This window comes from Tenrec ecaudatus, chromosome 7 (assembly GCF_050624435.1).
Source record: "Tenrec ecaudatus isolate mTenEca1 chromosome 7, mTenEca1.hap1, whole genome shotgun sequence".
NCBI classification, from domain to species: domain Eukaryota; kingdom Metazoa; phylum Chordata; class Mammalia; order Afrosoricida; family Tenrecidae; genus Tenrec; species Tenrec ecaudatus.
In genome coordinates this window covers 162675943-162748031 of record NC_134536.1, presented here as the reverse complement: position 1 = coordinate 162748031, position 72089 = coordinate 162675943, and the positions used below count along the sequence as shown (strand labels likewise).

The window sequence follows — 72089 nt, the reverse complement described above, 5'->3', positions numbered from 1 at the left end:
CCCCCACAATTGAATGGTTCCAAGGGCAGTCGTGTAGTCGAGGGGTAAAATTAAAGAGACATCAGACACGATAAAGTATGCAAGTGCTCAACTCTGGGACAACCCTGATTTCAGGAGCAGGTCTGTGCAGAGAGAGAATATATATACAACCAAGGATTATATACATTCAGGGGATGTGCGAGCTCCTCTAATCATAGGTAACCACATCCATGTAACAAAGTGGGCTGTACCCTGACATTAAAGTCCTTGAGGATCATGGAGGAGTCACCCAACACCAGTGCCCAGGCAGGTAAATGGGGAGGGGCTGTCTTCAGAGCCTAGAGAGCAATAGCATGTGTCTGCACCTACTGATAAAGCTCCTGGCTACACAGAAATCAGCCATGTGCTTGTGAGTAGTATCTTATAGGTAGCTCAATTATGGGAGGACATAGTGAGGAACAATATTTATTATGAGAATGTGGTTTGGGACTCACCTCCAACTCACAGGGGTGAAAGCCTCCCTCCACTCCAGAAACCCAGCCTGCTAGGCTCCTTAAAAGATGATGCTAAAGGGGAGAGGAGAAGCAGAGGAAGGGGAAAAAAGTTGATACACTGTCTTCCAATTCTATAGTTAGTAATAATAAAGGTCCCTATAGTTAGTAATAATAAAGGTAACTCATTGACCTGTGTAAGTAAAAAAGAGTTTGAAAATAGACTGTGTCCTCTTAGAACCTTAGTTCTAAATTTCCAAGATGTTGAGAACTTTCAATAACAGAATAGAAATAATGACACAATTTTCCTGAAGCATCACATAGGTTGTGCTCCATTTCACATTCTTTCCACGTTTAATTTACACTTCTTCTTGTCTCTAACAACAGAAATATAATCAGCGACACAAATTCTAATTACCTCACATTGGTCTGTTAGCCAATAATAGTGTGGTCGACAACAAAACCAAACCAAAGCTCACTGTCATTCAGTCATTTGCAACTCATAGCGTAACCATAATCTTGCAAATTACAAGAGTTTTACCTTATTACAAAGGGTCTATAATAGTCTGATCAAAGAGACGTGAAAAAAAAAATCTTTAGAAAGAGGTGCATGGAACACTCAAGATATCAAAATTATGAGACTTCATAAATTCACCCTGTTTTCTAGTCCTGCACGTCCCCCCATATTTCTGCTGGTATTTCCTGAGACAATTTCCAAAAGAAATAATATATGCACTAAATAATAAACTTTGTACTTTGCTTTAAATGCAATATGATGCACATTCCAATAATTTTTCACAAATGTTTAAAAATACTGTTGGAAAAAGTGATTTAATGTCTACTCCCAGCATAGAAAAATCTATCAAGGGAGAGACATATATAGAGAGAGACAGAGAGAGAGAGAAAGAGAGAGAGAGAGAGAAAAGCTTAAATGTTGAATAATCATTAACTAGTGGACCTTGATTAACCAGTGGACCTTGATAGTGTGAGACACTTAAGGATTATTATGCCAACCTGGCTGATAAACACAGGTGGGATTAATTGAAAGGCAGAGAGATAAATGTCTCTGTTAGTCTTGCAATTTTGGCTCTCTGGTCTCTTGTTCTGGGATGGTCAAATCAGTGTGCGGCTGCCTTAGCTGGCAAGGCTCACTTCCTGTGAGACATCCCTGAGGGGAAGCCACGTGGACTTACCTTGATGCATCCCTGGGTGCTGGAGAAGCTGCATGGAGACTCCTATCAGTGCTGAGATGCTTACAGTGCCACTGGATTCAAAGAGTTTCTACCTATTGGTCTGTGGTCCTCCTGCATTCGGCTTCATTTTGTGTGTGTGTGTGTATTTTGTGAGTTTGAGGAGGATTTTGTAGAATGGCATTGTACATATTGGCTAACTTGGACTTATGGGTTTAGACTGGACTGGGTTAGGATGCTTCCTGAATATACATTTACCCTATATATAAAACTATCTCCTATAGATATAGGAGTTTCTATGGACTTGTTTTTCTTGTTTCCCTAGACTAACACATAGTGCAATGTGCTATGTGTGAGACCAAAAGTAACAGATTAAAAATAAAAGTAATCTAAATGATAACCTATTAAGTAAAACACGATAATCACAAAATGGAAATGTCCGCTATACCCATGATGTAGAAATATAAGATTCACATTTATGAAGCACAAGCAACAACCTTGTACATCTGAATGAGTCTACAGGCAGAATTATCCAGATGACCCATCACTCCAATGCGTCCAATGACACATCACTCTGGACACTGTAGGATGAGGAGTCTGTGCAGGTTCCATTCTGCCATGAGCTGCAAACCATGAGTTGTTGCTCCACACAGCACAATCTCCCACTGGATTGAGCTCTTTTTACCCTAAGCATGGGGAATGATGCCAGGGGAAACTTCCCGAATCAGTTCTTCCAAGTTCATATACCTGCCCAACAGATCGAGCCGTGTCATGCAACTACAAGGAAGGCTCAAGGTAGTGAAAATGCAGTGATCTGGTTCCCTTTCCTGTGGGCACCCACAAAACCGGGATTCCAACAAGGAATAATACACTTTGCATGTAGTCAGGACATGGATCTTTCAAAGCCCTAGGAAGGGGAGTAACCTCAACTTCTGGGGAATATTCCTCAGTTGACATCAGTTGTTTCCTAAAAGGGGAAGTGATCAAAATGATCAGGAACCAGAGAGCAGCTACAATTATCAATAATGACATCGGGGCAATAATTTCAAAGGGTTCACGGAAGAGACCTTCCTTGGTGGAGCCTTCTTTGAAAGCTCCTCTTCCATGCGCTGACTTTGACAAGGCCCATGGTTGGAAGTGGTCTCGGCACTGATGAATTCTCCTGGATGTCACAAAACTTTTGTAAACTAGAGAGAGACCTCGTGGAGAGGAAGCCTCTTTGACACTTCACTTTTACCCGAGTTGGACTGTGTGTCTTGCTCTCGATATCCTGCCTATTCAGGAGCTGTCAGCAGACTATGAAAAGTGGACTCGATCAGTGGACATGTGATTTTTGTATCCACTAGCCTGTGCCCCATGCTGTGTCTGCTTTATCATCCTGTCCTTGTCCTGGATCTGCTGTTGCTTCTTGTTCACCAGCTTCCAGGCATCAGGAGAAGCCTGACAGGAACACTACTAGAATACTGATTTCCACAACTGCGGTAGGCAACTCTTGATACACATCTGCTTCTATACACACCACAAACATGTGTCCCTGGTTTTGTTTCTCCACAGCACCCAAGTTGACACAGAAATAATAGTGTCTGGGGTCTTTAAACAAAGGGAAGTGAAAGGAGGGATAGGCCAGCCTGTATGGAAGAAGCACGTCCGTTTAATTGAATCAAAAGAAGTTTAATGAAATTCATGACTACTGAAGGTGATGCGTTATGGTTTAAATTTTGAATAATAAGTTGAAAAGGGCTGCAGTTAACTGTGGACATCCTAAATTTCTTTTGATTCTTCTTATAGATTCTGTGTGTGTTTAATTTTTTCTGACCATTAATCTGCAACGGGAAAAACCTTATCCCTCAGTAGACTGCATCAGAGAGAGGATTGCTACCACTCTCCTAGACAGTCCAAGGAATACTTGCTTTTAGGGACTTGTCTGGGTGTGTCCTTAATGGAAGTTGGAGTGCAAGGGTCAATAGTAATGAGTCATATCCTGACCGCTTTGGTTTAAGGGCCGTTGAACCAATCTTGTATGTTCTTCTCTCTGGAACAGTACACCTGTCCCAACCACATTCCCACAACTGCTGCAACTGTGATGTACTGATTTGTTGCCATTCGCTGTCCTATTTAAGGAGATGGATTTCTGTACACATTAAGGAACATTATTACCTCATCTTGATTTCCCTCCTCTGGATAATGTGTCTTTGTCTTGTCTTTTTCTTTTTAAGACTTAGTGAAAGTATCTCTGTAAATTGTATTTTTAGTTTGGTTCTTTGGTCTCACACATAGCACATTGCACTATGTGTTAGTCTAGGGAAACAAGAAAAACAAGTCCATAGAAACTCCTATATCTATAGGAGATAGTTTTATATATAGGATAAATGTATATTCAGGAAGCATCCTAACCCAGTCCAGTCCAAACCCATAAGTCCAAGTTAGCTCATATATACAACGCCAATCTACAAAATCCTCCTCAAACTTACAAAATACACACACACAATGAAGCCGAATGCAGGAGGACCACAGGCCAATGCGTAGAAACTCTTTGAATCCAGTGGCAGTGTAAGCATCTCAGCACTGATAGGGGTCTCCATGCAGCTTCTCCAGCACCCAGGGCTGCATCAAGGTAAGTCCACGTGGCTTCCCCTCAGGGATGTCTCACAGGAAGTGAGCCTTGCCAGCTAAGACAACCGCACACTGATTTGACCATCCCAGAACAAGAGACCAGAGAACCAAAATGGCAAGGCTAACTGAAACTTTTATCTCTCTGCCTTTCAATTAATCCAACATATATTTATCAGCCAGGTTGGCACAATAAGCCTTAAGTGTCTCACACTATCAAGGTCCACTGGTTAATGTTGGCACAATAAACCTTAAGTGTCTCACACTATCAAAGTTCACTAATCAAGGTCCACTAGTTAAATGATTATTCAACATTTACAACTCTCTCTTTCTCTCTCTCTCTCTCTCTCTCTCACTCTCTCTCTCTCTCTCTCTCTCTCTCTCTCTCTCTCTCTCTGTCTCTTTCTCCCTTGATAGGTTTCTCTAGGCTGGGAGTAGACATTAAGTCACTTTTTCCAACAGTATTTTTAAACATTTGTGAAAATTTATTGAAATGTGCATTATATTGCATTTAAAGCAAAGTACAAAGTTTATTATTTCGTACATATATTATTTCTTTTGAAAAGTATATCGGGAAATACCAGCAGAAATATGGGGGGACATGCAGGACTAGAAAACAGGGTGAATTTATGAAGTCTCATAATTTTGATATCTAGAGTGTTCCATGCACCTCTTTCTAAAGATTTTTTTTTCACGTCTCTTTGATCAGACTATTATAGACCCCTTGCAATAAGGTAAAACTCTTGTAATTTGCAAGATTAGGGTTATGCTAAGAGTTGCAAATGACTGAATGACAGTGAGCTTTGGTTTGGTTTTGTTGTCGACCACACTATTATTGGCTAACAGACTAATGTGAGGTAATTAGAATTTGTGTCGCTGATTATATTTCTGTTGTTAGAGACAAGAAGAAGTGTAAATTAAACGTGGAAAGAATGTGAAATGGAGCACAACCTATGTGATGCTTCAGGAAAATTGTGTCATTATTTCTATTCTGTTATTGAAAGTTCTCAACATATTGGAAATTTAGAACTAAGGTTCTAAGAGGACACAGTCTATTTTCAAATTCTTTTTTACTTACACAGGTCAATGAGTGACCTTCATTATTACTAACTATGGGGAGCATAGAATTGGAAGACAGTGTATAAACTTTTTCCCCATTCCTCCCCTTCTCCCCTCCCCTTTAGCATCATCTTTTAAGGAGCCTAGCAGGCTGGGTTTCTGGAGTGGAGGGAGGCTTTCACCCCTGTGAGTTGGAGGTGAGTCCCAACCACATTCTTATAATTAATATTGTTCCTCACTATGCCCTCCCATAATTGAGCTACCTTGAAGTTACTACTCACAAGCACATGGCTGATTGCTGTGTCGCCAGGAGCTTTATCAGTAGGAGCAGACACATGCTATTGCTCTCTATGCTCTGAAGACAGCCCCTCCCCATTTACCTGCCTGGGCACTGGTGTTGGGTGACTCCTCCATGATCCTCAGGGACTTTAAGGACAGGGTAGAGCCTACTTTGTTATATGGATATGTTTACCTGTAATCAGAGCTTACTCCCGGAGTATATGTAATTTTTGGTTGGAAATATATTCTGTCTCTGTGGATAGACCTGCTCCTGAAATCATGGTTGTCCCAGAGGTGAGCACTTGCATACTTTATTGCGCCTGATGTCTCTTTAATTTTACCTCTCCAGTACACAACTGCCCCTTGGACCCATTCAATTGTTGGGGCTGCTACCCCACACACAATGCTCAGTATAAAAGGAGCATGCGTCTCTTGGCTTTAATCTCTCTGTCAGTTAGCTTTTTGACCTGAATATTGGCATGATTGACAGACCCAACTATTACACAAGAAGATGGTCCCCTCTCCCTTCTCAACGTGCATCCATGTGACGGAAGGAATAGAAGGGAGCCAAATCCAGCCCTACCATTGTAGGTTCCAGCCCAGTCTAAAGGTCTTTGGGCTAGCTCTATTAGTTCCACTTTCAGAGTACCTGGCGGAACGGGGGAGGTAAGCTTTTACTTTTTAATTATACTTTTTCTATAAGTATTCAGAGATTAGTGCATCTCTGCCTGTCTGTGTGTCTCCATCCAAAGAATATATTCCCAGTCCAGGAATGAGTTAATGGCTTAGAGCCCATCAACCATCCTGGATACTGACAACAAGAATACTGGGAGCCACACCTTGCAAGTGCACTGAGGAAGCCAAGAATTCCAGAAAGTCCCCCTGATCAACTCATGTGGTGAGAGACAGAGAGCAATGTGTGGTGCTCTGAAGGTGTGTGTGTTGAAAACAGAGGGGCTTGGACTCTGGTTTACATGCTGAGAAAGTTCCTTTCTCTTCTGTGAGCTAAGCGACAGAGTTGTGTTTCATAATCATGAATAAATTATTGTGAGAAGGATACACTAGATAGGCTAGTTTTGTGTATAATTTTATTCCTCACCTTCGAACTAGAGATTTTCAATTTCATGGTAACCCAAGTGAGAATAAGAATCCATAGATAACCCAGAGGGTCCATACAACACAAGGGTACCATCTACAGTTCACCAGGTTCCACACTTGCTGAGGAAACAGTTGGTTTTCATTAGAAAGTCAAGGAAAGTAAACAATGCACTGCGGGTTGGTGTGGGTTGGTGTAGGGGTTCCAGAATTTTAAACATATATTTAGAAATGTCTGTCTTAAAGTGTGCGAAGGAGAAACGATAATAAACCAAAACCAAAGCCAAACAACCAAACGAAACAAAAAACCCACAGTAGAAGTAAGTCTTTGAACGAAGTTATTATTAATATTATTATTGTTGTTATTTGTTAAGAATTTACACTGAGCTGTCTTTCTCTTATGGAGTATCTATCTCGTTGTAAAAGCGAGTATATATATCCTTCTGATATACTCCACTTTCTGTTTGCAAAAGATGGTGAATTTCCCCTGCTTCCCTCCAGCTCCTGTTCTCACCCAGTTTCTCCTTCTCCTGACATCCACATGCTGCAGGGCAGGTCAGTGCTTTGTCTCATGCTTTGTTTTCCTGGGGTTTGCTTTCTTTTTGATATTTTCAATTGCTCCTCAAATGCAATTGACATAACCTGTTTCCCATCAAAGACAATTATTTGAGTGGAAAAGGAAGTGAGTGATATCTACTAATAGGAAGTCTGTAGGGAAGGGTAGGAATGGGGTCTTCTGTTTTATGTCAGAACTCCATAATGCTTTGAAAAGTCCTTTTATCTCGCACAGCAGTACTATTTGTCTGAATTGTTACTAAGCATATTCATTTTATGCTGTTCCATCTTGAAATAATTGTAATTCAGAGACATCCATTGAGTTTCAGGTGTACCCTGAGATTACATAAGATTAGAGAAAAAGAAGAGGCCATGTCCTCCATCCAGCATGCTGATCACTTGATCCTCTGAGACTGATGGATTCAGGCACCTTCCTCCAAGTTCACGTGCCCTTGCCCCAGGGTCACCATCAGGACATCTATTTCTGAAATCTCATTTTGTTTTGTCTTGAAGTCACTTCATTGACTGGCCCATGAGTCTTGAGAAGCTAATGCAATCTGTTGCTAATGGACAATGAGAATGTTGTTGAAGTTTAGTTCCTCTTCTGCATGTTTTCTTTTATATAACTTCCTACCTTTAGAGAAAATGATACAAATGGGAAATGAGATGGAATCATTTAATAATACAATACAGTTGCATTTCCATGTCATGTACTAGCACATAGTCTCCTAATATGTCTCTGATATGCATATAGTGTTTGGGTTTACTGTGAAAGGACCAGCTAAGACTGTGTTAGTCCTTCTTGAAGCAAATGCCACTCTGCCCTGCTAGCTCTCTCCTAAGAGGAGCAAAGCTCACATGCACATCCGCTTATACAGAGCCCAGGCCTCCCCTGCTGTGTGCCTGTAGGAGATGGACAGGAATAAGGTGGGGAGCAGATGCTAGAGTATCCTGACAAGACAGAGTTGGCACGAGATGCCTTAGACAAGGAGAGTGTGGTGCTGGTGATACAGCATGGCCATGCCTCTGAGGACGGCCCTTAACAGCGTCATTTTAAGATATTGGCATGTCCAAAGAAGCCACTGTAAAGCTGAAATTTATAGGAGTGATATCATGGCACAGACTATGTTATAGTGTAAACAGAGCAGGGGTTTGGGGTGGAAGGATATCTATATCTCTTACCTGGCAGAACTTTTGATCTTTCCTAAATTATTATGCTTCATTACTTTACAGTTAATTTTTAAAACTGGACAATGAAGATGTCTCAATAATCTATTCTCTTAAATACCAAGTCGTGTTGGTTTATAAAAACAAGAACAAGACAAACAAATTTTGCTCCTAAAATATCCTGGAAAATGAATTCACTATTATTGGTTCAGAAATACAGACACCTTCTTCAATCATTAGTGTTCACTCAATCAGGAAAGGAAAGTAAAAAAAATAATTAAGCTTCTTTTCTAGTTTTTTAAAATTATCTCTTTTGTTTAAAAAAAATCTCTTCCTGGCATAGCCCCGAAGTTCTCTCAGTTCAAGCACAGTGCGAAGGCTTATGTTTAATTTCAAATAAACTCACAAGGCAGTCTAAACGGCCACAAGCTTTTTCTTCTTCTTAAGACATGTGAGCTTTGATTTAGGGATCAGTCTATTTCATCCTCTGAAATTTATCATACCAGAAAACTACTGGCCTAAGACATATGCTTTCTCTCCTCAGATTTGGGCTCTCCTCCTCATGTACATAGTGGAATCATACTGCTGTGTTCCTCAAGTGGTGAGTTCCTTAAACCCAAGATAGAATAGAGAGTTATGGCAGGAGTGAAGCTACCTTCAATTAAACTTGTCGGGAGGGACTCTGAGTCCCAGATTCAAGACAGAGATGGGCTTTTCCATGGGAAGACATCTCTGGGGTCACAGAGAGCAGCCTGGGCAATGTGACTTGCCCATTCCACAATTCTCTCTCTGGAAAACAGGAAAAGTCAACCATTTGGGGTGATAAGGGAGAGTGGATATCAAGGAGGAAAAATGAAAAGGTTCTAAAGAGAGTTGGAAAAAGGAAACAAGATTCCTTGCTGATCTGTGTCTGATTGTGTCTCCATGTGCTCATGCCAGCGCCCTTGTCCCCCAAGATGTCTCCACGTGAAGTAGCCTTGACTGCGACAGTCCCTGTACTGGGTCTCCTCCTCATTGGAGTCACCTGCTTTCTATGGAGAATACACAGAGACAAACAGAAATGGAAAAATGCAGCTGGTAAGAGAGCACATAAGAAATGTGAAGAAAATGATCCCTAAGAGCAATGGTAAAGGCAGACAGAAGAGGGTCGTGGAGGGTCGTCAGAGGGTCGTGGAGATGCTGGGTATTTGGGCTGTTTGGGTGGATAATAAAACTAAAGGTTATCCAAGGGAGAACGGAAAAACAACGGACCAAGCTTTCCATAGACATAGAAATCCTATGAAGGGAACTGTGCACCCAGATCAGAATGAATAAACCATATACAACTTTAATTAAAGTTAATAAGCTTTTATTATCGAGCAGCCGGGAGCCAGTAGAGCCTAATTCTCCCTTGACACCGAGTACATAAAATGAGAGGTTTTAATATGGTGGAATAAGCAAGGCACAAGGGCAGGCGACTTCCTGCTATATGGAAAAGCAGCAAGTTATAAAAATAAAACTGGAATTTACAAGTTACACCTGCAATTTCGAATATAAATTCTGTGGGTCAGCAACTACAGAAATTACCAAAAGAATTACAGTAGCTACAAAGTGACCACACTTGGGTCAATATAAAATGACTGCACTCAGGCTAATGAATACAATATGAGTACATTGTTAAAATTGCTACATTTAGGTTAAGGACAACATTATGGTTACATTGGGATTACCTGTGGGGATATGCCACAGAACCAGGTGATATGTTAGATTCCTAGGCAGTGTTCATGTAGTCTCTGAAATGTGCATCCTAAAACTCATGCCATACTTTTCTTTCTTTTTTTTTCTTTTCTTTTTTTTTTAAACCATTTATTAGGGACTCATACAACTCTTATCACCGTCCATATATATACATACATCAATTGTATAAAGCACATCTGTACATCCTTTGCCCTAATCATTTTCTTTTTTTTTTTCTTCTCCTCTTTTCTTTTTTTTTTTTTTTTACATTTTATTAGGGACTCATACAACGCTTATCACAATCCATACATATACATACATCAATTGTATAAAGCACATCCATACATACCCTGCCCCAATCATTCTCAAAGCATTTGCTCTCCACTTAAGCCCTTTGCATCAGGTCCTCTTTTTTTCTCCCTCCCTCCCTGCTCCACCCTCCCTCATGTGCCCTTGGTAATTTATACATCGTTATTTTGTCATATCTTGCCCTATCCGGAGTCTCCCTTCCCCCATTCTCTGCCATCCATCTCCCAAGAAGGAAGTCACATGTGGATCCTTGTAATCAGTCCCCCCTTTCCAACCCACTCACACTCCACTCTCCCAGCATCGCCCCTCACACCCTTGGTCCTGAAGCTATCATCCACCCTCGATTCCCTGTGCCTCCAGCCCTCATATGTACCAGTGTACAGCCTCTGCCCTATCCAGCCCTGCAAGGTAGAATTCGGATCATGGTAGTTGGGGGGAGGAAGCATCCAGGATCTGGGGGAAAGCTGTGTTCTTCATCGGTACTACCTCGCACCCTGATTAACCCATCTCCTCTCCTAAACCCCTCTATGAGGGGATCTCCAATGGCCGACACTTGGGCCTTGGGTCTCCACTCTGCACTTCCCCCTTCATTCAATATGGTATATATATACATACACACACATACATACACACACACACACATATATATACATATACACACATATATCTTTTTTTTTTGCATGATGTCTTATACCTGGTCCCTTTGGCACCTCGTGATCGCACTGGCCAGTGTGCTTCTTCCATGTGGGCTTTTTTGCTTCTGAGCTAGATGGCCGCTTGTTCACCTTCAAGCCTTTAAGACCCCAGACACTATCTCTTTTGATAGCCGGGCACCATCAGCTTTCTTCACCACATTTGCTTATGCACCCATTTGTCCTCAGCGATCCTATCATGGAGGTGTGCAGTCAATGATATGATTTTTTGTTCTTTGATGCCTGATAACTGATCCCTTCGGGACCACTCGACCACACAGGCTGGTGTGTTCTTCCATGTGGACTTTGTTGCTTCTAAGCTAGATGGCCGCTTGTTTATCTTCAAGCCTTTAAGACCCCAGTCACTATCTCTTTTGATAGCCGGGCACCATCAGCTTTCTTCACAACATTTACTTGTTCACCCACTTTGGCTCCAGCAGTTGTGTCGGGAGAGTGAGCATCATAGCGTTCCAATTTAATAAAAGAAAGTATTCATGCATTGAGGGAGTGTTTGAGTAGAGGCCCAAGGTCCTTCTGCCACCTTAATACTTAACCTATATACACACATAGATCTATTTCCCCATCCTCCTATATATATTTGCATGTACATGTCTTTGTCTAGACCTCCATAAATGCCCTTTGACTCCTAGCTCTTTCCTCCATCTCCCTTGACTTTCCTCCTGCCCTACTACCATGCTTCGTCGCCACCTGGGCTAGAGTATACCTCTTCTCTAAGCAACCTTACCCTTGATCATTTCCCACCAGGCCTGCCACTCCCCACTCTCTACCATTTTGAGTCCCATGTTGTTCCCTTGTCCCTGTGTTTGTTAACACCACTTCCTTACCCTCCCCTACCCCCCACCCCAAGTCCCCTCAGAACTGTCGGTCCTGTTGTTTTTCCTCCAGATAGTTCATCCAGCCTGTCCTATTCAGACAGACCTGTGGAGACACTAACATGCACGAAAACAAGACAGAGGAAAACAAAGCAACAGTATACAACCAGACAACAAAACAACAAAAACAAACCACTGATAAAGAACAAAACAAAACACTTCACAAGAGAAAAGCTTGTATTTAGTTCAGGGATCGTTTTCTGGCCCTTAGGAGCGTTTTCCAGTCCAGTCTGTTGGGGCACCACGCCCTGGCCCCAAAATCCACTTTCAGCATTCCCTGGTGAACATGCCGCTCCATTCCCTTGCTGTTCTGCTGCACTCCCCCAATTATTTGCATTGGTGATGTGGGATCAGTTAGGTGCAATTATGACACTGTGTCTCCGGTGCTGTCCCCTGTATCGCCCTTAGTCGCTAATTGGCATCATTTCTCATAGTGGGGCCAGCCATGTTCTCTCTGTGGACTGGCTGCTGTACTCAGGAACATCATCCTCACGGCCTGGTGGGCCAGGCTGTGTTCCACTCTCTCCTCCTGCCCCTTCATCTGCTCCCATGTGCTCTGATCAGATATGTCCATCTCCCGGAGCTGCAGAGTCAATGTCGTCCTTTGGAACAAATTCTTTTTGGGGGAGGGGCAGGAATACCCTTAATTTATGGTGCTGGGGCCAGCCTCCCAGACCTCTCCACTGGTTCCCTACTCCACGCCAGGATATTGCATTCACACCTTGCCATGCCATACTTTTCTATACTCCAGTGTTCAGACCTTCCTTTCTGTTTTGCTTTATGAAAAATGTTTGCTGTATCTAAGACACAGAACATAACCATATCCAAGGTGAATGGTGGAGGGACATGGAGTAGAGGTCCAATGGCCATCTGTAGACAGTTAGACATCCCCTCACAGAGGGGTCACAGAGAAGAGATGAGCCAGTCAGTGTGAAGGATAACACCAATGAAACACATAAACTGTCCTCTAGTTCTTTAGTGCTTCCTTACCCATACGATCATGATCTCATGTCTACCTTACAAATCAGAGTAGACCAGAACATGCATACTGATATGGATAAGAGCCCGCAAGTCATGGAATCCAGGATAGATAAACCCCTCAGAGCCAATACTGAGAGTAGTGATACCAGGAGGATTAGGGGATGGTGGGGGGGGTGCCTGATGACAAGGATCAACTAGAACCCCCTCCCAAAGGGACGAATAACAAATGTGGGTAAGGATCGATGGAGGATGATGTAACATATGGAGATAATAATCTATAACTTTTCAAGGGTGCATGAGGGAAGGCGGGTATGAGAAGAAGGGAGAAGAAATAGGGAGCGGATATCAGGGGCTCAAATGGGAAGAAAATGCTTTGAAAACAATGATGGCGGCATATGTGCCAAAGTGCTTGACACACTGGATGAATGTATGGATTGTGATAAGAGATGTAAGAGCCCCAATAAAAGTATATATTAAAAATGTTTGCCTTATTTTGGCTTTCTAGCCACCTTCAAAGAATAAGTTTAAAATTACCTATGAAATCTTAAGTTCTTTAAACCACAGGTGTGTCTTCTCTGTGACGTCAGGGCACTAAGATGTAGCTGTTTTTAGTTCTAGCTCTTTTCTATTTGACACAAATGCTACTGAGCTTTTTATTTCACATAAATGCTACTTATATATGGAAGTTTCAAATGATGTTCAAACTGAATTTAATTTAAGTGCTCCTTAAACTAAGGGGCAAATAAAACAAATCTGATGGCTTTTACATATTTTTCCTCTTTCAGACAACCTCTGGGAAGAGCTTGGTGAGTCTTATTTTTTTCTGTTGACTTTGAAAGAATCTGCTTCTTTTGTGTAACATCTGTTCTGAGCTTCTCTTTGACAATCTCCTTCCCCCTCCCGCTTTTTCCCCAGAAGAGCAGAAGGCCTTATACCCTGAAAGTAGGTAACTTTGGGTTCCCAGATCACCTGTTAGCCTGCTGCTCATTACTTTTAGCACGTCTTTCCACTTCTAAGTTGTACAAACTAATTTGATATCACTTTCTGATATTTTGTTAGAGTTTTAAATAATTGCCTGTGTATTCCCTTAGCCAAAGTTCTTAGGCTAGTCCCAGTTCCCTCATTGATGGCTCTAATAGTTTTACCTCAAGGTCGTGATCCACCTTGAGTTTATTCTCATGCGTGGAGTGAGGTAAGGGTCCTGCTTCAATTTTCTGCGGGGAGATATCCATTTTTCCAGCACCACTTGTTCAAGAGGGCATCTGCTTCACATCTGATATTCTTTTGGCCCTTATCAAAGATCAGTTTTCTGTATGCTGATTATTTTATTTCTAAGTTTTCAGTTCTTGTCCATTGATCTCTGTCTCTGTCATTATAACAAAGCCACACTGTTTTGACTACTATGACTTTATAATGTGTGTTAAAGTCAGTTAGAACAAGCCTTCCCACTCTGTCCTCTTGAGGAGTTCTCTGCTAATTCTGAATTTCTTCCTTGCATATGAAGTTGGTCATTTGTTTTTCAATTCTTTGAAGAAAGGTGATGGTTGATAGCATTAAGATGATAGCATTAACCTTAAATAGTGCCACGGGCAGAATTGACATTTTTAATATATTGAGTCTTCCATTCCACGAGATGTTCTTCCATTTGGTGAGGCCACTCTTGGTTTCTTGAAGAGTGTTCTGTAATTTTCATCATACAAATATTTTTAAGTGAAGTACATCCCTAGCTATTTCAATTTGTGATTGGCTATTGTAAAGGGTACAACATTTTTGATCGACTCATCCGTGGTCTTTTCCGATGTGTATACCAGTCCAGTAGACTTGTTTGTGGATCTTATATCCTGCCACTCTTCCATATTCCTCTATTTTTTCCAGTGTTCCCTTGGGGACTTTTGGGATTTTCCGTAGATAAAATCATATCATCTGTGAATATCAATAGTTTTATTTGTTCCTTCCCCAGGAGAATACCTTTGATGTCTTTTCTTTGCCATATGTTCTTAGCTAAAACCTCTAGTATGATGTTAAGTAAGAGTGGGGATATGCTAGTCTGGGTACTTTAGAGAAACAAATCAATGGAAACACATGTATAAGAGTTTTATATAAAGGGTAAGTGCACATCAAGAAAACATCCCAACCCAATGCTGCCCAAACCCACAAGTCCAACATTAACCCATTAACCCTTAAGTCCGACATCAATACACTAAGTCCTCTTCCATCTCACAAAACACACACTATGATGCTGACTGCAGGAAGAAAGCCTAATCAGTGAATCCGTAAGCATCTTAGCTCTGACAGGGGTCTCCACATAGCTGCTCCAGCAGCCAGGACTCTATCAGTGTAGGTCCATGTAGCTTCTCCTTGCAGTAGTCAGCCTTGCAAGCTGAAGCAGGAAACTGCTAAGTCAGCTGCACCCTGGTGCGACCATGACAAAGCAAGAGACTCGAGAACTAAAAAGATAAGGCTCGTTGAGCCATTTATCCCTCCGCCCTTCAATTAAACCCACATGTGCTTATCATCCAGGTTGGCACACCAAAGTAACTACCTCAGTGTACAAGGGTCAACCTTCTTTGGTCCCCTTATTCAGAGGGGTTGTTTTTGTCTTTTCTCGATTAACAACCACATTGACCATTGGTTTTTCATATATAGCTTTTATTATATGGAGGAATTTTCCTTCCTTTCATATCTTCGTGAATGACTTAAACAGGAATTGGTATTTGAGGTTGTCGATTGCATTTTCTGCATCTATAGATATTATCACATGACTCATAATTGTTCATGTCAATGTTGCAAATAATTCAAATGGTCTTTCATATGTTAAACCAACCCTGTATCCTTGGCATGAATCCAACTTGGTCATAGTGAGTTGTCTGTTTTATATACTTTTGTATTCTATATTACAGTATTTTATTAAGGATTTTTGCATTGATGTTCATTAGGGATATTGTTCTATAGTTATCTATTCTGGTAGGATCCTTTCCTAGTTTAGGTATCAAGAGTTATACTAGCTTCATAAAAGACTTTGGGTATTTTCCATCTCTTTCTATGTTCTGGAAGAGTTTGTGTAGGATTGGTGTTAGTTCTTCCCTGAATGCTTGGAAGAATTCTCCAGTGAAGCCATCTAGTCCAGGGGATTTTTTGTTGGCAATCCCATGATAACCTTGTGTATTTCTGCTATTGATATGGTTCTGTTGATATTCTTGCCATCCATCGTGGATACTCTAGTGAGGGATTGCTTTTCCAAGAATTTGTCCATGTCTTCCAAGTTGTTGAATGCATTGGAGTACAGTCCTTCATAGTACTGTGTAATTATCCTTTTGATATCATTAGGGTCTGTTGTAATGTCCCCTCCTTTGTCCCTCATTCTTGCTATTGAAATTTGTTTCCTCCTTTCTTTGGGTAGATTTGCTAGCGGTCTGTCAATTATGTTGATCCTTTCAAGAACCAAGTTTTAGCAGCATTAATTTTTTCCATAGTTTTCTTACTTTCCCTCTCATGAATCTCAGCCTTGATTTTATAATTTCTTTTCTTTTGCTATTAGTAGGATTGTCCTGCTGAATGTGCTCTAATTATTTTAAATTTTGTGATAGCATATCAAACATGAGTCTCTCTTCCTTTTTCAAGTGTGCATGTATTGCTGTCAAACTTCCTCTAATAACTGTCTTTTCTGTGTCCCAAAGGTTTTGGTATGTAATATTCTCATTCTCATTGCTTTCTAGAAACTTCATGATTCCGTTTATGATCTCCGCCTAAACCCATTCCGTTTGCAATAAGTTATTCATCCTTCAATTGTTTGCCCTTATATTCTTAATCATTCTTTTGCTTATGTCCAGCCATATGGTAAAGTTATTGGAGAGATCTGTCTGTCTGATCTCTCTATCTTTGATTTGGTTTGTGTCCCAGAATGTGGTCTATCTTCATATATGTGTCGTGTGGACTTAAAAGCTGTGTGAATTTGTTTGCATTTGGGTGGATAGCTATGAAAATATCTATCAGATCAAGTAGTCTAATCATAACGTTTAGAACTATTACCTCCTTGTTAAGCTAATTACCCTGTGATCTATCTTACTAACACAGTGGTGTATCAAAGTCACCTAATTCAATTGCTGAAACCTGTAATTTCTTTTTTCACCTTTTGCAATGTTTGATTGATGAATGTCATGGTTTCTTGTTGGGTGTGTATATATTTATTATGCCCACAGTTTATTGATCTACTGTTTCCTAGAGCATTATATTGTGCCCTGCCTTATTTCTAGTTGTGGCTTGCATTGTGAGATCAATTTGTCCAAGATTGTTATTACAACTCCCCTTTTTTGGTATTGCCATTTACTTGGCTTCTTTTTCTCCAGCCTTTGATTCTCAGTCTATTTGTGTCTGTAATCTTGAGACGTGTCTCCTGGTGGCAGCAGACTGTTGGGTTGTGTTTTCTAAGCTAATGTGATAGCCTCAGCCTTTTAATGCCTGATTGGCCTCCATTGATATTTAGAGTTATTACAGCTATCTGTGGACTCCGATGTTATCTTGTACCTTTTGTGTGTTATACTTGCGTGTGTGTGTGATTCATTCTTGCCTTCTTTCCCCCCTTGAGCCAATGCTGTCTTGTGGGCTATTTTGTCTTTGTTGCCCTCCAGGTGTTGTTGTTCAATGTAATGGTCTTTTATTTGTGCTCAATGGGTGCTGTACTTCTGCCTATACTGGATTGACAAGGATCTTTGGCAAGGGTGGGTTTCTTCTAAGGCATTATTTCAGTTTTCCTGGTCTGGGAACCCTCTTCTTTCTCCATCTATCATGACAGACAATTTGGCTGGATAGGGTATTCTAGGATTTCCATTATTTTCCTTCAATTTTTGGAGTATGTTACTCCTGTCTCTCTTTTTCTTCATAGTGTCCGCAGATAGGTCTGAGAACATTCTTATTTGGATACCTTTAAAAGTTACTGCATGATTTTACCTAGCTGCTCTTATGATATATTCCTTTTTATCAAAGTTGGCTAGTTTAACTAATATATGCCTTTGTGACTTCCTGGGATTTAGTCTAATTGCTGTTCTTTCAGCACCCTGGCTGGATGCCTGGTTTTCATTCATTTATCTGGGGTCATTTTCCTCTAAGAATTGCCTCCCTATTTTCACTGTTCACTTCTTTGTTGTGTCTTGTTCCAGAAGTCCAATTATCCTAATATTGTTCCTATTCATATGGTCAGAGTGGATCTCAGGTTTTCTTCCGTTTCTCTAACTGTTATTTGTCTGCTTTCCCATTTTTTGAAGTCTGTTTGGTGACCCCCTAGGTCACTTTTGTGATTCTCTACGTCCTCAAGTCTTTTGGTGACATCAGTGAATTTGCTACTGGCTTTTGCTATATCATCCCTTAGTTCTTTTATTTCCCTTTGGCGCATGGCCTTTGTCTTTTCTATCATTTCATCCTTTTTCTGTATTATCCCCTCCTATCCTGTATGATTCCAAGCAGCGTTATGAAGATGACTTTCTCCAGCAGATCAATGTCTGCTTCTTCTATGCACATCGTTAGATTCAGGACTTCCTCAGACTTTGACTTTTGGTTATCCTGTTTTTTGTTAATTGAGGTATTTGGTTCTCCTCTTTTTTTCATTGTGGCTGATTGCTGTTTGTGTTGTGTTGTTTTGGAAGACCACGTCTCCATTCTTCAGAGTCATAGAGCATTGGGATCATTCTTTTTGGAGACACATAGCAAAGTGTCTTCAAACTGCCTGAAGCTGATCACACATTGGAGTCAGGCTACTGCTTTATCTTCCTGTGGTTTCACTCTTTACCAAGCCAAGCAGTATTATTTTATTTAGAGGGGAAATTGGATGGTCCTCTTTGGGGAGGGTGGGTGGTTCAGTGGTTTTATGCCAGTGAGGAGTGTACTGCACTGGATGATGTCATAGGAAGCTGTGTTGGAATGTCCCATAGTGGCATGGGGTATCTCTGAAGGTGTCCACGGGTTTCTGCTGTCTTTGGAATGCTGCAGTTGGCAGGTGAATGTGTCCACTTGGAGTAGAGCACCACAGATGATGTGCAGAATTGTTATAGTTGTATAAATGACTTTGTAAATGAGGCAGAGGTTCCCCCAGCAGCATAGATCACTGAAGAGTGTTGGAAGAGCTGTATTAGGCCATATAAGGCACTACAGCAGTTGGCAGGAAGTTCCCACAGCCATGTAGAACCATGGAGGGTGTAGAGGGAATTCCCAGCCACTTATAGTGCCATGGAAATCGGGCATAGGTTTCCCCCACTCTAGTGGAGTACTTCAAAGGGCAGGAAGGACTTCTCCCAGTTGCTTAAAGCACTTTGAAGTGTAGCCGTGAGTTTCCCTGCGGCAGAAGATGGACGTGATTTCAAAACCACGTATCATGCCACAAAGATCAGGTGGGTGGGTTTTCCCCAGGCACGTAATGTGCCTTGAAATGTAGCCCTGAGTTTCCCAGTGGTGGAGGAGGTGGGTGAAATTTCCCCAGACCCTTATTACTCCACAGAAGGCAGAGCTCCCTAAGCTGGGTAGAGTGCTGTGTATTTGCCCTAGGTAAAGGGGAGTGTCCAGGAGGCTGGCAGTGGAATGTGAGAGGATAGAAGGGAGAAAAAAAGACTGCACCCAATGAGACTCTATGGGTAAAGAGAGCAGAGAAGGAAACAATAGTATAGATATATCTGAGCCCTGATGTTCTAACTGTGAGGATGGAGGAATTTAAAGCCTGCTCAGAGCTGGAGCAAACTGTGGCTGTGTTGAACTAAATTTGTTGTGCCAGTCGAAAGAGACCAGCTCTGGTTGAGATTGCAGCAGGTTTAACGGGAAGTTTTAGGTTCCGTCGATAATGGTAGGTCAAAAGCCCACAGCTCCTCAAAACCTAGTGCATCTGTGCCTACTTATCTTTATGATGCTCCTGCTGTGACTAGGCAGTGTGGAATTTCCCTTTAACGACTTTCCTGTGCTGATTTCTGGGGAGTCCCTCAGGTGTGTGTTACTCAGTTTCCATTGTTTGTTTGTTTATGTAGAACTTAAACTCATTTCAGGACATAAGCTAATTACCAGACAACTGCACAGGCTGATAACTAATCTGATAGTGATAGGGAGGGTGGTCAGAGGAACCTATTCCTAATGATTATTAGAAAAATAATTTCTCTTGATAATTTACTTAGGAAAGTTGCATTAAATTATTCCTGAAAGTTGCATTAAATTATTATACAGTGTAGCAAGCAAAGTTCTACTAAACATTTGAACTACAGGTATAGCTCTATCAATTAGTCCTGAGTAGTCTGGTCACATTCTCTTTCTTTATCTTCATTACCTTGCCATTAAAATGATGAGATTGCAACTCATATTCTTCTTGATTCTTACACTTATGGATACTTTTCATCAAGATCAGTTCTTAGAGAAGGGCAGAAGTTCTTACATGAGGGACCTTCTGAGAGGACATAAGGCATTGCTACACTCAAAAATTTTGAATATGCCCTTATCTGCCCATTTAAAAAAACGCAAATGTATCTGGTGTGTTAATACTAACCCATCTCATCTTAGAAGAAGAGGCCATGGCAGAATCAGGTGTAGTTCAAATCCCCATATGGAAGTTATCTCTGAAGACAAAGATAAATGTTCCCAATTACAAGGGTCAAAATGACAATTGTTAGGCCAATGATATTTTTCATAAGGCAAATACTTACTAAGAAGAGACCATAGGCTATAAACAGTTCAAAATATAATGATGTGAAAGGACAGTGACTATATCTCATTCTTACTTAGTAACATTATCTGTTGCCTTTGAATCAACTGAGTGTGTAAGAGTAGAGTGTTTTCAAAAGGATTTACAATAACAGATTTTTAGAAGTAGATTATCATACCTTTCTTTCAAGGCACCATTTAATGAACTTAGACCTCTCAAATTGCTACTGTAAAAACAGTAACAAGTCACTTCACTCAGGGCATCCCTCATTTGCTAACTGGTCCTTGGTTTACTGAATCTTTGAGCATTATATAGTGTCCCTCCTTGTCTCTTTTTATGGCTTGGACTTTGAAGTCCATTTTGTCAGAAATAAGATTTTCCACCCTTCTTTTTTTAAGTTTCCAATTTCCTGGTATACTTTATGCCAGCCTTTGAGTCTTAGCTTATTTTTGGTCTTTGTGTTTAAGATGTGTCTTGCAGGCAACATATTGATGGATGTTTTCTGAGCCAATCCTCCAGAATTTTTCTTTTAATGTGTGAATTAAATCCATTGGAATCTATATATTACCACAATCTGTGGATTCATTATTGTCATACCATTTCTTGGTTTTGGGGTATTTTTCTATCTCTCTTTATATCAGTATGCTGTGTTTTTGTGGGGAGTTTCTATCTTGTCTTCTCTTCCCTCTGAGGCCTTGTTTTCTTGGTAATTGTTGCTGGAATGTTGGCTTCTGGATGTAGATGGGTTATATCGTGGTCTGCTGCTTATGCTTGGTGGAGGTTAAGCCTTCGGCCATAGTGATTCTGCCAGTATCTTTGGCAGGGTCAGGTATCTTGCAGCATATTCTTTGAGTCTTTTCTTGTCCCAGAAGACCCTTATTTCCCCATCTATTTTAATGAATAATTTGGCAGGGTAAAGGAGTCTTGGGAAGGCATTTTTTTTATTTCAGTTTTTGGAAGATATTGCTCCGCTCTCTTCCTCTTCATAATGTCTGCTGATAGTTCTGACCTTATTCGTACCTGAGCTACTTTGTGACTGTCTTCCATTCTCTTGCTACTCTGAAATTTTTCTCTTTTTCCTCAAAGTTGGACATTTTTACTATTACATGTCTTGATGAGTTCTTCTTGGGGTTTAGTCTAGTTGTTGTCCTTTATCCTTCCTGTATGAGTGCCTGGTTCTCACACATTAAGGTGGGAAAGTTTTCTTCCAGAAATTCCTTCGCTATCTTTGCTGTCAAATTGTGTGGTGTGCTCTGCTCTGATAGACCAATTATTCGAGTATTATTCCCTTTCATAGCATCTGTCATTGATCTCAGGTAATGTTCTTCTTCTTTACATTTCATATCTGACTATCTTTCTTGCTTGCTGAGATCTGTTTGAGTGCCTCAAGTCTAATTATAAATTCTCTAACCTTGTGTGTGGCTTCTGCTATCTCATCCATTAGTACCTGTATTTCCTTTCGGTGTATGGACTTCATACCTTCTTTTGTTGACTTCATATCCTCTGTCATTATATTTTTATTCTGTATTGCTTCCCTCAGCCCCCATATTACTCCAAGCAGACCTCTGAAGATTTACTTCTGTGACAGATCTGTGTGTGATTCTTCTATGGGCATCATTAATTCTGCTCCTGTGTTTTGTCTCTCTGTTTTTTCTTTCTTGAGAGTTATGCAGTCTGTTGATTTTTCCTAAATCCTTTAGTAGGCCCCATGTTTCTGGGAGACCATGGAGACGTTAGGTCTTTCTCTGTGTTACTAATAGGCAGGCATCCTCAAACTTTGACCTGTGGGCCACATGTGGCATGCTGAGGACATTTATCCAGCCCAGCAGGTATTTTTACCATTTGCTTTTTTACTTCAAAATAGGATATGTGAATGTGCATAGGAATTTGTTCATAGTTTTGTTTTAACTATTGTCCGGCACTCCAAAGAGTCAGAGGGATCAAGAACTGGTGCTCTGTTTAAAAAGTTTGAGGACCCCTGCTATTAAGTAAGCTTTTAGGGGGCTGCCAGCAACCTACTATAGATGTAGGTCAGACTGCCATGTAGGCAGAGTTCCTTGATGGTTCAGTGGCCAAAACTAGTGAGAAGTTTTAGTGACTGGAATGGGGGCTGGAAAATACATGAATGTCCCTTGTCTCCTTTGACATGGTCTGTCAGGGGACACTTGAGAGCTTTTTCCTTGTTTAATAAAAAAAATAAACTAAATAAAAGATAAAGGAAAAGAAATAAAGAAGAGAAAAAAGTTAAAATGATGAAAAAAGAATGAAAGAAAAAATAAAAATTGCTCCTTTTTCTCCTTCAAGTTTTAAAACTGCGGAATAAAAGCAAAGGCGGGGAAAGCCTTGCTGCCATGGGAGGTGGTGCTGTTCCTGGGCTCCAAAGCCAGGCTATGTGAGAGGAATGAATACTCTTCAGATCAAGCATGCATTCCCACGGGTCCCTACATGCCTGTAGTGTTGAGCAGGCAGTCAGAAGCTAGGCCTGCAGGAAGCAGTTTACAGCGGTGAGCCTCATGCATCAGCCAGAACAGGCTGGGTTCAAGAAGGCTTTTGGGACCGCTGGCGATGGGGACACCTCAGTGGCATGGGTCGGCCCAGAGCAGACAGAAAAATCTCCCGCGTGAAATGAAGGACCGGGTCTCTAGCCTCCTGCACAGCCAGGAATGATTAGCGCTCTGATGCGAGTGCTCAGGAAGCGCTTGTGTCACTGTCAGGGAATGACCGGGGAGGCTGGCACACAGGGTGTGCTGCTATGAGGCCTCCCAGTCAAGGAGCAAGAGTGAAGCTGTCTGTGCAAGCGGGTGGACCGGGGTGCCAGTGGAGGCGTCCCAGGTGATACTGGGAGTAGTTTGCTTCCTGTCTCAAGTCACCATACCAGCTATGGGTAGACTGCAAATCAGTTCACAGAGCCCTTGGTGAATGCAAAGAGGGACCTAGCCTGGGGTCAGATTGGTACCACGTGGGGAGAGGGGAACTGTGGGAAAGGGGAACTTCTCTCCTAGTGGAGCATCATGAGTGGGCTGTTGCTGCAGGGGGTCCCGCCACAACTGCGTGTGTCTCTTGGCTGGGCTGCCAAGAAACTACTTGCATGGATACCGGGCCTTGGGGTGGAATGGGTATAGTACTGTTCAAGGCAGCGGTGGCAGTGCAGTGTGCTGGGGCTGCTCAGCCTCCTGAGCTTAGATTTGCCATGGATCGGATCCCAGATCACCATTGCTCCGGCTCAGGACAGATATGTGGGGTGGGGGATGGGGTGGTCCCAGGGGGTTCTCCCACTCACCAGAATCCTTCCACTAGGCTTCCTGGACACTAAACCCACCTTGCACAAAAGCGACCTCAGTATGTGCCGCTCACCTGGGTGCCATCTTGACCCTCTCTCTTCAATCTCCTTTATCAACTTGTTTCAATTTATTTGTAAATGAATTTTAACACTATTTTCCGTGATTTCCAATATTTAATTTTTAAGACCGGTTTTTGAGATACAGTGCACACATCATATAGTTTAATCACATACTTTCAGCAGTAAGGCTTGTGCAATCATTACCACAATCCATTCTTAAAACATTTTCTTCTCTCCTATACTCATTATGAGTTCCCAAACGCCAGTCAGTCTCCTGCAGTCCTCCAAACCATGTATTTGGCTTACTCTCTCTATAGATTTATCCATCCTGGAACTCACATACTAAATAATACACAAAAGCCGAACACAAAGAAACAAAAAAACTCACAACCTGCAATAGAAAAGGAAGTAGAAGATATTAGGAACTAGAACAACTTTAAAAAGGTCATATTGGAGATGAAATGATAACATGTTTAATTTTAATCTAGTTACATGTGCTACCATCCATTCTCTAATGCACACTGTGAAACAGAAAGACTACTCACCTCCTTGATTTATGTTCAGAGGGTATTCAGCACGGGTTTAATCCGTCTTTATATCTCCTTAACTTTTTTTCCTGTTAACTGATACAACTTTTAAATGGGTCAAAAGAGTGATCAAATCAGTTGTTACATTTTCACATATCCAGATCTCCTGTATTCTTCTCTACCTGATAACAAGTCTATTCACATCCCTGTTCAATGATCAGAGTAGATTCTTCAAAAGCCTGAATATATACTGTATATACCCAAGTATAAGCGACTGATAATTTTAGTTTGAAATTTTTGTGTTGGCTCATATTTGAGTATATACAATATGTGAATTCTACCCAGGAATTGGTTGCTGAAAAAGAAACCATCATTCATAGACTTCTGCAAACCAGTGTTCACTCTGGTATCATTCCCTCCTCAGATTTCCATTATATTATCTACAACCCATGGATCATACTGCGGGATGTGTGTTACTTCCTGTAGACTCAGCAGACTTCTTCACTCCCAGTTTGGAATGTTCTAATGGATTTGTTTTTCAGAAAATTGAAGTAAGGGAAAGATAGACACTTTAATCTACACATAAACACAAATCCCATGAGTAAAGTAGTGTCAAGTATTGACTACGAGTGTATGGAACTTTGGTAGTTTGCTCTTTCATTAAAAAAAATGAAAGGGGTTGTGGCACATTTAGTTGAATTACTTGATTTTTGTTTGTTATTCCCTTTTTAAATTACTTCTATTTGTTTTTCTCGCATATTTTTGCTGTCATTGGCTTTTTCAGAGGCACTGAAAGCAGATAAGTGTTTTACTGTCATCCATATTTAAATGAAATAAATAATAAGTAACATTCCTAGAACAGAGGAGAGAATATCGATAATTACATTGGATTTTGATTGTCTACCATGGCTTACCTCTTAGTTATTTAGTGTAATTGTACCTCCTTTTCTGGACTAGAGAGTTAATTTTGTGTAATAATGAATTTTCATGTGGTAATTAGAGTCAAAAAAGATAAAGCAAGTAGTATTCTTTGCTAAGATTGGACATAAAATATATAAATGAAGGATGGAGTTCCCTAGTCTATGATAATAAAGTACTTTTTACTTGTGTAGTAAACTTTGTTTTGTTTTAGTATTTAATCTGTTTGAATTAAGCCTAATCCATGCTAGAAATCTTTTCTATCCTTTTTAATAAGATTAACTATATCTAATAAATTCACATTGGATGCCTGAGAGTGAAATTGTTGTACGCTGGGCTGTGGTCTGCAGTGTTGCTAGTTCATCACTAACAACACTTCCAAGAGGAAAATACTGTGTTTTCTTCTCTTATAAACAGGTACGGTTCCTGAAGCATGCTTTGACATCCTGTGAGTCAGCCTTGACTCATTGCTAGTAAGGTGGAATAATTCACATGACTGTTACAGCTAACTAGAGAAGTGCTTTGTGAATATAAATGGAATTGTTTTCTCATTTCAAATTGGTGAAAACTTCAGTCAGCTTTACTATGGCCATACCCTGAATTAGACTATAAGATTTATATTTTAAGACCACACAATGTTGTGGTTTTCACATTCCAAAGCAAAGTATAATTTTTTATCCGTGTAATATTTTCTTTTTATTTATTTTATTTATTTTTTAAACAACTTATTAGGGGCTCATACAACTCTTATCACAGTTCATACATATACATATATCAATTGTATAAAGCACATCTGTACAGTCTTTGCCCTAATCATTTTTTTCTCCTCTTTTCTTTTTTTACATTTTGTTGCAAAGTATAAATTTTAAGACCAAAAATTCATGAAAAAGAGTAGCTTATCAGAACAGGACACATTTTTGACAGGCCCTTTCTTATTTTAGCCACACAATAGTAATGTAGCCCTTGCCTCCAGTCAGAGTTGCTCAGAAATAATGTGAATTCCACTCAGCATTGGCAAAAATAAATCAGTACTCTGTACTACATGTACATTCTGTCTTTATTCCACCCTGTGTTAGTGGGGACCTAGCACGTCAGCACCTCCCTAAGAACAGTAGGAGAAATGCTCGTCAGGGCTCTGCCTTCTCTAGAGAATTGATTGTGGGAAATGGCAAACCTAAAGAGAAGCAAATCTGGACAGTAGCAGATGGAAAACCACGTCTCTTCCAGGGCAACAATGTTTCTCTGTTGCAGCTGATTCCCTATCAGAAATCATGGAAGAAAAATATCCCTAAAATGGTAGGAGAAAATATCTCCCAAATGAATGTCTCTATCCAAACTCTCTGCTATGGAGGAGTTCATCTGGATCACAGTGACCCTAAAAGACAAGGTAGAACTGCTTCACTGGGTTTTGGAGTCTGCCTTTCTCCACTCAGGAAAACCTGGTATTTTCCTGTGAAGGGGTGGTGGTTTCCAACAAGAGACCTTGTAGTTAGCAGCTCAACTTGTGACCACTACAGTCTGGGTACACTGTGAATAATGGCAGTGATGAAGGTCATAAGTGCATTCTTGAATTATGTAAATCTTAGAAAATTTTTTCACTGTAGAGTTGCTTTAAATATATGCTAGTGAGCGTTCTGCAATGTGAATGAGAGTAATAACACATTGAGTAGGAGAGCATGAACAGGATATGCTGAATAAAATAGAATAAAATTCCGTCAAATATAGAATCAAATTAAGCAAGGAATAGTTGTTTCTTACGGTCTTCATAATATAAGGATAAAATGACCAGTTTAAGGGTTTCAATTTTTTTTGCTTTTTAAATATAACTGCAAATTTTCTATGTTTATCCTAATGAATATTTATGGAATTTGTTTGTGAATAGAATATAGGAAAATTAAATATGTTCATAATCTTGATTAGTTCTTCAAACTGAAGAAGAAACCAGAAAATATGAAAATGGGGCTCTAAGTACTTTACCATTACTTAAAATTTTGGAATCTCAGTTATTCCATTTCTTATGTGCTTCCATTTATCTTTAATGAATTTTAGCCAGTTTTCCAAAAATATTTTACTGATTCCACTTCTGTATTTTTCATTTCATATGGTGTTTAAAGAAATTGAAGGAGGATAAAGGCAGGCTTTTTGCTTCATTCAAAAACTATATCATCAAAAGAATGTCGGTTTGACCCTGTGTTTGTGAAACATATTTGTGTGTGTGTTTACTATAAAGGAAGCAAAGTATAAGAAAGAACTTCTTTATAGGTAAACTGAGTTACTTGTAACTTTACTTCTTTTGTCAATTGCTCCTCTTTCCTTTTGCTTTTTTTCAGAGAAAGTGTTGATTTTTTTCATTTATAGACACAATGTAATTTTAGGAGGTACACTTCTAGATGATGTGAGGATGTATCTATCAATACCTTCATATCATTGTTTCTTTTTAAAAAATCATTTTATTGGGGGCTCGTACAATTTTTATCACAATCCATATACACATCCATTGTGTAAAGAACATATGTACATTTGTTGCCATCTTCATTCTCAAAATATTTGCCTTCTACTTGAGCCCTTAATATCTGCTGCTCATTTCCCCCTCCCTCCCCACTCCCCGTACCTCGTGAACCCTTCATCATTCATATGTTATTATTATTTTGTCATATATTACCCTTTCCGACATCTCCTCCTGCCCTCTTCTCTATTGTCCCTCCCTCAGGGAGGAGGTTATATGTAGATTCCTGTAATCAGTTCTCCCTTTCTACCCTCTCCACCCTCTACACTCTCTCCACCTCCAGGCATCGCGACTCTCATCACTGGTTCTGGAGGAGTCATCTGTCCTGGACATCCTGTGCTTCCAGTTGCTATCTGTACCAATGTACATCCTCTGGTCTAACCAGATTTTCAAGGTAGTTTTGGGATCATGATAGTTGGGGGAGGAAGTATTTAAGAACTAGAGGAAAGTTATATGTTTCATCGTTGATACCCTACACCCTGCCTAGTTCATCTCCTCTCCAAAACCCCTCAGCAAGGGGTGTCCGGTTAGCTACCAGTGGGCTTTGAGTCTCCACTCTGCAATCACCCACATTTTCAATGATATGATTTTATGTTCCTGGATGCTTGATACCTGATCCCTTTGACAGCGCGTGGTCACAATGGCTCATGTGTTTCTTCCATGTGGGCTTTGTTGCTTCTGAGCTATATGACCACTTGTTTATCTTCGGGCCTTTAAGATCCCAGACGCTATATCTTTTGATAGGTGGGCACGATCTTCTTTCTTCACCACATTTGCTTATGCACATGTTTGGCTTCATTGATCATATCCGGGATGTGGGCACACACTGATATGGTTTTTAGCTCTTTGATGTCTGATAACCGGTCTATTCTGCACCTTGTGGTCAGACAAGCTAGTTTGCTTCTTCCTTGTGGGCTTTGATGCCTCTCAGCTAGATGGACAATTGTTTATCTTCAAGCTTTTAAGACCCTAGACTCTATGTCTTTTAATAGCTGGGCACCATTCGTTTTCTTCACCACATTTGCTTATGCACATGTTTGTCTTCAGTGGTTGTGTCAGGAAGGTGAGCACTCACTGATATGGTTTTAAGCAATTCAATGTCTGACAACTGGTCTTTTCTACACCTCATGGTCAGCCAAGCTGGTGTGCTTCTTCCATGTGGACTTTATTGGTTCTGAGCTAGATGGCCTCTTGTTTATCTTCAAGCCTTTAAGACCCCAGATGCTATATCTTTTGGTAGCAGGGCCCTGTCAGCTTTCTTCACCACATTTGCTTATGCACACATTTTTCTTCAGCAATCGTGTCGGGAAGATGTGCATCATGGAATGCCAATTTATTAGAACAAAGTGTTCTTGCATTGAGTAAGTGCTTGAGTCGAGGCCCAATGTCCATCTCTGCCTTAATACTAAACCTCTAAATATATTCGCATAGATCTGTTTCCCCACACTCTTATATAAATATATTTAAATATGTACATTCCAGTCTTTGGACTTCTTTTTTTAATAATTAGCAAAGTTTTATTTGCTCATTTTTTGCATTTAAAGTATTCTTCAATAATATCCTTGGCTTGAGATTCTTTGCCATAGTCCTTAACAACCACACAACTGCAACCAACCACTTTCCGGGGTTTTCCTTCTCTATCAATTTTGCAGAGGCCCACCCACTCTCCTAGTTTCTTGTTGTCATCAACCTTAATGAGGTTGATCTGCTGTTCAACACATAGGGCCTCCACCAACTTGACATATATCGGCTCATCACAGTTGGATGCAAGCACACAGAGATGAGCTTGACGCTTGTCTAAGACTTTGGCAGCTTCGCGGATTCCATGTTCTAGGCCATCGTGGATGAGGGCGGTCTTCAGCACCTCTAGTAATGCAGTGTTAACGTCCATTACACCTCCAGCAGCAATGCCTTCCTCGGACATGGTGGTAGGTTATGGGTTGGACAGAATCTTGAACACACCGGAGCCTCCGCCTCTGCACAGCTCGGGGAGGACAGGGAAAGAGCTCCAGTCTTTGGACTTCTATAAATACCCGTTGTCACCTAGTTCTTTCCTCTAATTCCTTTTATTTTCCTCTTGTCCCACTATAATGCTCAGCCTACATTTGGTTTTCAATAATTTCTTTCGGTTACTTTGCCCTTGCTAACACCCTACCATGCCACTCACACCCTCCTTGCTACTGATTTTGGATCACTTACTGCTCCCATGTCCCTTGGTTGGTCAGCATCACCTCCCTGCCCCTCATCCCCCTCTTCCATGTCTCCCTGGAACTATTGGTCTCATTGTTTTCTCCTCTAGATTATTCATCCAGTCCATGTTATCTAGATATTTTGGGGCCCTTATCAAAGATCACTTGCCTATATGCTGATGTTTTTATTTCTGGGTCTTCAGCTCTTTTCCATTGGTCTGAATATCTGTCATTATGCCAGTACCACACTGTTTTGACTACTGTGACCATATATTACGTGCTGAAATCAGGTATAGCAAGCCCTCCCACTTTGTCCTTCTTGAGTTCTCTGCTAATTCTGGACTTCTTCCCTCGCCATATGAAGTTGGTAATCTGTTTTTCCAATTCTTTGAAGAAGCATGGTGTTATTTGTATCGGGATAGCATTGAACTTATATAGTGCCTTGGGCAGAACTGACATCTTTACTATATTTAGTCTTCCAATCCATAAGCATGGGATATTCTTCCATTTGTTGAGGTCACGCTTGATTTCTTGAAGTAGTGTTTTATAATTTTGCTCATACAAATCTTTCGTTTTTTTAGTCAGGTATTTCCCTATGTATTTCAATGTGTGCTTGGCAATTGTAAAGGGTACTGCCTTTTTAATCATCTCTTCTGTGGTCTTGTACGATGTGTAGAGCAGTCCAGTAGATTTCTGTTTGTGGATTTTGTATCCTGCCACTCTGCCATATTCCTCTATTGCTTCCAACACTGTGGAGTTTAAGCTATCTTCAATATATAGAATCATATCATCTGTGAGTAATGATACTTTTGCCTCTTCCTTCCCCAGCTGGATACTTTAATATCTTTCCTTTGTCTTATGTTGTTAGTTAGGACCTCCATATGATGTTAAATAGGAATGGGGACAAGGGACATCCTTGTCTGTTCCCCTTTTTCAGTGGAATTTTTCATCCTTTCTACCACATTAACTGCCACATTAGCTGTTAGTTTTTCATATATGGCTTGTATAATATTGAGGAATTTTCCTTCTATTCCTATCTTCTTAAGTGTCTTAAACAGGAATGCTCATTGAATGTTGTCAAATGGTTTTATCATGTGGTTCTTATCATTTTTTCTGCTAATGCGGTGAATAATGCTGATGATCTTTCATATGCTGCACCATCCCTGCATCCACTTGGTTGTGGTCAATTATTTTTCAATATATTTTTGTATTCTCTTGGCCAGTATTTTAAGGATTTTTGCATTGATGTTCATTAGGGATATTGGTCTATAGTTCTCAATTCTTGTGACATCTTTGTCCGCTTTATGTATCAAAGTTATACTAGCTTCATAGAAAGACTTTGGGATTTTTCTGCCCTTTTCTATGTTCTGGAAGAGTTTGTATAGGGTTGGTGTCAGTTCTTCCCTGAATGCTTGGTAGAAATCTGTGAAGCCATCTGGCCCAGGGGATTTTTTTTGTTGATAATCCCTTGAATACCTTGTCTATTTCTTCCTTTGCTATGGTTCTGTTGAGGTTGTTGACATCAATCTGGGATAGTCTAGTGAGGAATTTTGTTTCCAGATATTTGTCCATGTCTTCCAAATTGTTGAATTCATTAGAATATCAATCTTCTTAATACTGTGTAATTATCCTTTTGATTTCATTAGGGTCTGTTGTAATTTCCCCTGATTCATCCCTCATCCCTGCAAATGTCAGTTGTTCCTTCCTTTCTATGGTTGGATTTGCTAGAGGTCTATCAATTCTGTTAATTCTTTCAAAGAACCAACTTTTAGTGGCATTAATTTTTTCCATAGTTTCTTTTTTTCCCCTCTCCTGTATCTCTGCTCTGATTTTTATTATATCTATCGTCTTACTATTAGTAGGGTTGTTCTGTTGACTCTGCTCTAGTTGGTGTAAGTTTTGTGTCAACATATCATCCAAGAGTCTCACTTCTTTTTTAATGTGTGCATTTATTGCTACCAGCCTTCCTCTGATAAATGTCTTTGCTGTGTCCCACAGTTTTCGTATATCATATTTGCATTCTCATTAGTTTCTAGAAACTTCCTTATTTCATTTCTAATCTGGGTCAATACCCACTCCCTGCAATAGGAAATTGTTCATCCTCCAATTTTTGACCCTTGTTTTCTTCACTGTCCTTCTGTTAATTTCCAGCTTTATGGCACAATGATCATAGAGAGATGTCTGTATAATCTCTATGTGCTTGAATTTACTCAAGTTCGACATGTGTCCCAGCATGCTGTCTATTTTTGAATATGTGCTATGTGAACTTGAAAAGAATGATTTTTTTGCATGTGGGTGGAAAGCTCTGAAAATATCTTTCACGTCAAATCGTCCAATTGTGCTATTTAGGTCAGTAGCCTCCCTGTTCAGTTTCTTTCCTAATGATCTGTTTTTATCAGAGACTGGTGTATTATAGTCACCAACTATAGTTGTTGAGCCTGTGATATCTTTTTTCATCTTTTGGAGTGTTTTATTTATGAATTTCACAGGTCTCTCGTTAGGCACATATATGTTTATTATACTCATTGGTTCTTTGTCTATTGTTCCCTTGAGCATAATATAGTGCCCCTCTTTGTCTCTTGTTATGGCCTGTATCTTGAGGAAAATTTGGTTGGATATTAAGATCACTAACCCTGCTTTTTTTGCATTACCATTTGCTTGATATATATTTTTTTCAGCCTTTAATTCTCAACCTGTGTTTGTCTGTAAGCTTAACATGAGTCTCCTGGAGGCAGCAAATTGATGGGTTATATTTCCTGAACCAGTCTGTTAGCCTCTGCCTTTTAATGTCTGAGTTCAGGCCATTGATATTCAGTGTTATTATATCTATCTGTGGACTCTGTGATGTCATATTATACCTTTTGGGATGGATATTTTTCTACCTCTCTTATATGTTTCTTTTGTGTGAGTGGTTTATATTTGCCTTCTTTCCACTATTGAACTGATGCTGTACTTGGGGCTGTTTTCTCTTTGTCTCCCTATCGGTGGATTTGTTCTATGTGCTGTTCTCTTATTTGCCCTTGGTGGGTGTTGATCTTCTGCCCATACTGGATCAGCAAGGATCTTTTGTAGGACAAGGTTTGTTTTTATGTATTTTTTGAGGCTGTGACTGTCTGGGAAGACACTTACTTCTCCATCTATCTTAATAGATAATTTGGCTGGGTAAAGTATTGTTGGATTTGCGTTATTTTCCTTCAATTTTTGGAATATGTTACTCCATTCCCTCCTCTTATTCATCGTTTCCGCTGAAAAATCTGAAATACTCTTTTTGGGGTAGCTTTATATGTGACTGTTTACTTTTCACTCGCTGCTTTTATGATCTTCTTTTCTTCATAGTTGGATAGTTTGGTAATTATATGTCTTGGTGACTTCTTCTTGGGTTTGAGTTTGGCTGGTGTTCTTTCAACCTCTTGTATGGTTGTTTGATTTTCATTTATTAAGCTGGTGAAGTTTTCCTCTAAGAATTCCCTTGCTATTGTCGCTGTTGACTTCTTTGTTGTGTCTTGTTCCGGTAGTCCAATTACTCTAATATTGTTTCTTTTCATAGCATCTGACAGGGTCCTCAAGTTTTCCTCAGTTTCTTTGATTGTCTTATTTGACTGTTTTTCCTGGTTGCTGAGGTCTGCTTGGTTGGCCTCTAGGTCACTGGTGCGATTTTCTGCCTCATCAAGCCTATTCGCTAGGTCTGCCAATTTGTCCCTGGATTCTGTTATTTCATCCCCTAACTCTTTTATTTCGCTTTGGTAGCGTTGCCTTTATCTCCTCTATTGTTTCATCTTTTTTCCTAAATTGCTTCCCTCATATCCTTTATGACTTTAAGCAGCCTTGTGAAAATTTCTTTTTGTGGTAGGTCAATATCTGCTTCTTCTATGCATATCGTTAGGTTCATGACTTCTTCTGGCATTGTTTTCTGTTTTTCCTGCATTTTACTTGAAGCTGTTGGGACAGGTTGTTTTTTACGTATTGTTTTACAGGAGCCTGGAGCCATATTCCTGAGTAGAAGATCCCTGGGCTCTCTCTTGGGGGATTTGTATGAGTCCTTCTATGAACTAGCTGCCGGCAGCTGTTCTAAGGGGTCCAGTTATCGCTATATCTTCCTGTGGTTTCACCCTTATCCTAACCATCCAGAATTCTGTTACTTGAAATGTATGTTGGCTACTCCTCTCATGTGACACTGGTCGGAACTTTGTGGGCCCATGATGGCGTTGCATCCCTGGCCTACCTCTATGTAGGCTTCACAGTTCTTGGGGCACTTCGGATGTCCTGTGGTGTTTTTCTCTGTCGCTGTACTGCTGTTGAGCGCGTGTGGGTATATCCTCCTTGGTGTAGAGCTCTATAGCTGGCAGGGGAATTACCGTTGGCAGAAAGATTGCCTTGGAGGTTGGGAGGATGTACCTGCAGTAGCATGGAGCTCCACAAGTGGTGGTCAGGTGTTTCCCCCATTCCTTTGTAGAGTCTCAAGAATTAGGCTGTGAATTCCCCCATGATTTGCTTGGATGTTTGACCAAAGGGGTTTAGACCCTGCCTCCAAATGGTTGGTTGGTGTGCCCTTTTAATGCCGGGACCAAGTGGTGCTGGGTAGAATTTCCCTAGTTGACGAGATCACCTTAGAGGTCTGACGGAGGTTTCCTCAGCAGTGAAGCACGTTGTAAGTGTTTGTTATAGCTGCTTTGTGTGGTGTACAGGCAGGCTGGAGTTCCTCTTGCTATTTTGGTTGATTTGTCCTAAGCAGAGGGTAGTGACCTGAAAGTCAGTAGTGGCATATGAAAGGAGAGAGTGGGAGAGAAGAGAAGAAAGAGGGCGGAAGGAGGGTGGGGGGAGAGGGATAAAGATGAACGAGAGAAAATAAACCCCCAACACAAACCTGAGCTCATTGAGACTGCGTTCATTGGAAAAGTTAGAAGAGCTAGTGAATATAGACAGAAGAAATAGAGTGGTAGGTAAGAACATAACTGAAACTTGATCACCTCTCTGTGAGACTGGAGGAGTTCTAACTCTTCTCCCAGGTAGCTGGATGGTGTACCCCTTTCGTGTAGGGTTCCGCAGATGCTGTGTGGGGTTGCTTCAAAAGCAACCTTGCAACGTGACTAGGGTCACTTGGGTGCTCGAGTTCCTGGTGTACCTGCCTTGTGCTGTATATAGCACTGTAGGAGGGGCTGGGAGGGGGGCACCGGAGTGTTCCCTCAGGCCTGTCTAGAGTCCCAGGACAAGCAGGGCCTCCCCAGCTATGTGTAGAATCACTGAGAGGGAAGCTGGGCTTGTTTTCCTATCTAGATTGTTGGTGCTGACTAGATCAGAGAATTTTATTTTATTTTTTTCCCCCTGGCCAACTAGAATGAAATCAAATGAAATAGTCTCTCAAGTCACTGGGCTGCACTCTTGCTGTTTAAAACTGACCTTTGATCTTTGTTATGCTAAAAACTGCCAGGCCTTGTAGCTGAGTTCAGGCATTACTTTGCTTGGTTGCTTCTTATGCTGATTTATGTTAATGGCCTCCCCTTTAGTGCTCCTAGGAGCTGAGCAACCAGATTTGGGTTGAGTTTTAAACCAATAATATATATTTCACCTTTTTCTTTTCTTTTTTTTTTGCTTGCCACGTGCTCTGATTTGGGGGCTGAAAAGCTGAAGCCCAGAAGGGGAAATCCAGTTTATAATGGGGCTTATTTCCTTCTCTTCCAATTGGAACTAGTTTTGCTCCCTGTATTCCCGACTTTCTGCCTATTTTCTCCCACACCGGGATCTTCCTGAAGTAATAATATTTTTTTCTTTTACTCTAAATTATGGCTACCCACCGCCACTCCCCTGGGCATGAGCTCAAGACAGCCAACCACGCAGAGATCTCTGAAGTGGGATTCTCCTCCTGTCTGGGATTCTGTCCGGTCTTCCCCATCTGCCTGCAGAAATCGCTGCTCCAGCAAGGGCACAACAGGCACCTGTGGGCTCGCCAAAGCTAGAGCGCTTTAAAGCATTCTTAGTTTGCTCTGTGAGTGGAAATCCAACACAAAAAGGGGTTCAGGGGAAACCCTGGTACCTTAGTTCTAATTTCAGGACTCCACCTCCCAGTTTCCTACACCTTACCTCCCAATTTCCTGGTGTGGGAGCAGGAGCTCCAGACGGATAAGTCTATCTGGTCGCCATTTTCTCCCCTCCTCTGTCATTGATTCTTTGTACTTTATTCTCCTTGAGCCTCATTGACTTTACTAGAAAATTAATTATATACTTAAATAATATTTTTTAATTTGAGGAAAGAAGTAAAAAAGACTTTCTTCTTTGTAAGCAATAAAAAATTTGAAAATGAAGGGTGAAAAGTCCTGGCTTTAAAACAACTAGAGACTTGTTATTGTGCAGTAAGATATGCTTTACTGAATGTATTTGAAACTAGTTTATGTGAATACAGAAATCTTCAAAAATAATTCATGTTAGTGTTACATCTCAATAGTGTCATGAAAGATAAATAGAAATACTTTTTCTCCTGCATCAAATAGATACATATGACAGTAAATTTCACAGTATAAGTCACATAAATTTATTTGGCCATATTATTACATTTAATTCTATTATAAAAATTATTGATAGCAAAATTATCGAATGAATCAATAATCATAAAAAATTTATATTATTAAAAATACTACTTAGTTTTATCTTCTAGGTGATGGGAGAGAGATGTAACTGAGTTTCTTGTCTTCTTGAACATATAAAACCCAACCTTTCAATTGGTAATATCACTCCATTTTTCCAAGACTAAAGGTAATGTAAAGGTACCTAATTTAAGATTATAGAGAATAAGGTCATTGCCATTTATAAAAACAATACATTTTCAAAATATATATGTACATTCATAATATGTTTTTATCAAGAGTGTCCAAATATTATTTAGCGAGTATACACACCTGAAGCTATCATATGACTAAAGTGGGTAGGATCTTCACTGGAGACAGACAAGAAAGGAGGCTACCAAGAAATGACTCAGATTGTTTAATGGCAATGAAATTTGAAATTTCACAAGCAATAAAAAAGACAAGAAGTAGGGACAGAAGTTACTAAGAAAACTGAAAGATATGTCTTTTAAAAAAAATGGATGCCAAGAAAAAATACAGGCAAAAATGTAAAAAAAAAAAAAAAAAAGGAGATGCAGGAGTCGAATTAGCATGATTTACTAATGAGATATTTTTGGTTGTCATAAAATTATGAGGATGGCACAGAAATGGGCAGTGTTCTGTGCTGCTGCATACTGGGAAATGTTCTGTGCTGCTGCATACTGGGAAATGACTCAATATCACCTAGCAACAAGACAATCCATAGCATGTTTGCTATGTGTCCTACTGGGAGAATTATTCAGATAGCCTTGATAGTAACCAGAGAATTCAACTTTCCCTAATTTCTTCCTCTTCTCCTGAAAGTGTCTTTCACTGCTGCGAAGTACACAAAACTATTGTCCCAGAGCCTCTCCTTGACCACATTCTTTTGGACTTACCACCCCTTGCCTTCCTGTCAATTCCAACCTGTCGTTAGATGCCACCCAATCAGCGCTGACCCATAGTGACTCTATGGGCGACAGAAGGACACAGTAAACATTCCGTAGTCACCCTAAAAATTGCTCCTATGCTTGAGACCATTGTTGCAGCTGCTGTGTCAATCCATCTCCTCGAGGACTTTCCTCCTTTGCACTGCCCCTCTCCTTCAGCACCCATAATGTCCTTCTCTGAGCACTGGTCTCTCCTGACAGGAGCAAAGCAGCTAAGAGAAATCTTGCCAACCTTGCCTCTCAAGAGCACTCTGGCCTTATAGTTAGGTTACAATCAAACAGTTTATTATTTTTTTCCCTTCTTAGCTTGCTCTAGTAGTTCTTATTTTCTGGGTTTTGATTATTGATTATTTCCTATGTTTCTTTGTTGTTGTGTTTTTTGTTTTATTTTCTTTATATGAAATTCAGGAGACCTAAATATAAAGAGACAGTAACTAGATTAGTAGTTTCTTAGGGATATTGCAGGAAAAGGTGGGGGGCTCTGCTGAGCTAGTGATAAGGGAGTCATGACTAATAATGTTCAAAAGTCAATTGTGGTAATGAATGCCCAACTGTTTTCAATATATATAACCATTGGATTATATATCACAGGTCAATAAACAAAACACTGTATTTTAAAAGAGTCTCTTTTGAAGTTTTAAAAATAAGTCTGCACAGTTATCAATAGTGTGGATTTTGTACATTTTTGAACTTTATGATACTGAGAAATTTCTTTTAAATTGAGAAACTCCACTGCATAGTTTTTGCTATAAGTATATTGAATGGATAAAGTCTTTAGTAAATATATAACTCACTGGATTCATCAAATAAATCATAGTTCTTTTTTCACAGAATATGTATAAGATGACAATCTTGTGAATAATCATAATATTCTGAAAGAGATGCTAAATAGCAATTATTTGGGAATGTAATAATTACCTAGATGAGATCAAATATATTTAGTTCAAGAAGTCATGTGTTTTCTTCTTTCCCGCTTTGTCCTAGAGTACACGAATCGCCTAGAAAGTCAATATAAGTTTGTTTTTTATCTTAATAACTTATCTCCTATCAACGTGCACGAACCCCCAACAAGTTTTTTTCCCATGACATTAAAAAGAATTGTAAAATTTTGCATCAGTGAAATATCAATATGAAATTGGTAATTTTCCTCTCACAGTGAAAGTATTTGAAAGGTTATAGAATTCTATGCGAATCTTTTCTTAGGTCCCTTCATCTATCCCACTTAATTCTATATTCTAGATACAATTCATTCTCTATTTTATCTGCATTTATTGAAGCTTTCCTATAAGGAAAAAGTTCCCTGGCCATCTTGATTATATGTTTCAAGTAAAAATAGGTTTAGGGAACACATTATTGAACTTTATTTTAGTCATGAGAAAGAATGTCAGAATGCAGTCCTGGCTTGACTAATGTGATTGTAATGATTACAGAAAACCTTCAGGCTAATGCATGTCTTTGCTTCTGCACCTTGGTCTTTTGAATGCCCCAATTTATGCGTGTATTTCTTTTCAGAGGAAAGGAGGACTTTATTCCAAAATAGTAAGTATTAATTATTTCAAAGATTACTTATTTCAAAGGACCAGATAGCAAAAAGGAAGAGACAGATATTTTTTCAGTCTTATGTCCCTGAGGGTAAAAAAAAAAAGGCAAATATACTGTTACCTATGCTCCCTCTAAGGATCGCTGGTGGTATTACATGCTCAGATACTAAGTAAAAGTTGGGCAAATTGAACCCACCAAACCTTCTCTGGGAAGAGGGGACAGTTGGCTTCCTTAATGGTGTGCAGTCTTAGAATGACTTTGGGCCAGTTCCACCCTGGCCTGCAGAGTAGCTTTGAGTTTGAATGAACCCCATAAAGTGAGTTAAGAGCACTTTATATGAGTATAAATGGGTGTGAATCTGGAAAAGACATTGAACGCACTTTTTTTTAAGTTGGAAAAGTGTTGCACTGAAATAATCAAGAGAAAGAAATATTCCTATTTTAATGTTTTATTATCTTTTGTCAACTTTCTTTTATTTCCCTTCTCTTTTCTGTTTCCCTTTGTCTTACTCTCTTTCACTTCTTTTTCTGATGACTATGTTTATTACTATCTATGCTCCACCTTTAAAAATGTCTCCTACTTTTGTTCTTCATTTTTGGACTCTTCCATCTTTCCTCACTTCCCTTTTGTTACTGTCTTTCTTTTCTTTTTTCCCTCTTTTGTTGTAATGTCCTCTTTCTTCTGGCTTTATGTTTTATACACTTACACACAGATTAATGGTATTTTACTATTTTGTCCACTTGCAGACTGGCAGAATTCTTTTTTGTACCCTGGTAAGTGACATTTTTCTTTTGTATATTTCTCCAATCTAAGTTCTATGTTTTTAAAATATATTTTTCTTTATTGTCATACCTTTGCATAATTCTTTAAACGTACTACAATTTAGCCTTTTTAACATATTTACTTATCTGATTTTCCTCTTAATTCCCTTATACATAATCCCCAACAATTTTTTGATCATTTTCTTGGGGACTCAAACAACTCTTATCACAATCCATCCATCCATGCATCCATTGTGTCAAGCACATTTGTACATTTCTTGCCATTATCATTTTCAAATATTTTCTTTCTACTTGAGCTCTTGGTATTAGCTTCTCTTTTCCCCCCTCCCTCCTCCATCCCTCCCCCTCCCTCCTCCACCCTCTCTTCCTCATGAACCCTTGATAATTTATAAATTATTTTTTTTCATCTTAGACTGACCTATGTCTCCCTTTACCCACTTTTCTATTGTCAAACACCCTGGGAGGTAGCTATAGATACATCATTTTGATCAATTGGCCCTTTCTCCCACACCTCCCCCTAACACTCGTGATATCGCTATTTTATTTTTGATCCTGTGGAGTTTATCTGTCCTGGATTCCCTGTGTTTCCAGCTCTTATCAGTACCCGTGCACCATATACGTGGTCTAGCCAGAGGTGTAAGGTAGAATTGGGGTCATGATAGTGGGGAGAATAAGCATTTAAGAACTAGAGGAAAATTGTATGTTGAATTGGTGCTGTATGGCACCCTATGTGGCTCATCTCCTCCCCACAACCCTTCTGTAATTGGATGGCTGATTGTCTACAGATGGGCTTTGGGGATCCACACCCTAATCCCCTCATTCACAGTGAAATGAATTTTTGTTCTGAGTCTTTGATGCCTGAAACCTGATCCTATCGACACCTAATGATCATACAGGTTTGTGAGTTTCTTCCCTGTGGGCTTTGTTGTTTCTCATCTAGATGTCCACTTATTGATCTTCAAGCCTTCAGCTTTTTTCATTACATTTGGTTATGCACCACTTTGTCTTCAGTGATACAGTCGGGAAGGTGAGCATCATGGAATGCAAGTTTGATAGAACAAAGTGTTCTTGCATTGAGGGCGAGCGTGAGTAGAGGACCAATGTCTACCTGCTACCTGACTCCTAAACCTATAAATATATGTATAGAGATCTATTTCCCCAACATCATATAGAAATATATTTACATATGTACATGCCTATATTTAGACCAATATAAATGTCCCGTGTCTACTAGTTCTTTCCTCTATTTCCTTTTACTTTACTCTTGTCCAACTATCATGTCCAGCCTTCATTTGGGTTTCAGTAATTCCTCTCCATTACATTGAACTTGATCAAGTCTACCGGGACTCCTACACCCTACTTGCATTGGATTTTAAATCACTTGTGTTCCCTTGTCCCTGGGTTTGTTAACACCCACTTCCTTTCCCCCACCTCACCCTCTCCCATGTTCTCCTTGAAGTGTGCATCCAGTTGTTTTTCCCTCCAGATTTTTTTTCCCGTCTATCTTATCTAGATAGACCTGTAGAGATAATTATATGCAAAAAATACAGAGCAAATCAAAGAAACAAAAGAAAGCAAAACAGCAACAACAAAAAACAAGGAGCAAAAAGAAAACTTCCAACAGTTGTTTTACTCACATATTTTTATAATTCCCGTTTTTTGAATACCTCATCTTGAAACAAAATCAGAACATCATTTACAATATATTACAGCAGCCTTTTCTGCTTTTCATGGTTGCCAAAATGATTTTTCTGTGCTTGCTTTTGTTTGTTTAATGACTTTCTTTAAATAACTATGTAAAGTAATTTTTTTATCCTCAGTGAACAAGATCATCAAAAGGTTTATGGAAAAACATAATTGAAAGATAATGGAATTTTCCTATGAACTTTTTGAAGTCACTGTGTGACTGATTGTGAAAAATCTGCTCAACATTTATTGTGAGTGTGTATGCATATAAATTGAATGTCAATTCGGTATACAAATATCAGCACATCTTGGTGGTCAGAAAATTATTAATTAGAGATTGCAATAAAAAAACTTTGGAAAAGTAAGACGTTCAACCTTAGTTGACAATTCTCTTTCTTCTAGATAACTCTTTAAAGTTTCAGGCATAAATAATTCATTGAAAGCCTTTATCCATTTACTTTGGCAGTTTCAGGGCCGGAAGCACAACCTGAGATCATGTGGCTACTCAAAGATAGATGATAAGAGGAGGATGACCATTATCTTTGAACCATAATGTTGCTTCTAAATGAGGAGCAAAGCTGAAAGGATGCTGTCCAGACAGCGACATCACGTGTGATTACCTTCTTCTCGGGGTCATCAAATGTGAGAATGTGCACTCAGTCTGGGTGGTCAAAATTCAATCCTCGGAGAATAAAACTAGAGGAAAAAGCAAAAAAGAGGAAAACCCTTGGTGTTCTTTGTTCATTAGCATAGAGAAATGACATATTGTGGAAGTTTCCCATGTTTCCTGGGGAGCTTTTGAAGGAGAAGGAACAGCCACTGGTGAAAATTTTCATGTTGTATGCTTTCAGTTGTCTATGACAACTGACCAGTAGAGCTGGGGGTCCTTCAAACCCAAGAAGAACAGATATTCTCTCTATATATGTGCAAGAAGATTGAAAAATTGACCTGAAGCCAATTTCAGAGACATCATTTTGTTATAATTGAGATTTTAAAGACAGGAATGCAGTACTGCTTTGTCCGATGAGTTTTGGGTTGGAAAGAATATTTTCTGCTGAGGTGGGTCAATCTGGGGGATCCTTTTATACTGCCAGTGAGCTAGGTCTGGGGAAAGAGGCTGAACATACCTGCTACTGTCATCCACATTATGTTGCTAAACAAACAAATCTCACTGCCATGGAGTTGATTCTGACCCATCGGGACCCTATGAGACATGGGAGAACTGCCCAAAGTGGGTTTCTGAGTCAGTAATTCCTTGGGAAGTAGAAAGCCTCCGATTTATCATACTGAGCAGTTTGTGGTTTTGAACAGTTATCCTTGTGATTAGCAGCCCAAGTGAACCCACTACTCAACCAGGGATAATTAATGTAAAGCTAACATACCTGACCCTCAGATAAGGGGAATGACCAAGAAACTTCCATAATGCCTCTGGCTTTGCTGTGCACATTGAAAAATGGGGAAAATATCCTCTAGGTGGTCCCAGAGACACACAGGAAGTGCTTGGTTGGCTGCAATGGCCATGTTTTAACATTAGCCTATGTCCCTACAACTGTGTATGTGCATGTAAGATTTGATCAGACTAAATAGATATACGAATAGATATACTGTGAAGTAGTGTGACTCCTGGGTGGAAGTTTCTTCCCAGTACTGTGGTGTTTGCTTGGAATGAAGAAAAAGCTGCTAAGAAAACTCCTCTGTCCAACACAACAGACATTTTCTTAAGTATATGTGCAGTTTTATACACAGATGCAACCTTCCATGATCAGCCGTATATGATTGATCAGAATTCACTCTAGCTGTCTTGTTCCATGGACCTTCTTGCAATGTCTGTTGGTAGTTATTGCTACTGACAATTTATATAGGGCTGCATTTTCAGTGCATGGACTCCAAATCTGATCAGCTCTGCTACCGGGCCTCATTGCGTGACTGGCCTCATTGCGTGCCCCATCATATTTAACTTCCAGCATGACAAATTGAAGGATGGGAGAGGGGAGCACCTCTGAGCTAAAATGCTAGTTTAAAAACATTTTTCTTTACCGAGGTTCATGCTTTTCATGTTGATCCATTTCTATATTTTCAAAGTGATTGTTTTAAGATATTTCCCATTTTATTATTACTTTTTCAAAAGTAGATTTGGTAATTCCAAGTGTCTGTCATTCCAGAAGTGTCTCTCATGCAATTTTGACAAATTATTTTCTTCTACATAAACTTCTCAAATATTTCCTTTCAGTTACTATTATGCATCGATAACTGCATCCAAAGACTACTTTAAATATTTTACCTGATCTTTATGTGTCTATATTTCTCTTAATGATTGCTATATTGAAAGTAACTGGAGAAAGTGTGAAATGAACTTATATATTTCTCCTGGTGGTTGCGATAGTGAAGCTAACTAGAGAGAGTATGAACTTCAACCATTCTCTGTTTTATTTCCCTAACTCATTTTGATAATGTGCTATTTGTTGTTACTAAGAAGCTATTTTAAATTTTTATCTCATTTTGGGAGCTCTAGAAGACAGCTTGGAACATATTTCTGTGAGAGTCAGAGTATACATTTTCTGAAGTATGGCATTTATGGTCACTACCGAAACTGTTCAAAGTTACCCTCATCAGATAGACAATCTAAAAATGAATTAGAAATAGTATGTTCAAAAATAAGTTTATTTAGAGAAACACGGTGAGCTGATTTATGTCCAGGATCCATACTTTGTATTATTTTCTTAATGCCAAAGAAATCATGCTTGAAACAAGTGCTATTTCCCCTTTTCTGGAATCTTTAATTTCGCTTCCAGGAAAAGAGGGAGTTAATTATATCCTAAAAGGAGTTTGAGAATTGCTTTGCAACAACATCTCAATGAATGCTTTCTTTTAAAAGAATTCCTTCATATTTAGTCACTTTAAGTTCATAACATGGTTTCAAAATAGCATAGGCAATAATTTGAGCACATAAAAACACATGGCACATCCTGCCCTTGTTGTTGTTGTTGTTAAGTGCAACTGAGTTGGTTCTGACTCATAATGTACCCATTTACAGCAGAACGAAATACTGCCTTTTCCTGTAAAATCCTCACTGTTGTTCTTATGTTAGAGCCCATCTTGGAATGTCTTCCTCTTTTTCCTGTAAAATCCTCACTGTTGTTCTTATGTTAGAGCCCATCTTGGAATGTCTTCCTCTTTTTCCCAGTCCTGCTACTATAACAACCAGGATGTCTTTCTCCAGCGACTTCTTTCTTCTGAAAAAATATCCATAGAGCAGGAGACAAAGTGTCATCATACTCTAAGAAACATTCTGTACTTCAACCAAGACAGAATGTTTATTCCTTTTGCAATCTGTAGAACTTTCAACTTTCTTCACCTATATCATAATTCAAATACATTGATTCTTCATTCATCTTCCTTACTCAGTGTTCAACTTTCAAATGCCTAGGAGACCACTGGAAATACAATGGTTTGAATCAAGTGACACAAAATCCTTGATAACTTCATTCTTTTATTTGTTGATCCTGAAGTTAGCCACTGGTCCAGGTATGAGGATTTGGGTTTTCTTTACATTGAGTTAAAATCCATACTGAAGGGTGCAATCCTTAATCTTCCTCAGCAGGTGCTTCAAGTTCTCCTCACTTCCAGCAAGCAAGCCTGTGTCATCTGCATATGCAGGTTGTTAATATACCGTCCTCCAACCCACATGCAGGACCAGGATTGTTAAGGAGGCTCATAGTGTTGGCTGGGTTCTCAGATCAAACTTGTCCCTCTAACTTGCTTTTTCCTCTCTGACTATGTAATGTTTAAGGAAAGAAATAAATGAGATGTGCTGACAGAAAAGTGATCACATTTAACATAAGAGACTTTAACTAGCTGACTGATTCTGAGAAATCTCTATTCAAGTATAGGTAAATGTCTTCAGTATAAATTTGACCCGTTGTCTCCAAAAGGATCCATACATAGGATGAAAACAGCAAGACAGGATAATAAATCAATGTGTGGTTGACATTTGCTTTATTGTCAGGTTTACAAAAATTAAACACTTATTTTAATTGTGTATTTCTATTGTTTTTTAAATACATCACTTTAAATGTTAAACCAAAAAATTGAACAAACTTGGTTGGCAGCTCTTCTGTAGGGTTCCCAAAATTTGATCACGCTTTTAGCAGCTTCTCAATTTTAACAGTCTATGGGTCCAATCTTATAGATATGGGGAGGAATTGAGTTTTATAAAGAGAATGAAAATATAAGAAGGAGGCAAGGGACTTGGAATTTGAAACATTTATTTTCGATCTAGCACTAATTTGTGATATTATTTGCTGCTCTCTGTTAAATTGTCTCCCCTGAGACAATTTCTTTGTTGTTGGGGGTGGGGTGGGGGTGGGGGGGCTATACTTATTGCGGTAAGACTTTCTGTATACCAATAGACTATCCCACTTAAAATATAAACTAGATGAATTAATTTTTTATGGAACTGTTAGCTCATTAAGAATGATTAGTGCATTAAGAAAATTTAGTGAAGGCAAAAATCATCAAATCAAGAAAGCTGATGTTGCCCGGCTATCAGAAGACATAGCACCTGGGGCCTTCAAGGCTTGAAGGTAACAAGTGGCCATCTAGCTAGGAAGCCACAAAGCTCAGAGGAAAGAAGCACACCAGCCTGTGTTTTCATAACGTGTTGAAGGGATCAGCTGGTATACACCAAAGAACAAAAGCCGTCATGGTGTGAAACGGTGAAGACAAATGAGTACATAAATAAATGTGGTGAAGAAGGATGATGTTGCCCACCTATCAAGAGATATAGCATCTGAGGTCTTAAAGTCTTGAAGGTAAACAAGCAGTCATCTAGCCCAGAAGCAAAAAAGCCCACATGGAAGAAGCACACAAGCTTGTGTGATCACAAGGGGTCGAAGGGACCAAGTATCAAGCACCAAAGAATAAAAAATCATATCATCATGATTGAGTGGGATTGCGGGATGGGGACTCAATGCCCATCTGTAGATAAGTGAAAATCCCTTGCAGCGGGGTAGTGGGGAGGAGATGAGTCTCTCAGGTGCAGTGTAGCATCGATGAAACATCCAACTTTCCTCTGGTTCATAAAAGCTTCCTCCTTCCCCCACTATCATGATCCCGGCAGTGTAAGCTATGATAAAATAATAATTTATAAATTATCAATGGCTCATAAGGCAGGGGGGCATGGGGAGGGAGGGGGGAAAAGGAAAATGAGGAGCTGATTCCTGGAGCACAAGCAGAAAGCAAGTGGTTTGAGAAGGATGAGGCTAATGAATGTATAAGTGTGCTTTACAGAATTGACATATTTATGGATAGTGATAAGAGTTGTATGAGCCTCAATAAAATGTTTTAAAAAAATTATCAATTCAATTTGGGATATAAGCAAAAGGAAGTATTTTAAAAATAAAAAAATTTTGACAGAAACTATGAACACTGGGTGTACTAATGCATATTAGGGTTTTTATTTTGTTTTGTTTTTTTCAGACTGGAGGAAAGAATTTTTTCAGGCTGGTAAGTCATTGCTTGATGGTTCAGGAAGGAATATACTTTTTAAACTCGTTCTCAGTCGCACAGGAAGGTGTTGGAGGAGGGCAGATGCATTATCTTTCTATTGATTCTGTACAAAATTATCACAGATGGCATAACTTAAGGAACAAAACCGTTTCCCTTTTACAATTCTGGAGGGCACAAGTATGAAAATAGTGGACTGGCCAGTCAGAGATCTTTCTGAAGACCTCAAGGGAGATCTGTTACATTGGTTTTAAAGCTACTAGATGCAGCCTTCAGATACTACCTTGTGGCTCATTTCCAGCAATCTTCAAAGACCATCTCTCCAACCTCCATTTGCTGTCACAGCCACTTTCTCTAACATTGGTGCTCCTCCTCTCTCACATAAAGTCCCTTCTTATATTAAAACTACTGGGATGGCCCAGGGTAACATCTTCTTTTAAAGATTTCTTTCCCTTATTCGTATATTAAATGTACTTTTTACAAATGTAATATAACACATTCATGTTCTGGAGATTTGAATGTGGACATCTTTGAAGGCACATTATTTAGAATACCACAGCAGAAAAAATACTTCGCACAAGAACACATGCATCTCACAGAGGTTCTGAATTAATGCTTGATAATAATCTATCTTTCCAAGCCATTCTATTCTGTCAAGACATTAAAAAGCGTATTATCTTTGCAGAGGAGGTGATTCTGTGTGCAGACACAGCCCACCGTAACCTCACCTTGTCTGAGGACAGAAGATGTGTCACCTGGGGAGAGATGCCTCAAGAACTACCTGATAATCCACAGAGATTTCATTCCCTTCCATGTGTGTTGGGTCAACAGCGCTTCACCTCAGGGAACTGCTATTGGGAGGTGGATGTTGGGGACAGTAAGGACTGGGACCTGGGGATTTGTAAGGATACTGTAATGAGGAATGGGAGGGTTGTCATCAAACCTGATGATGGTTTCTGGGTCATCAGGTTTTATAGGCATGAGTACTGGGCACTCACCTCTCCAGAAACACAGCTTACTCTAAGACATCGTACCACCAGAGTGTGCATTTTCTTGGAATATGAGCATGGATGTATCTCATTCTACAATATGACAGATAATTCCCACATTCACACCTTTTCTCAGTTGTCCTTCTCTGAATCTCTTAGACCTCTCTTCAGGCTTTGGTCCAGTGATTCAGGGCAGCTGAGAATCTGTCCAGTGCAAATCAACACAAATTGATGATCTCCCTGACCACCTGCCCATCCTTGTGTATGGAGACAATAATAGCACTTGCTGGTTTATGAGCATTGAAGCTTCCGGTGATGACATTAATATTCATACATCAGAAGCAAATTATTTGCCTTATTATTATATTTTAGTTTAGTTTTTTCTTCATTAGCTCCCAAAATTAATGTGTACTGTGCAAAAGTGCGTGTTGCTTATGGTATGTTCAGTTTCTTAATGTTAACATAAACATGCATATCTACTAGAGAAAGATGAGATTGTCTGTTTTTGTAAAGATTTACAGCTTTCAAATCCCAGGAGCTGACTACTCTGCAATACAATGTCATTATGAATCAGAATTAACTGATGGCAGTGGGTTCCATTTTAATTTTTTTAATTTATATATAACTGTAGAGTGCATTCATATCTGTTAAAACTCCTATAGAAAACTCATGCTAAAGATATGTGATGTACTATGGTCTGTGATTGCATAATGGTGTCCGAATTTCTAGAATATAGAGCCCTAGTAGTTGGGTAAGTGTCGACCTGACAATCACAAGGTTAGGGCAGAATGACCAGCCCCTGGTCAGAGGAAACTTATTACTGTATGTTCTGGTAAATAGTTTTAGCTTGGGAAACCCCATGTAGGGTCTCTGAGATAGAAGTAACTCCATGTAAGTGATTTTTGGGGGGGGGGGGGCATGTTAGATAAGAGTAGGAAAAAATGATTTTTTATGTTATACCTTTCGTTTCTTAATCTATGTTTATGGTGTTTTAGCTTTATTATAAAATCACATTCATTTATATGTTTAAATAATTACAGATTTCTCTGATATCTATGCCAGTATCAGGAGAAGGAAAAACCTGCTTATAAGTTTATCCTTCAGTTTCCTTTATGTGACTTCACTGTATTTCATCCTTAATTCTTTTCTTTTTGGCCTTTCCTTTTTCTCCTCATAAATTAATTCATTCTAGTCTTTTCTTAGTTAATTTAATGGACACTTTGAAAATATCCATACAGTAAACATAATTTTTAGTATGCTTCTATGAATTTTAAGACATGGAGATTCATAACTTACCCTATTTCAGAATGATAAATCTTATTATACCTGTACACTCCCCATTGTAATCCCACATAATTTTATTAGCACTTCTATTCTGAGTAATAGGTTTTAAAATGCTACAGAGGACATTGAAAGACAGACAATTAAAAAATTTTAATTTAAGTTCTAACATGCCCTGCCTACCTTGACTTGAAGAACCGAGATTAATTTGTAATCTCCTTAGAATGATACAATGTGTGATTCTAAATCTTGGTCCCCCTCCCATTTCTGTAAGTCCCATCTGTAACTGCGATGTACTGATCTTCCACCAATCACGTTTTTGTTACAGTTTCTTTTTTTCTCTTGGGTCCTTGTAAGTCTCCATATCTCAGCAAGCCATGGGGATGGCAGTTTGATCTCATGAAAATGTTCTCACTCATCCTGATATAATTTTTTTTTTCTTTGTGAGGTCAATGTCTTGTATAAGGCAAATAAAAGTTCTACTTAAATTATATTTGAAGTGTGAATCATTTGTATCCTAAAACAGAAGCCAGCCTTCTAGCAGTTCATCAACTTTTGAAAATCTGCTCAGTGAGTTTTCTAGGGTTTTATATTTTCCAGAACTGTCATATAAATTAAATCCAGCAATTTGGAACATACTGAGACTAGTTTTCTTCACATAGCAGACATGGTACAACGCATGTTAACAGTTAATCCTCCATTTCTTTCTCCCTGAATATGATCATATGGAATGGATATAGCTAGTGATGAGGAAACTGAAGATTATTAACTGAATTATTGTGAAATTGATAAAAATGCATGGATATTTGTCAGTGATTGATCTGTCCCACAGGTCATCAACAACGTGGATACCTGAAACAGGGACTGGGAATGAAGATGGGCAAGAGACGCGAGAAATGGAGACAAGACAGGACTCTGATCAAGTCTCATTTATTGAGCCAAAGGCAGAGGCTTAAATAGTCAGCGAAGGGCAGCCACCATTACATCATATGGAAATGAGGTATAGCTGGGGTAGTCAATAGTTACGCACCTACCAAATAAGGAATAAATGGTGGGCGATTGTGTTCAAACAGGTCTGTATGCTAATGAGGTATGCCGGGCGCCTGGTGGAAGTGCCGCCAGGTGTGTGTTGTCCAATGAGCACAGCGGCTGCTAGCAATTGAGCACCAATCCTAGCAAAGGTCAAGTAACTAATAACTGCAGGTGAAGCAAAGGCAGGAAGACCACTGGGCACAATTTATATGACAGGAAACCGAGAGTAAATACATGAAGGTTGTATATGGCTTTGATCCAAGGCTGAGGGACATGCAGTTCCCTACATGTCCCCCTTCTTTACTAAGAGGGCATCAGGTACAATAGTAAGCATGATCCCAACTTGGAGTGTCCCTTCGGCGGCTGCGCCTCTCTTAGGTTGTCGGGTTACTGACTCATCCTTATTCCCGTCATTGGTCTCAAGGAATGTGTATTTTAAAAGCAAACCAGGGCCTGTCTTAGGTTGGTATGAGCCATACTCGATCTTACCCGTCATTGGCTGTCCAGCCCATCGCACAAGGGAAGGGGTCTGATCACTTGGGTGATTCTCAGGTGGGCCACCCGTGTTCATCATTTCCAGTCGATGGTAATGTACTTGAATAGGCTTAGCTTGAATTGCTTCAATATGCTGTTGCTTAGCTTGAATTGCTTCAATATGCTGTTGCTTAGCTTGAATTGCTTCAATATGCTGTTGCTTAGCTTGAATTGCTTCAATATGCTGTTGCTTAGCTTGAATTGCTTCAATATGCTGTTGCTTAGCTTGAATTGCTTCAATATGCTGTTTTACGAACGCCACGAGTTTGTTGAACAATACAGGGCCCAGGGAAATAATGATCAGAATCACAATGAAAGGTTGAACAAAGGGGGCAATTGCGGAAAAAAGCAGGGGAGTTTGCAAGTTTAGTGAAAGTACAATTGCTGCAGTAATAGCAGTAGCAACTAAACAATATAACGAAAATACTTGCTATAAAAAAAACCTTCAAAACGCTTAGGTCTGGTTAATGCTTTCTCAAATCTCTTCTAATACCTGTAACCATCTTTTTGAATATGAAGGCCCAGTAATATTCACTGGCAGCATAACAAAGGAAGATTGATACAAAATAGCAATGACAATACCTTCAGGGTCTAGGTAATACAATTAGACAAATTAAAATTATTACAAGACATGCTACACTTACAATCATCACGATCTATAAAAAATTCCCTGCCAAAAGTACATAAGACGATGTTACACAGGCAGTAACATTTCCTTGCAGTTTGGAGGAAGTGTCCATAAGCTTCACATTTCCAAAGTAGTCTCTATTTTCCATTTGGCAATATTTTTAAGTATTGTCCTGGTTGCCAGACCAATCGATGAGATATCTCTCTTTCGTGATGTTATACTGGATGGGCTTGTCCGTGAGACACGATCTCCACAATATGGTTTTATTATTCTTTTGAGTCTCTAGTCCACAAGGAGAAAAAGAATGCGGAGTGGATGAGATTGCATTTCCTTCACCTTGTACAGGGAAGACGTGTGTCATTAACCCACACTGTGATTTCCAGACTCCCCAGACAGCAGGATGTCAGAGTGGTGGATCAGGAACTTAAGCCTAATACTACTCACTGTGTGAAGTCCTTAGAAGCACGTGGAGGCAAATTACCGTCTGCATGGTTTGCAAACTGCACCAACCTTTCCATCAGTCACTGTGCTCAATCAGCATCCTGCAGAAAAAACACAAACATGCTCTCGTCCCCAAATCAGGAGGGAGCTGGCTCTTACCATTTTCATTAAGTAGATCTTTCCATTTTACATATGCTTTGTCTTTATGTTTGGGAATCTTTTTCCAAAGGCAGTCAGCAGCAGACTGACCGTGTAGATCCAAATTCAAAAATTTAAAAATAAATAAAGTATTATTAATTAAATAGGGAGAGGTAGAAGGGTATATCTCTCCCTTTTTATATTATCTAAATGCCACTTAATAGTTTCATTGGCACGTTCCACAATATCTTGGCCTTGAGGATTATAAGGGATTCCAGTTATGTGTTTAATTCGAAAAGTCACACAAAATTGAATAAATGATTTACTAATATAAGCGGATCCATTATCTGTCTTCAAGCATTTAGGTACGCCAATTATAGCAAAACAATGTAACATGTGTTGAATAACTAAAGACGTTTTTTCACCAGTCATAAGAGTGGCCACAATCAATGCAGAGTAAGTGTCCACCGTAACATGCAAATAATTCAATTTACCAAATGAAGGAATGTGAGTAACATCCATCTGCCACAGACGTAATTGAAAAACTGCTATGACTGCATGTAGCTTAACTAATCGTGCAGATTGAGCTGGAGATTTTTTAACAATAGTATGTCCTTTATAAGAAATAGCTGCAGTTCCATTGGAGGAACTATCAGTAAATACTGTAAGGACATGAGCTATGGGTTTATTTTTACAAATACTGGGGAAAACAAATAAATGTCTTTTAGCAAATTGTAACAATTTATCTGGAGGATAAATATTTTTCCCCAATCCACAAAACCCAGCAAATGCTATTCCCCATGAATTACAATTTTCCCATAACCAAGAAGTTTGGGGTCTGTCATAAGGTATGACTATAGAATTAGGGTCTTTTCCAAAATATTTAACTGTGGGGAGAGGTCAAACGCTAACAGACATCCTCCCCGAGGGCAGTTAGTCACCAGACTACAGAGTAGGCCTCTAGGGAAGTTAGTCACCAGACTACATGGCAGGCCTCACTCCCTGCTACCTGAGACAATAAGCTATTCCTCCCTGAGGCCTGCGACCAAGTGTTCTCACCCTACCTATAATGATCTCTATCAGATGAGTAAGAGAACACGCAAAACTGACTCTGTGACATCCAAAGGTAAGTTATCCGCCCATCTTATCACATGTATACCCCCAATACCTCCTTTACTGTTGCATGTCTGTCCCTAGACCACCCCCTCTCATTACGGTATTACCTATGGCAAAACCCCTCCCTGCGATGTATGTACTCATCTGCAATTAGGGGGCTTGCACGGCCCCGGAGAATACAAAAATCTTGGGATAACATTAAAGATGACTCTTTCCCTCCACGTGGACCACCGAGGGGGACAGAGGTGAGCGTGCCACCATGAATAGTGTATGACGTCATTTATTTCACCACTTCCATCTCTCATGCTCTCTACAACTTCACCACGATCCCCACTCATCTTCGCTGCACAATTGCGCCCACCGGACCCACAATGATGTGTCAGGGGCTGGCTTCTCCTGACATTTAAGGGACTCGGATCTACCTTTCATCACTAATTCAGCTCTATTTTTATTTAATTATTATTTTTTTAAAATAAGGTTTTAGAGCTCTTTTTCTTCAAGAAGCTAAATATATGCACAATAATGGTACTTCTTGCCATAATAGACCAGATGTAAAAGTACTGAGGTTTACCATATTTAATGTACATAATTTGTTGTTCTATAAATATTTTAATTTACTAAATTTAAGGTTTGTTCTGCTAAAGGGAATTTTCCCGAGTCGTATTTGGATCAGGATTTCCTTTTAAAATATCAAATAAAGACTTAAGCTCTCCAGTACTTATTTTTAGATATGGTCTAAGCCAATTAATGTCTCCTAATAATTTTTGAAAATTATTTAAAGTTTGTAAGTGATCTTTTCTTATTTCTATCTTCTGGGGTTTAAAAAACCTTTTTGTAAAATATGTCCTAAATATTTGTAAGATTCAATAACTTGTACTTTTTGTTCTGCTATAACTGGAGCCTTTTCAATGCTTCTCTTAATAAGTACAAAATAAAAAGAGCCACTTTTTGGTCCCTATGAGCCATCAAAATATCATCGATGTAGTGAATGATAAAAACCGATATTTCAGAAGTTCTTACTGACTTTATAGCTGCAGTTACAAACTTTTGACGTAAGGTGATGCTATTAGACTTTCCCTGACGTAAGACTCTGCACTGATAACATTCCATAGGTTCTTTAAAATTAACACTAGGAACAGTAAAAGCCAATCTATTATAATTTTGGGGATCTAAGGAATGGTATAAAAACACACTTTTAAATCTATAGTATCATTAATCCTCCTTTACTGTTTTTCCTTGCAACTCTGTGTAAAGGAAGGTTCAATGTCCTAATGTAGTCTGATATAGTCCCACAGGTTGCCCTTTTTTTCTAAAAGGTCTCAGCACTACCTGGCAGGCAGTATTTGCATTTTCAAAAGTCAATTGTTTAATTTTTTAATACAAATCCAGATTTGATTTAGACTAAGGGACAAAAAATTAGCACATAGTTGAAGGTTGCATAGTCTAAAAATGATGGCAATATTTTCCTTGAGAGAGTAGTTTCGTTGGTATAATTATTTTTTAAATATTCAAAAATGACTCAATTTTAAGCAGTAATAAACACAGCAAATGTGATTTTATCCTTAATATAAATATTCAGAAAAACCTCTCCGTATATACAACTGAAAGAATATGTAATACACACACACGTGTGTGCACACATACACACATGCACACACACAAACTTTGTTCACACAAACAGCTTATATCTGCTGTATTTTGAAAACTCTCAAGAAACTCTGATTTCCACAACAAGCTAATGACTCATACTCTTGCTCCCAGGCTACTGCCTTTGTTTCATCCCAGCAGGACTCCTGAGTATCCTGCACCAGGTTTCAAATTCCTAAGTCCTTATCATGATAATGTATTGACCCGACCTCTAACTGCTCTGCTTTGCCAAGGAATTCCTCCTGCTGGCTTTCAAAGCTCTCAAGGTTAGCGGCTTTAGCTATGGCAGGAACTTTTCTTTCAATTTTGTTTGATCATGCAAACAAATTATTCTCACCCCGGAGTCCCTCATGCCTAGGATCCAGGCTACCCCTAACTAAATTCCACAGACTAAACGTGTCTATGGGGACCTCACTAGGTCTTTAACTGCTTCCCTACTTTTTACCAAGTTACACTATTTACAGTCCCGTCCTCAGGAAACCAAGGACATATAATAACCACAAAATCTGAAAACTTCTCTACTCTTTAGTAGCTTATTTTTGTTCCTTTAGCTTTTAATATATTGTGAAGCATATTTACATACATACATTTATTTACTAGAAATCTGTCCCATCATTTATTACTCCCAGTTTTTCACCACTTACTCTTAATTTTTTCTGTAAATATTCACAGCCGTGCTACTCAGTGGTGTTCGTCATGGGATTCTGTTTTCAATCACAATTTTTAACCTTTATTCTCCATGTCTTTAAAGCATCACGCTACTGTCCTACGAACAACTCATACTGACTCAATTCTTGACACATAGTCAGGCAAAACTCACCTGGTTAGTCGTCGCCGCAGGTCACAATGATGGTGTAGGGACTTGATAAGTCGATTGGCCGATCCTTGATGACTTGCCTGCTTCCTCAGGGAGTTCCATCATTTTCAGGGCATGTCGAACGAGGAGCGCCTCAAAGCCTCCAAGCGACAAAGGCACAGCGGCTGGATGTTACTTGCGCAGTTACAGCGCGGCATTACAGCTCAGTCACAGTGCGGCATTAAGCTCAGTGAGAGCACAGTGTTACAGCTCAGATACATCGCAGTGTTACAGCCAGATGCCAGCTGCTCAAGAGCTGAGGCTTTTCAACTCATTCGAGCCCCACGATGGGTGCCAAAATGACCTGTCCCGCAGGTCATCAACAACGAGGTACCGGAAACAGGGACTGGGAATGAAGATGGGCAAGAGACACGAGAAATGGAGACAAGACAGGACTCTGATCAAGTCTCATTTATTGAGCAAAAGGCAGAGATTTAAATAGCCAGCTAAGGGCAGCCATGATTACGTCATATGGAAATAAGGTATAGCTGGGGTAGCCAATAGTCACGAACCTACCAAATAAGGAATAAATGGTGGGTGATTGTACTCAAACAAGTCCGTATGCTAATGAAGTATACCGGGCGCCTAGCGGAAGTGCCGCCAGGTGTGTGTTGTCCAATGAGCATAGCGGCTGCTAACAATTGAGCACCAATCCTAGCAAAGGTCAAGTAACTAATAACTGCAGGTGAAACAAAGGCAGGAAGACCACTGGGCACAATTTATATGACAGGAAACCGAGAGTAAATACATGAAGTTTGTATATGGCTTTGATCCAAGTCTGAGGGACATGCAGTTCCCTACAAGTGATTAGAACCTGAAAGCTGGAATCAAGAGCAGAGAATATTTGTTGAAAAGTATGATGACGGTGATAGAAACAAAGCTAGAGACTCATGAGAGGCTTTTATAAAACCAATGACTTCTTTAGGGCAAATACATTTTTTCAACAACATACTATTCATATGGACCTAATCAGATTTAATAACCAGGAATCAAATTGACTAACTTCAGATTGAATATGAAGCTGAGAGTGGCTGAACCAGACCTGTGTCAGTTGGGGTCAACTCCTTGTTGGAATCCCAGTTCTGTGGGTGTCCAATGGAAAGGGACCCAGATCACCGTATTTTCAGTACCTTGAGTCTTCCTTGTAGCTGCATGACATGTCTTGATCTGTTGTTCAGGGGTATGAACTTGGAAGAACTGATTCGGGAAGCTTCCCCTGGTACGATTCCCCATGCTTAGGGTAAAAGAGCTCAGTCCAGTGGGAGATTGTGCTGTGTGGAGCAACAACTCATGGTTTCCAACTCATGGAGGAATGAAACCTGCACAGACTCCTCACCCTACAGTGCCTAGAGTGATTTGTCATTGGACCCATTGGAGTGATGGGTCATCTGGATAATTCTGCCTGTAGACTCATTCAGACATACAAGGATGTTGCTTGTGCTTCATAAATGTGACTCTTATATTTCTACCTCATGGGTATAGCGGACGTTTCCATTGTGTAATTATCATGTTTTACTTAATAGGTTATCATTTATATTACTTTTATTTTTAACCATTTTTTTGAAACTAGCCACTTACCTATAAGCTTAATTCAGATAATCAGCAATATGACAATTTGACATTACATCTGAAGCTTATTAAACTTAAGATGCATTATTATGCTTCAGGTATTTTACACATAATATTCCTTATGACTTTTAATTAACTTTATTTGGTTTTACATTGGTTCCAAAATTCCCAACAAGTTTTCTTTTTAAAATATCTTTTATGACCTAACTATGGTCACATTAGGTTTTGTAATCTATAGGTAATCTTTTGCTTTGTGAACCTGATTAAATACTTAACCACCCCCAAAAGGGACAACCAATAAAGGATTATGCTGAACTTATTAAAGGGACTTATAATAGTAGATGGAGGTTCTATTTAATCATCTGACATAATATAATTATGGAAACCCACGGGTGTAATTCTACCTTGTCCTTCAGGGTGAATCAGAGTTGCAACTGATTTGATGGTACAGAGATGAGAGAGATATTTAAAAATCATGAATACCTTAAATCTATATTATTGGATACATTAATGATACTGTTGTTATTAGAATTATAAAATGTCTCTCTCAGGTTCCCTGTAATATTATCTCTCAAGAAGTTAGTAAGCTAGTGGAAATGAGATGTAAATGCTATAAACACATGAAAATATTTTGAACTTGCACTGCGACACATAAGCTTCACAAGATGGTAACAGGCGAGATGAGTGCTATAGAAAAACACTGAAGAAATCTGCTGGTGCCCAGCTATCAGAAATTGTAATGGTTAGGATTTATGTCACCGAGACACTTCTGGCTAGGGATAGGGTCAGATCTGTCATTAAAGGTGCAACCTGATGTGTCGCAATCCAGCTGCAACAAGGTCCAGGGATCACTCAAGGTGGGTCACAGCGTCGGCGAGTGATAGACAGAAACCACATGACTCAAAGGTTGCGGATGACTGTTCCAATTTTATTCATGCAAAGCTTCAACTTATATATTCTTTTTCTTGGAATAAAGCTTATGGCCTGAGATCATACATCAGGAAATTCTCAGGCCACAAGACCATGACAAGTTACATAAATCACATCATGATTCTTGGTGAAAAATTAGTACATCTTGAAACTAAAACTTTCTCAACTACAAGGGTGATAGACACAAAACTTCTAACAATAAGTGAGCACAATGCATCCAACTAGGGCACATTGTTCTAACTATGAAATCAATAGAACATTAATACATTTCATTATCAATCACAAAAATTACTTGACAGACTTTGGTTGTTCTTTCTGTTCTTTCTTAGGCTGTTCCTCCAGGGCTATCATTTCTTGTTCTTACTTTACCACCAAAATCCCATAAATTTAACTCCCGAAAGTCTTTCTGTACCAAGGTATGAGTTGCCTTACAATAGGTAGCTTTGCTTCAGTGGACTTCAAGTTGCCTCACAATAGGTAGCTTTGCTTCAGTGGACTTCAAACATCACGGAGGGCCTCTTCTTGCTAACCGGTCCATAAAACTTAAACGACTCAAAGGAACTTGTACACCTTCTTTGTTAACTATTCTTATGTCATTTTCATTACAAGCTCCTGTATAAGGTAAATCAGGGTCAGGAACTCAATTTCTCTTTGGGTGATTTCCTGGAGGGGGATGCCATATTGTACCCCCTATGCGATAACCAATAAAAAGAAAGGGAAAAACCATGGGAAGATCACGATAAACTTTTTTAGAGTCTTGCACAGAAGCTTCCAAATGAGCTACTGAGTTTTCTGTGGGTTTTGGTTGCAATAGCTCAGTCTGCTTAAGATCTAACATAAATTCCTTAAGGGGGGCTCCTGGCTTCCAGGTTCTAATTTTATTATACAGTACACTTTGCATACAGTCAGGACATGGAGCTTTCAAAGCCATAGGAAAAGGAGTAACCTCAACTTCTGGGGAATATTCCTCAGTTGACATCAGTTGTTTCCTAAAAGGGGAAGTGATCAAAATGATCAGGAACCAGAGATCAGCTACAATTATTAGTAATGATGTCAGGCCAATAATTTCAAAGGGTTCATGGAAGAGACCTTCCTTGGTGGATACTTCTTTGAAAGCTCCTCTTCCATGCGCTGACTTTGTCATGGCCCATGGTTGGAAGTGGTCTCAGCAGTGATGAATTCTCCTGGATGTCACAAAACTTGTAAACTAGGGAGAGAGCATGTGGAGTGGAAGCCTCTTTGACCCTTCACCTTTACCAGAGTTGGACAGTGTGTCTTGCTCTGAATATCCTGCCTATTCAGGAGCTGTCAGCAGGCTATGAAAAGTGGATTCAATCAGTGGACGTGGGATTTTTGTATCCACTAGCCTGTGCCCCCCCACCCCCTGTCTCTGCTTTATCATCCTGACCTTGTCCTGGATTTCTGTTGCTTCTTGTTCATCAGCTTCCAGGCATCAGAAGCCTGACAGGAACACTACTAGAATACTGATTTCCACCACTATGGAAGCCAACTCTTGATACACATCTGCTTCTATACACACCACAAACATGTGTCCCTGGTTTTGTTTCTCCACAGCACCCAAGTTGACACAGAAATAATAGTGTCTGGGGTCTTTAAACAAAGGGAAGTGAAAGGAGGTATAGGCCAGCCTGTATGGAAGAAGCACAGCCATTGAATTGAATCAAAAAAGTTTAATGAAATTCATGAACACTGAAGGCGATGCATTATGGTTTAAATTTAAAATAAGTTAAAAAAGGATTCTGTTAACTGTGGACATCCTAAATTTCTTTTGACTCTTCTTATAAATTCTGTGGGTATTTAATTTTTTTCTCACCATTAATCTGCAATGGGAAAAACCTTATCCCTTAGTAGACTGCATCAGAGAGTAGATTGCTACCACTCTCCTAGACAGTCTAAGGAAGACTTGCTTTTAGGGACTTGTCTGGGTGTGCCCTTAATGTAAGTTGGAATGCAAGGGTCAATAGTAATGAGTCTTATCCTGACCGCTTTGGTTTAAGGGCCCCTGAACCAATCTTGTATGTTCTTCTCTCTCGAATAATAAACATGTCCCAACCACATTCCCACATCTGCTTCCGAATTCAGGAAGAGCACAGGACAATGGGTAGAAACTCTTTGAATCCAATGGCAGTGTAAGCATCTCAGTGCTGATAGGGGTCTCCATGCAGGTTCTCCAGCACCCAGGGCTGCATCAAGGTAAGTCCATGTGGCTTCCCCTCAGGGATGTCTCACAGGAAGTGAGCCTTGCCAGCTAAGGCAGCCGCACACTGATTTGACCATCCCAGAACAAGAGACCAGAGAAACAAAATGGCAAGGCTAACAGAAACATTTATCTCTCTGCCTTTCAATTAATCCAACATGTATTTTTCAGCCAGGTTGGCACAATAAACCTTAAGTGTCTCACACTATCAAGGTCCACTGGTTAATGTTGGCACAATAAACCTTAAGTGTCTCACACTATCAAAGTTCACTAGTTAATCAAGGTCCACTAGTTAATGATTATTCAACATTTACACCTCTCTCTCTCTCTCTCTCTCTCTCTCTCTCTCTCTCTCTCTCTCTCTCTCTCTCTCTCTCTCTCTCTCTCCCTTGATAGGTTTCTCTAGGCTGGGATTAGACATTAAGTCACGTTTTCCAACAGTATTTTTAAACATTTGTGAAAAATTATTGGAATGTGCATCATATTGCATGCAAAGCAAAGTACAAAGTTTATTATTTAGTACATATATTATTTCTTTTGGAAATTGTGTCGGGAAATACCAGCAGAAATATGGGGGGACGTGCAGGACTAGAAAACAGGGTGAATTTATGAAGTCTCAAAATTTTGATATCTAGAGTGTTCCATGCACCTCTTTCTAAAGATTTTTTTCACGTCTCTTTGATAAAACTATTATAGACCCCTTGTAATAAGGTAAAACTCTTGTAATTTGCAAGATTATGGTTACGCTATGAGTTGCAATTGACTGAATGACAGTGAGCTTTGGTTTGGTTTTGTTGTCGACCACACTATTATTGGCTCACAGACTAATGTGAGGTAATTAGAGTTTGTGTCCCTGATTATATTTCTGTTATAATAGACAAGAAGAAGTGTAAATTAAACGTGGAAAGAATGAAATGGAGCACAACCTATGTGATGATTCAGGAAAATTGTGTCATTATTTCTATTCTGTTATGAAAAATTCTCAACATCTTGGAAATTTAGAACTAAGGTTCTAAGAGGACACAGTCTATTTTCAAACTCTTTTTTACTTACACAGGTCAATGAGTGACCTTCATTATTACTAACTATGGGGAGCATAGAATTGGAAGACAGTGTATCAACTTTTCTCCCCTTCCTCCCCATCTCCCCTCCCCTTTAGCATCATCTTTTAAGGAGCCTAGCAGGCTGGGTTTCTGGAGTGGAGGAAGGCTTTCACTCCTGTGAGTTGGAGGTGAGTCCCAAACACATTCTCATAATTAATATTGTTCCTCACTATGTCCTCCCATAATTGAGCTACCTTTAAGTTACTACTCACAAGCATATGGCTAATTGCTGTGTCGCCAGGAGATTTATCAGTAGGAGCAGACACATGCTATTGCTCTCTATGCTCTGAAGACAGCCCCTCCCCATTTACCTGCCTGGGCACTGGGGTTGGGTGACTCCTCCATGATCTTCAGGGATTTTAAGGTCAGGGTACAGCCCACATTGTTTTATGGATATGTTTACCTGTAATCAGAGGAGCTTACATACTCCCGGAGTATATGTAATTTTTGGTTGGAAATATATTCTGTCTCTGTGGATAGACCTGCTCCTGAAATCATTGTTGTCCCAGAGGTGAGCACTGGCATATTTTATTGCGCCTGATGTCTCTTTAATTTTACCTCTCCACTACACAACTTCCCCTTGGACCCATTCAATTGTTGGGGCTGCTGCCCCACACACAATGCTCAGTATAAAAGGAGCATGCGTCTCTTGGCTTTAATCTCTCTGTCAGTTAGCTTTTTGACCTGAATATTGGCATGATTGACAGACCCAACTATTACACAAGAAGATGGTCCCACTCCCTTCTCAACGTGCATCCATGTGACAGAAGGAATAGAAGGGAGCCAAATCCAGCCCTACCATTCTAGGTTTCAGCCCAGTCTAAAGGTCTTTGGGCTAGCTCTATTAGTTCCACTTTCAGAGTACCTGGCGGAACGGGAGGTAAGCTTTTACTTTTTAATTATACTTTTTCTAGAAGTATTCAGAGATTAGTGCATCTCTGCAGGTCTGTTTGTCTCCATCCAAAGAATATATTCCCAGTCCAGGAATGAGTTAATGGCTTAGAGCCCATCAACCCTCCTGGATACTGACAACAAGAATACTGGGAGCCACACCTTGCAAGTGCACTGAGGAAGCCAGGAATTCCAGAAAGTCCCCCTGATCAACTCATGTGGTGAGAGACAGAGAGCAATGTGTGGTGCTCTGAAGGTGTGTGTGTTGAAAACAGAGGGGCTTGGACTCTGGTTTACATGCTGAGAAAGTTCCTTTCTCTTCTGTGAGCTAAGCGACAGAGTTGTGTTTGGTAATCACGAATAAATTATTGTGAGAAGGATACACTAGATAGGCTAGTTTTGTGTATAATTTTATTCCTCACCTTCGAACTAGAGATTTTCAATTTCATGGTAACCCAAGTGAGAATTAGAATCCATAGATAACCCAGAGGGTCCATACAACACAAGGGTACCATCTACAGTTCACCAGGTTCCACACTTGCTGAGGAAACAGTTGGTTTTCATTAGAAAGTCAAGGAAAGTAAACAATGCACTGCGGGTTGGTGTGGGTTGGTGTAGGGGCTCCAGAATTTTAAACATATATTTAGAAATGTCTGTCTTAAAGTGTGCGAAGGAGAAACGATAATAAACCAAAACCAAAGCCAAACAACCAAATGAAACAAAAAACCCACAGTAGAAGTAAGTCTTTGAACGAAGTTATTATTAATATTACTATTGTTGTTATTTGTTAAGAATTTACACTGAGCTGTCTTTCTCTTATGGAGTATCTATCTCGTTGTAAAAGCGAGTATATCTATCCTTCTGATATACTCCACTTTCTATTTGCAGAAGATGGTGAATTTCCCCTGCTTCCCTCTAGCTCCTGTTCTCACCCAGTTTCTCCTTCTCCTGGCATCCACATGCTGCAGGGCAGGTCAGTGCTTTGTCTCATGCTTTGTTTTCCTGGGGTTTGCTTTCTTTTTGATATTTTCAATTGCTCCTCAAATGCAATTGACATAACCTGTTTCCCATCAAAGACAATTATTTGAGTGGAAAAGGAAGTGAGTGATATCTACTAATAGGAAGTCTGGAGGGAAGGGTAAGAATGGGGTCTTCTGCTTTATGTCAGAACTCCATAATGCTTTGAAAAGTCCTTTTATCTCGCACAGCAGTACTATTTGTCTGAATTGTTACTAAGCATATTCATTTTATGCTGTTCCATCTTGAAATAATTGTAATTCAGAGACATCCATTGAGTTTCAGGTGTACCCTGAGATTACATAAGATTAGAGAAAAGGAAGAGGCCATGTCCTCCATCCAGCATGCTGATCACTTGATCCTCTGAGACTGATGGATTCAGGCACCTTCCTCCAAGTTCACGTGCCCTTGCCCCAGGGTCACCATCAGGATATCTATTTCTAAAATCTCATTTTGTTTTGTCTTGAAGTCACTGCATTGACTGGCGCATGAGTCTTCAGCAGGAACTGAACCTACAATATTTTGGTTCTCACGCTTTGCTCAGGGGCACCAGTCCCACTTTGACATTCCATAGGTTTCTGTAGTAAAATTAATTTTCATGCAGATGGGTAAGAAATGGCTAAAGAAAGGAGCTCCTCTAATTTAGACACAGAGATCCCTTTTAGATCTGCGGAATTCTCCTCTCTTCCTTGGCAATCTACCTGCCCTGTCAGGTCAAGACCACACTGTACCTCAATACTTGAAGACACAGGCCTCCAAGTCTTGCCTTAACTCAGGAAAATACGTCTTATAAAAATCATTTTTATGATTCAATGAATTTATATGTATTTAAAATAAAATGTTTCTTTCCATATACATTCTACTCATCACCTTAATTAAAGCATTCATAATATTCTCACCCTCCAACACAGGGTAATCTAAAACTCAAGGACAGAAATATTCAACTATGAATCAAGGAACAGGGATCTGGGAAATAGATGAGAGAAAAAAACAAATATTTTAAGTTGCCCCCCAAAAATAATAAAAGCTTAACAATTTGCCTTGTCCCACTAAATTAATAGTAAATCTTTAAAGGTTTAATATAGTTTATATGTGATTATTATGGTTATGTAAATAAGTAACAATAAATGAATTAGAAAGAAGAGAAAACTGATGCCTTTGGATTATGATTTTCGTGAAGAAAATTGAATGTAATGGCCTGAGAAAAGAATGGATGTCTGTGGTAGAAACATTGCAGTGAAAATGTTTCTTAGAAATAAATTTGGTCGGTGGGACTTCCCCTCCTGTACATTTCACAGTAGTCAGAAGTGTCCATTCTCAGTAGAATATTGCACTGAGTAATGCAGCAGTTCAGCAGAATGCTCAGGGAGATATATGGACAAAGTGGCTACAACAATGAATTGCAACATGGTATTTATTGTGAAGATAATGAACGGTGGCACCGTGCTTCTTTCAGTTGTACCTCATTTCCCTCTGAGTCAGAACTGACTTGATTATCTAACAGCAACATTTCTAAATTCATAAACAAATGCAATTCAAACTGTCACAAAATTTTGCTTCTGGAATTGCTAATAACATCTGTTGCTAAGGGGCCCCGAGAATGTCATTGAGTTTTAATTCCTCTTTTGTATATATTCTTTTATATCCTTTCCTACTTTTTCATAAAATAATACAAATGGGATATGAGCTTGAATCACTTAATAATATAACGCAGTTGGTTTTCCATGTCATTTACTAGCACATATTCTCCTAATATGCCTGTGATATGCATGTAGTGTTTGAATTTACTGTGAAAGGACCAGCTAAGACTGTGGTAGACCGTCTTGAAGCAAATGTCACTCTGCCTGGCTAGCTCTCTCCTGAGAGGAGTACAGCCCACATGCATATCTGCTAACACAGAGCCCAGGCATTCCCTGCTGTGCTCACGCACCAGATGGACAGGAATAAGGTGGGGAAGAGGTGCTGGAGTATCCTGACAGGACAGAGTTGACACGAGATGCCTTAGACAAGGAGAGTGTTGTGCAGGTGATGCAGCATGGCCATGCCTCTGATGACGACCCATAGCAGTGTGATTTTAGTGATGTGTCCCAAGAAGTCACTGTGAAGCTGCGTATTATAGGAGTGATACCATGGCACAGACTGTCTATGTTGTAGTGTAAACAGAGGGAGTGTGGAAGGATATCTATATCTCTTACCTGGCAGTTCTTGTGATCTTTCCTAAATTATTATGCTTCATTACATTACAGTCAATTTTTAAAACCGGACAATGAAAATAAGTCTACACAATCTACTCTCTTAAATATCAAGTTGTGTTTGTTTATAAAAACAATAACAAGGCAAAACAAAGTTTGCTCCTAAAATATCCTGAAAAATGAATCCGCTATTATTGGTTCAGATAAATATAGACACATTCTTCAATTATTAGTATTTACTCGATCAGGAAAGAAAACTAACAAAACAATTAAGCTTATTTTCTAGAATTTTTTTTTTCCTGCTTCCCCTTTACCACTCCTTCCCCACCATTTTTTAAAAAACAAGAATTTTCTCTTTTGGTTAAAAAAACAAACAAACAACTCTTCCAGAACGACCCTGAGCGTCTCTCATTTCAACACAGTGCAAAGACTTTGATTGTTTTAAAAACTCACAAGCCAGTCTAAATGGCCACACGCCTCTTCTTCTTATTTTTAAGACATGTGATTTTGGTTTAGTTGATCAGTCTATTTCAACCTCTGAAAATTATGATACCAGAAAACTACTGGCCTCAGACATATGCTTTCTCTCCTCATATTTGGGCTTTGCTCATGTACACATGACAGACCCTGGGCATAGTGGAATCATATTGCTGTGTTCCTCAAGTGGTGGGTTCCTTAAACCCAAGATAGAAGGGAGAGTCATGGCAGGAGTGACACTACATTCAGTTAAATTTGCCGGGAGGGATTATGAGTCCCGGACTCAAGATGGAGGTGGGCTTTTCCATGTGGAGGCATCTTGGGGTCACAGAGGGCAGCCTGGGCAATGTGACCTGCCGATTCCCAATTCTCTCTCTGGACAACAGGAAAGTCAACCTTCTGAGGTGATAAGGGAGAGTGGACATCAGGGTGGCCAAAGGGAAAAAAAGGCTATAGAACGTTGAAAAAAGAGATCAAGATTCCTTCCTAATCTCTGTCTGATTGTATGTCCATAGGCCCAATTCCAAAGCCTGTCTCCACAAGTACGTCTCCCCCTGCTGTCTCCACAAGTACGTCTCCCCCTGAAGTACCCCAGACTTGGACAGTCCCTGTGCTGTGCCTCCTCCTCATTGGATTCAGCTGCTTTCTATGGAGAGAACATAGAGACAAACAGAAATGGAAAAGAAGAGCTGGTAAGAGAGTAGATAAACAATGTGAAGAAAATGATCCCTAAGAGCAAAGGTAAAGGCAGACAGAAGAGCAAGTCAGAGGGTGGTGGAGATGCTTGTTATTTGGGTTGTTTGGGTGGATAATGAAATGAAAGGTTACCCACGGTAGAACGGAAAAACAAGGGATCAAGCTTTCCATAGACATGGAAATCCTGTGAAGAGAACTGTTGTGCCCAGATCAGAACGAATAAACCATACACAACTTTAATTAAAGTTAATTAGCTTTTATTAGCCAGCAGTCAGGGGGCCAATAGAACCTAATCCTCCTTGACAATGAGTACTTAAAGTGAGAGATTTTAATATGGTGGGATAAAGAAGGAACAAAGGCGGGTGGCTTCCTGCTATATGGAAAAAAGGAACTTATAAAAATAAAACAGGAGTTTACAAGCAACACGAGAAATTTCAAAAAAAATAAAATGGGTCAGCAGCTATGGAAATTATAAAAGAAATTAGAGTAGCTTCAACGTGGCCACCTGGGTCAATCTAAAATGACTGCACTCAGGCTAATTAATACAATATGGTTACAATGTTAAAATTGCTACATTTAAATTAATGGCTACATAATGGTTTGTGGGTTATGGTTACATTGGTGTTGCCTGTGGTGGATTACCACAAAACCAGGTGACATGTTGGACTCGCAGACAGTGTTCATGAAGTCTCTGAAGTGTTGCTCCTAAAACTCATGCCATGCTTTTTTATACTTCTGTGTCAAAAGCTTCCTTTCTGTTTTGCTTTATGAAAAATGTTTGCCTTATCTAAGACCCAGAGCATAACCATTACCAAGGGGAATAGGAGTGATCATGGAGTGGAGACCCAATGCTCATCTGTAGACACTTGGACATACCCTCACAGAGAGGCCACAGGGAAGATATGAGCCAGTCAAGGTGCAGTATAGTATCAATGAAACACACCACCTACCTCTACTTCTTTAGTGCTTTCTTCCCCCCACTATCCTGACCTCAATTCTACCTTGCAAGTCAGATTAAACCAGGGCATGCACGCGGCTTTACATAAGAGCTCGCCACACAGGTATCAGGGTATCCAGGATAAGCTTCTCAGGGCCAACATGACAGTAGAGATACCAGGAGGAATAGGGGTGAGTGGGGAGTGCGGGGGGGTTGGAATTGATCACAAGGATCAACCTAGAACCCCCTTCCAAACGAATGAATAACAGAAAAGTGGGTGAAGGAGACAGAGGACGATGTTAGATATGGAAATAATAATCTGTAATTTATCAAGGGTTTGTGAAGGAGGGTGGGGGGGGGATGGAGGGAGGAGAAATGCAGAGCTGAAAGCAAGGGCCGCAGATGGAAGAGAATGTTTCGGAAAATTATGATGTTTTTGTCATTTTCTACATGACATAGATGCTACCTAATCTTTCTCACTTTCTCACTTATATATGGGATTCTCAAAGGAAGTTCAAACTGAATTTATTTTAAGAACTCCATAAACTCAGGAGCAGATAAAACCAATCTGATGGATCTTACTTATTTTTCCTCTTTCAGACTCCATCTGGGAAGAACTTGGTGAGTCTTATTTTTTTCTGTTGACTTAGGTAGAATCTGCTTCTTTTTTTAGCATCTGTTCTGAACTTCTCATTGACATCATTTTTCCCCAGAAGAGCAGAAGGCCTTATGCCCTGAAGGTAGGGGACTTTGGGTTCCCAGATCACCTGTTAGCCTGATGCCCATTACTTTTGGCACTCCTTTCCACTTGTAAGTTGCACAAACTAACTTGACACCGCTTTGTGATATTTTATTAGATCTTTAAATAATTGATGGTTTTCTGCAACTAAGGATAAGTAAGAATTAGCTACTACTGGCAAACTGACACAGGCCTGGAACGAGATTCAACAAGACTGGTTAGCTCATTCAGTATGGAGAGAGGATGAACACATTCTGAGTATTTTTTAATGAGATTTGGGGAAAATAAACAATGACCTATTTTGTCATTGCTTCTGTTAATATATCAGGAATACATAGAAAGTTTAACGATGATAACTTATCATACCATTTTGTTTATGAAAATGCATTAGCTATTGTATATATTCCAAAAAAGTTAAGAACATTCAATATTCAGGAATATTAGTTTTTAAACAATCTTTCAAATACATTAAAGGTTTCAAAATGATCTGGTGGTGAGGAAAGTAACATATTTTTCTCCATCTACTATCTGTGTCTATGTATTGTCAGTGTTGAGAAAAGGAACATATAGAAAAAGAGAGAGAGGATGTGAAATACGAGGTGGGAGCTTGTAGCTGTAGACATACTAGGTCATTCATGAAACCTATACTTGTGTTCAACAAATTTATATATACCAAACATTGTGTATTGTAGTAATGCAATTCACTTAAAAATTATTTAATTGGGGGCTCCTGCAGCTTTTATCAAAATCCATCCATCCATCCATCCATCCATCCATCCATCCATCCATCCATCCATCCATCCATTGTGTCAAGCACATTTGTACATTTGTTGCCATCACTGTCAAAACATTTTCTATCTATTTAGCCCTTGGTATCAGTTTCTTGTTTGTTTTTTTTACCTCCTTCCCCCACCCTCCCTTCTTCATGAAACTTTGATAATTTTTTTTCAGGACTGGGTAATGTTTATTATTTTGTGTACAAAGTAACCATGAGTTGGAATGCACTAGTTGTCACCTAACAATAACAACATATATTTAGTATTAAAATATACATTAACCAAGTCATTATGAAAATGTAGCATCACACAATGCTAAGTGGATTTCTCTTCTGGAAGATTTCTCAGAAACAAATATTTTCAAGAACTTTCCTATTCTCATGTGTATCAAATTTTTTTTTAAAATTTTAACAATTTATTAGGGGCTCATACAATTCTTATCACAGTTCATACATATACATACATCAATTGTATAAAGCACATCTGTACATTCTTTGCCCTAATCATTTTTTCTCCTCTTTTCTTTTTTTACATTTTACTAGGGACTCATACAACTCTTATCACCATCCATATATATACATACATCAATTGTATAAAGCATATCCATACATTCCCTGCCCCAATCATTCTCAAGGCATTTGCTCTCCACTTAAGCCCATTGCATCAGGTCCTCTTTTTTTTTCCCCTCCCTCCCCTTTCCCCCCTCCCTCATGTGCCCTTGGTAATTTAGACATCGTTATTTTGTCATATCTTGCCCTATCCGGAGTCTCCCTTCCCCCCTTCTCTGCTGTCCCTCTCCCAGGGAAAAGGTCACATGTGGATCCTTGTAATCAGTTCCCCCTTTCCAACCCACTCACCCTCCACTCTCCCAGCATCGTCCCTCACACCCTTGATCCTGAAGGTATCATCCACCCTGGATTCCCTGTACCTCCAGCCCTCATATGTACCAGTGTACAGCCTCTGTCCTATCCAGCCCTGCAAGGTAGAATTCGGATCATGGTAGTTGGGGGGAGGAAGCATCCAGGATCTGGGGGAAAGCTGTGTTCTTCATCGGTACTACCTCGCACCCTAATTAACCCATCTCCTCTCCTAAACGCCTCTCTGAGGGGATCTCCATTGGCCGACACTTGGGCCTTGGGTCTCCACTCTGCACTTCCCCCTTCATTTAATATGGTATATATATACATATACATATACACATATATACACACACTTATATCGTTGTGTTTTTTTTGCATGATGCCTTATACCTGGTCCCTTGGCACCTCGTGATCACACTGGCCGGTGTGCTTCTTCCATGTGGGCTTTTTTGCTTCTGAGCTTGATGGCCGCTTGTTCACCTTCAAGCCTTTAAGACCCCAGACACTATCTCTTTTGATAGCCGGGCACCATCAGCTTTCTTCACCACATTTGCTTATGCACTCATTTGTCTTCAGCGATCCTATCATGGAGGTGTGCAGTCAATGATATGATTTTTTGTTCTTTGATGCCTGGTAACTGATCCCTTTGGGACCACTCGATCACACAGGCTGGTGTGTTCTTCCATGTGGACTTTGTTGCTTCTGAGCTAGATGGCCGCTTGTTTATCTTCAAGCCTTTAAGACCCCAGTCACTATCTCTTTTGATAGCCGGGCACCATCAGCTTTCTTCACCACATTTACTTGTTCACCCACTTTGGCTCCAGCCGTTGTGTCGGGAGAGTGAGCATCATAGAGTTCCAATTTAATAAAAGAAGGTATTCATGCATTGAGGGAGTGTTTGAGTAGAGGCCCAAGTTCCTTCAGCCACCTTAATACTTGACCTATAAATATAGACACATAGATCTATTTCCCCATCCTCCTATATATATTTGCATATACATGTCTTTGTCTAGACCTCCATGAATGCCCTTTGACTCCTAGCTCTTTCCTCCATCTCCCTTGACTTTCCTCCTGCCCTACTACCATGCTTCATCGCCACCTGGGCTAGAGTATACCTCTTTTCTAAGCAACCTTACCCTTGATCATTTCCCACCAGGCCTGCCACTCCCCACTCTCTACCATTTTCAGTCCCAAGTTTTTCCCTTGTCCCTGGGTTTGTTAACACCACTTCCTTACCTTCCCTACCCCCCACCCCAAGTCCCCCCTGAACTGTCGGTCCCGTTGTTTTTCCTCCAGATAGTTCATCCAGCCTGTCCTATTCAGACAGACCTGTGGAGTCACTAACATGCACGAAAACAAGACAGAGGAAAACAAAGCAACAGTATACAACCAGACAACAAAACAACAAAAACAAACCACTGACAAAGAACAGAGCAAAACAGTTCACAAGAGAAAAGCTTGTAGTTAGTTCAGGGATCCTTTGCTGGCCCTTAGGAGCGCTTTCCAGTCCAGTCTGTTGGGGCACCACGCCCTGGCCCCAAAGTCCACTTTCAGCATTCCCTGGGGACCTTGCCACTCCATTCCCTTGCTGTTCCGCTGCACTCCCCCAGTGATTTGCCTCCGTGTGGTGGGATTAGGTCAGGTGCAATTCCCACACTGTGTCTCCGGTGCTGTCCCCTGTATCGCCCTTAGTCACTGAGGGGCATCATGTCTCATAGTAGGCACAGCCATGTTGTTCTCTCTGTGGACTGGCTGCTCTACTCAGGAACATCATCATCACGGCCTGGTGGGCCAGGCTGTGCTCCACTCTCCCCTCC

At 39.8% G+C, this 72089-nt stretch overlaps 1 protein-coding gene across 1 annotated transcript; it reads right to left on the bottom strand.

Moving 5' to 3' along the window:
• Positions 1-29501: 29501 nt before the first annotated feature.
• Positions 29502-29900, bottom strand: LOC142453043 (small ribosomal subunit protein eS12-like). The gene has a single exon (XM_075554170.1). The coding sequence runs from the start codon at positions 29898-29900 to the stop codon at positions 29502-29504; it is 399 nt and encodes a 132-aa protein (XP_075410285.1).
• Between the last annotated feature and the right edge of the window lie 42189 nt (positions 29901-72089).

Excerpts from the sequence above, each read along its gene's own strand:
- LOC142453043 (XM_075554170.1), bottom strand. The coding sequence starts at position 29,900 with ATGTCCGAGGAAGGCATTGCTGCTGGAGGTGTAATGGACGTTAACACT.